The sequence below is a fragment of the Chlorocebus sabaeus genome, chromosome 12 (assembly GCF_047675955.1).
Source record: "Chlorocebus sabaeus isolate Y175 chromosome 12, mChlSab1.0.hap1, whole genome shotgun sequence".
NCBI classification, from domain to species: Eukaryota; Metazoa; Chordata; class Mammalia; order Primates; family Cercopithecidae; genus Chlorocebus; species Chlorocebus sabaeus.
This window is the reverse complement of record NC_132915.1, coordinates 41,591,450-41,663,538: the sequence shown is the minus strand read 5'-3', so window position 1 is coordinate 41,663,538 and position 72,089 is coordinate 41,591,450. Positions and strand designations below refer to the sequence as shown.

At 35.1% G+C, this 72,089-nt stretch overlaps 1 non-coding gene and 1 pseudogene across 1 annotated transcript; one reads left to right on the top strand and one right to left on the bottom strand.

The window, feature by feature from the left end:
- The first annotated feature begins 41,633 nt into the window (after positions 1-41,633).
- LOC119624507 (U2 spliceosomal RNA) lies at positions 41,634-41,819 on the top strand. The gene has a single exon (XR_005240682.1). It is a non-coding gene; the product is annotated as a U2 spliceosomal RNA (small nuclear RNA).
- Positions 41,820-55,586: 13,767 nt separating this feature from the next.
- Positions 55,587-56,511, bottom strand: LOC103219448 (JNK1/MAPK8-associated membrane protein-like; annotated as a pseudogene).
- Between the last annotated feature and the right edge of the window lie 15,578 nt (positions 56,512-72,089).

Here is a 72,089-nt window from a genome sequence, read left to right as displayed (position 1 = left end):
CTTTATAATGTGGTCTCATATTTAATAATCACGAACTCAGAGATGACACCTGACTTAAATTAGTTTTCTTTCTACTGCCAGTTGCCTCATGAAAGGGCCTGTATACACCACTGCATATGCATATCTTTGCAATTCTGTCTCTGCATCCTTTCTTGAGCTCCCACATATCTTCTTCCTTTCTCAAATGATTAATCACCTTTCAAGGACAAGATGAACTGTCATGTGTTATTTCCAAACATGTCATGAGAACACGTCAATATATTCACACACAAAAAGCGAAGTAAAAGAAACTAGGTGACAAGTATTATATCTGTGCTGCACAAAGCAGCCTAAGAGATCGTCAAAGGCATACTTCTTTCTAGGATCGTGTGACCTGAGAAAGCACCAGGGAAACATTGCACAGAACTGAGTCTTGAGTGACTGATGATAAAAAGACATACATTCTAAGTGAATGATGTGAAACTTGAAAAGCATTTCCAGGCTGGGCTAAAGTAAAAAGTTGCTGTTGGAAAGTGGAGGGAAAGGATGCTGATGGATCCTCCATTTCATGAAGGATCTTGTTCTTTAACAAAAACGATTTAAGTCTCAATTAATAGCTAATGAAAACATGCTGGAGATTTTCATTATAGTGACAAGATTAACAAATAGATAGTTTCAGAATGTGTCATTGATGGTAAGATGACAGAAAAAAATGTGGTAGAAGAACAGTGAAGAAGTTATTAAAATCAAGACATGAGTAAGTGGACATGGAGGACATGTATATCCTATCTATAATATCAAACTTAACTATTATCTTTTTTGAGACAGGATTATGCTTTCTTTCTTCATGTTACCTACCCCATTTTTCCCCTCAGTTCTACAAATTAGCTGCTTCATGAGATTTCTTCAGTAAGTTTATTTTCTGTACCACTTGCATCTTGCCGAGTACATCACTCTTTCCTTCTGATCTGACTCTAATCCTCCAGTCAATAGAGCATGAGACAGTGACATGTTTCTTTGACTCTTCAATCAATATGTAGGTGGCTTAGCAAAGATTAAAATGATACTTGCCATCCTTTGTAAGTCCAACATTGTCATTCAGATAGATGAAAGGATGGATAATTAGATCTCAGATACATTCAAAGTAGTAAAAACAGGAGTCTCATTAAAATAATTAAACAGAAAATTTTGATTGGGCTCAAATATTGTATTTACACACTATATAAAATACAACTTTTGAGTTATAAATCCAGTTCTCTTTTTGTTTTTCCTATTATCTACTTATCAGCAAAACAAAAATAACACAAATATAGTATTTTCCAAATACTATGTTAGTGTAGAAATAGTTAATGGTGATTTACATTACAGCATATGAAGATGTCGGGATTTAAGCCAGTGCATTTACAATGATTAAAATAATACAATCAATCTATATTTCTATAGTATTTGGATTGATATATGTTAAGCTTCTCTAATTACTAACCATTTAGGGAGAAATATACTAGAGAGATTACAAAGAAAACATTTACTCATCTGTGTCCTCCACTTTTAGAAGTAAGTGACGTAGAGAAAGGGGAGTTAGCTCATGTGGGAGAAAAAATCCTATTTTTGGCATCCCAATAGATCTTAGGTCCTGGGGATGGTTCTCAGGATATAAAGGGCTAAGGAAAGTATATATCTAGGTTGGGACAACTGCTAAGTTGCGGAGTTTTCCAGGGTTGGAACAAAGATCCTATTTGCAGCAGGAGGTGGTTTGAGAGGGCAATGCGGATGCTTAGAGAAGTATCATTTCTCGATTTTGTATTCAAAGAAACTAGTTCCGAGTCTACTTGGAAGTTTGTTATGAGGGTAGAATCCTGAACTCCAAGCTCAGAGCCATAAAATTACAATATCTGTTTGCAGAATTCTTAATCTGCAGTTCTACAATGATTGTTATGCGATCAAGTTAACAAACTTCTTCTACTCACCTTACTCTTAAATTTGAAAAACCTGTATTCCTGTACATTTTAAAATTTTCTTCACAAAACTTTAACATGTTTAAGTAAATTCAAATAATTTTATTTCTGGTGAATTGTTCATATTGACATATTAAATAAAACTATATCATTCTTATAAATATATCCTGGGCATCTAATTAACTTGTCATTTGATATTCACTATCATCATTTAAAAGCTTTATCTTATAGTCAGAAATTGTTCCTTTTAGATGGAGACCATCCTGGCTAACACGGTGAAACCCCGTCTCTACTAAAAATACAAAAAAATTAGCCAGGCACGGTGGCGGGCACCTGTAGTCCTAGCTACTCGGGAGGCTGAGGCAGGAGAATGTCATGAACCTGGGAGGCAGAGCTTGCAGTGAGCTGAGATCACACCACTGGACTCCAGCCTGGGTGACAGAGCGGGACTCCGTCTCAAAAAAAAAAAAAAAAAGAAATTATTCCTTTTACTTCGTGGACTTGCATTTATAATCCACTCGCCTGGCATAATTTTATCCTAATGTAATAGTATTTTTAAAATGTTATTATGCATGATCTCAAATATCAAAGAAAATATTGCAATTAATATCACAATATTCAACTACATTTCACAATATTCAGCTTTAATAGTGATCAGCACATGAACAAAAATGTCTCATCTATACCCTCACCTGGTCTTTCCAATTGTGTTAGTTCTGAAGGAATCCCAAAACATCGTATTATTTTTATCTGCAAATATTTCTATATTTAGCTTTAAAAGACAAAAACTGTTTCAAAATATACCACTGTCCATCATAAAACATTAAAAATAACAAGAATTATTTAATACAATGAAATATCAGGTGTGAACATTTTCTTGCTTGTCTCATAAATGTGAGTGTTTTAAGTTTGTTAAATTAACCTGCAAATAAAAACTATATATTATATTTTATTGAGACAGCTCTGAATTTTTTTTCAGTTTATATAAATTGCTGCCCAATAGCATTTTCTGTGATGATAGAAAAGTTCTGTATCTATATTCTCCATATGTGGCCATTGTTCCCTTGAATGTGCTATTGTGAATCACAGAACTAAATTTTTATTTTTATTTAATTTTTGTTAATTTAAATTTAAATAGCAATATATGGATAATGGCTATAGTATTGGAAGTGAATATCAAATAACTGACCCTCCAACTCTCTTTCATGTTTTACTTGCAGTTTATCTGTTGAAAGTATCAATTTTTTAAAAACAGTAGCCCATAGCCTGGACTCTATTGACTATATCCTTAAGATGACATTTGACATCTCCTTGTGTCCCACATATTTTCTGTAAACTGACAGTTGGATCCAGATGTTTGATCAATTCAAGAACGATTTTGACAAGAATATACTGTCGTTGCTATTGTATTTTTCCTATCAGGAGACCTCTAGGTCTAGTTGCTTCCTTTCAGTGATCATTACCTAAATCCATAATTTCATTAGTGGTTGTAAATTGCAATATTATAATTCTATACTTTCTTCTTCATTAAGACTGAGATACTCTTATAAAGAAAAATTCCCAGCCAGGGTCAGGGCCACATGCTTTTACTGCCACCAACTTGAGAGGCTGAGGTGGAAGGATCCCTTTGTCAGGAGTTTGAGGCCAGACTGGGCAACAGAGTGAGACCCTGTCTCTTAGATGAGAGAGATTGAGAGAGAGAGAGAAAGAGAGAGAGAGAGAGAGAGAGATTTCCTTTCTCAATTACTTACTTGCCCATATACACTTTTTATATATAGGAAAGGCAAAACATTTTTAACTCTTACCCTTCTTTCCAGCTTTCAAAATAATGACTGGTCCTTCATATCCTATAATGATGGTCAATGATTACTATCATTTTCTTTAATGCCACTATTATTTTATGGATTTAAAACATGTGACATATTTCAACCCATTGCAATTTTTCTTTTCAGTGATGATCAAATTTCCTATTATTAAGTAAGTAAGAAAGTACTTAAGTTGACACCTGAGATCATTGACATAATCCCATGGGTCAGAGAAGACTATTTTGCTTTCTTGTGTGATAAGGTGTTCTAGGCTTATGTAGTGTATTTCTTGTCTTAGATGTGGAACCAGCCATTTGTCTGAGAAACTATGGTTTCCTTTATTTGAAAAGAGTTTGAGAGACCACAATTTGGGCATTAGATTGGCCTTTTCTTTTTTTGTGTATGCCATTTTCAAGGGCCAAAGCAAATGAAATAGATATTTTAAAAATCATTATTAGTTCATATTAATTTTTCCAAACCAAATTTAGTTTTCCATGGCTATTTCTTAATTTCATTGAACTTACATCTCTTTATCCTTTGTCCAATGTGGAAAATCCCACATAAGAATTTTTAATGATATCAACATAAGTTATTTTTGTTTTTTATTCCACAATACATGTATAATATCTCTCTATAAAAATGAAATAACATATGAATCTTTAGTTTACTAAATATTGTAAATAACCTTAGGAAGCATCTACGGAACAATAGTGACTATGGAAGCATTATTTTTCTAGTATCATTTTTTACAATGAACTTCATTTTTTGTTAATCAAGATATATATCTGTATATTATTAGAACAATCTAAATTCCATCAGTTAAGTGTAGGATATAAATTTATTGTGATAAAATATGTGTCTTTAAAGTTAGAATTTATATTTATGAAAATAAAAACTGTAGAGCATAATTTATCTAACAAATACTAAATTCTTGAGATTCAGTTTAAGAAAGTCAGAAGAAAGATCATATATTTGCTTATATTTACTATAGATTGATGACTTTTGAACTGAGATACTTAAAATAAACCTTTCAGGGGAATTGTTTGAATATTTATAAAATAGGGTATGAGATTTAAAGTTGATTATTTAGAAATCAGATATGAACTCAGTAAGTCACAATTTCAAATGTTTAGATACATTTCTTTAACTGATTTAACATGAGAGGAGCATTACTACATAAAAAGCAATCCTCAGTCTCATTTCTAGTAGAGTTAGGATGGAAAAGAGAAGAAGTAAGGTGAGTGTGTTTTATCTCATTTATCTTTTGGTCTACAGCTCATTTTATTTCCAATGAAAGTTTAAAAATAATATTAGGTTTTGACATTATGTTTTTAGATTTCAGTCACTCTCAATCTTCCTAAGTGTGTGTCAGCATCGCTTATGGAGGTCTCACATGTGAACATTCCGATGACTCTAACTAAGTAGATTGGGAGTCTACACCTGTGCAGGTGATCCAATGCATGGCCTGAATAAAGAATTCTGCAAGAATTTTTATTGCTTTATAATGCAAGGAGTTTTGTTATTGCATTTTTAATGGAAAAATTAATTTGCCATGCAGTATCTAAGAAGGAAAATGAAACAAAATCTTACCTAATGAACTACTTGCTGTTTTTATGCCAAAAAATACAATAATAATAATAAGAAGAAGAAGAAGGAGAAGAAGAAGGAGAAGAAGGAGAAGAAGGAGAAGAAGGAGAAGAAGAGGAAGAGGAAGAAGGAAGAAGAAGGAGAAGAAGGAGAAGAAGGAGAAGAAGGAGAAGAAGGAGAAGAAAGAAGAAGAAGGAGAAGAAAGAAGAAGGAGGAGAAGAAAGAAGAAGGAGGAGAAGAAAGAAGAAGGAGGAGAAGAAGGAGAAGAAGGAGAAGAAGGAGGAGGAGAAGGAGGAGGAGAAGAAGGAGGAGAAGAAGGAGGAGAAGAAGGAGGAGAAGAAGGAGGAGAAGAAGGAGAAGAAGGAGGAGGAGAAGAAGGAGGAGGAGAAGGAGGAGGAGGAGAAGGAGGAGGAGGAGAAGAAGGAGGAGGAGAAGGAGGAGGAGAAGGAGGAGGAGAAGGAGGAGGAGAAGAAGGAGGAGAAGAAGGAGGAGGAGGAGAAGGAGGAGGAGAAGAAGGAGGAGGAGAAGAAGAAGGAGAAGAAGGAGAAGGAGAAGGAGAAGAAGGAGAAGGAGAAGGAGAAGGAGAAGGAGAAGAAGAAGAAGAAGAAAAGAAGAAGAAGAAGAAGAAGAAGAAGAAGAAGAAGAAGAAGAAGAAGAAGAAGAAGAAGAAGAAGAAGAAGAGAAGAAGAAGAAGAAGAAGAAGAAGAAGAAGAAGAAGAAGAAGAAGAAGAAGAAGAAGAAGAAGAAGAAAGAAAGAAGAAGAAGAAGAAGAAGAAGAAGAAGAAGAAGAAGAAGAAGAAGAAGAAGAAGAAGAAGAAGAAGAAGAAGAAGAAGAAGAAGAAGAAGAAGAAGAAGAAGAAGAAGAAGAAGAAGAAGAAGAAGAAGAAGAAAGAAGAAGAAAGAAGAAGAAGAAGAAGAAGAGTCTGCTGAGTCTGTCCCGTAGACTCCGGCCAAGCAATGGATGAAAGAAGTACACTGACACAGGTGTTTTGCCTGACAGCACTGCTAGGGCAATGCACCACTCAGCACCGCCAATGAGAAGTGCCGCTCTGCTGACTAGAGTGCAGCCCCCATAAGCCGGCCGTGCTTATTTATTTAGTACAGATTTAATGACAAAAGCCTGGAGCAAACACAATTTGTGGGTAATAAACATTGTCGATCCCCCAAGGAGAGAGCAGTCCTGCGCACAAATGATCAAAGGTTGGTTTCTGGAGACACGAGTAAACACATTTATGTAGATAAGTTCCTTTACATTCCCTTGTTATCTGCCCTTTGCTCTCAGCCTCTGGATAACAGGATTTGGCTGCCTTCAGCCACAATTATTTCCCAAAGCTTTTTCAAAACATCCCGGTCTTCCAAGAAGGTTTGCTTCTTTGCTATAATTTTTCCCACCACTATGACTGATCTCCTAAAAGTGTCCACTCCAAATCTTCTGAAGTAAAGACACTAAGTGTGCATGGATTGCAAAAACAAAAATAAAACAAACAAAAAAAAAAAACTAAAGCTCTTAGGAAATTTGACTTTGTATTACCTGTGGGATAAATGTACACAAATAGTTGTGAAAATGAGTAACAGATCACTTTTACCGGCATTATAAAATGATTCAGGAACAAATGGAGTTCAGGCACTAATATGGTTTGTTTCTGTGTCCCCACCCAAATTTCATGTCAAATTGTAATCTCCAGGTGTCAGGAGGGAAGAGACCTGGTGGGAGGAGATTGAATCATGCGGGCGGATTTCCTCCTTACTGTTCTCATGATAGTGAGTGAGCTCTCACGACATCTGGTTGTTTAAAAGCATGTAGAGCTTCCCCTCTCATTCTTGCTCTCCCCTGCCACCATGTGAAGAAGGTCCTTACTTCCCATTTGCCTTCTGCTTTGATTGCGAGTTTTCTGAGGTCTCCCAGTCATGTTTCCTATTAAGCATGTGGAACTGTGAATCAACTAAATGCCTTTTCTTCATAAATTAACCAGTCTCAGGTAGTTCTTTATAGCACTGTGAAAACAGTCTAATATAGATATTTGCTTTGCTTTTCATGACAAGACAGAGAAACAGAGAGATGACAAAGAAACAAAGAGGTCTGCTAGTTTTTTTTTAATGCATTTTGGAATTCTATTATTAGATGCATACACTTTTAGCCTTCTTTGGTGTTCATAATAAATTTACCTGTTTATTATTTATTTTATTTTGCTAGTTTTCCTTTATTTTCATATTATTGTTTTTACTGATTTGGTTTTTGTTAAAAATTGTAGGTATATATTTGATACACATGTTCCTAGGGTATATGAGATATTTTGATACGGAAACACAACACATAGTAATCACATCAGGGTAAATGGAGTAACCATCACCTCAAGCATTTATTATTTCTTTGTGTTACAAACAATCCAACTATACTTTTTAAGTTACTTTTAAATGTACGATAAGTTATTGTTAACTGCAATCAACCTGTTGTGCTATCAAATACTAGATATTATTCATTTCATCTAACTGTACGTTTGTGCCCATTAACCACTCCCTCATATCCCACTACCCACTACCATCCCAGCCTCTGGTAACCATTATTCTGCTCTCTGTCTCTATAAGTTCAATTGTTATAATTTTCAGCTCCCACAAATAAGTGAGAACATATGACGTTTGTTTTTCTGTGCCTTGCTTATTTCACTTAACATGATGACTTCCGGTTCCAGCCATGTTGTTTCAAATTACAAGATCTCATTCTTTTTTATGACAGAATAATACTCCATTGTGTTCAAGTACCACATTTTCTTTATCCATTTGTCTCTTGATGGATATTTAGGTTGCTTCCAATATTCTGCTATTGCAAATAGTGTTGAAATAAACATGGGAGTGTAAATACCTCTTTGATAAACTGATTCACTTTGTTTGGGGTATTTACGTAGCAGTGGAATTGCTGGATTATATGGTAAGTCTATTTTTAGTTTTTGAGAAAACTCCAAATTGTTCTCTGTAGCGGTTGTACTAATTTACATTCCTACCAACAGTGTATTAGGGTTCCCTTTTCTTCACATCCTCACTAGCATTTATTATTGCCTGCCTTTAATAAAAGCCATTTTAACTGAGTTGAGAGGATATCTCATTGTAGTCTTGATTGCATTTATCTGATTATCAATAATGTTGAGCACTTTTTCATATGACTACTTGCCATTAATATGTTATTCTTTTGAGAAATGTCTATTCAGATCTGTTGCCCGTTTTTAATTGGATTATTATACCTTTTCCAATATAGTTGTTTGATCTCCTTATATATTCTGGTTATTATTTATCAGATGAACAGTTTGCAAATTTTTTTCCATTTTGTGGATTGTCTCTTTACTCTGTTTCTTGTTTCCTTTGCTGTGCAGAAGCTTTTTAACTTGATGTGATCCCATTGTCCATATTTGCTTTTGTTGCCTGTGTTTGTGTGGTATTACTCAAGAAATCTTTGCCCAGTCCAGTGTCTTGCAGAGTCTCCCCCAAAGTTTTCTTTTAGTAGTTTCATAGTTTGAGGTCTTAGATTTAAGTCTTTAATCCATTTTGATTTTGCATATGGTGAGAGATAGGGGTCTAATTTCACTCATCTGCATATGAATATTCAGTTTTATCAGCACAATTTATTGAAGAGACTATACTTTTCCCAATGTATGTTCTTGGTACCTTTGTCAAAAATGAGTTCACAGTAGGTGTATCAGTTTGTTTCTGGGTTCTCTGTTCTGCTCCATTGGTCTATGTTTCTGTTTTATGTCTGTAACACGCTGTTTTAATTACATTACTTCTGTAGTATAATTTGAAGTCAGGTAATGTGATTCCTCATTTTTGGGTGATTTTGTTTTGTTTTGTTTAAGGTAGTGTTGATTAATCTGAGTCTTTTGTTGCATGTAAATCTTAGGTTCTTTTTTTAGTTCTGTGAAGAATATCATTGGTATTTTGATAGTGGTTGCACTGAATCTGTAGTTTGCTTTAGGTAGTATAGACACTTAACACTATCTATTCTTCTAATCTATGAACATGGAATATCTTCCCTCACTTTTTCTTGTGTGTCCTCTTCAATTTCTTTTAGCAGTGTTTTATAGTTTTCATTGTAGGGATGTTTCACTTCTTTGGTTAATTCCTAGGTATTTTATCTTATTTGTAGCTATTATAAATGTGATTACTTTTTTGATACCTTTTCAGACTGTTTCCTTTTGGCATGTAAAAATGCTACTGGTTTTTTTATGTTGATTTTGTATTTCACAACTTTACTAGATTTATCAGTTCTAATAGTTTTCTTGTGGAGTATTTAAGTGTTTCCATATATAAGATTGTATCAGCTGCCAACAAGGATAATTTGACTTCTTATTTTCCAATTTGGATGCTGTTTATATTTTTCTCTTGTCTGATTTATCTAGCTAGGACTTTCAGTATTATGTTGAATAACAGTGGTAAAAGTGGGCATCCTTATCATGTTCCAGATCTTAGAAGAAAGGCCTTCAGTTTTTCCCCATTCAGTATGAAACTAGCTGTGGTTCTGTCTTATATGGCTTTTATTATGTTGATGTATGTTCCTTCTATCTGCAGGTTTTTTTAGGGTTTTTGTCATGAAGGGATGTTGATTTTACCAAGTTTGTTTTGGGCATCAATTGAAATAATCATATGGTTTTTGTCCTTCATTTGTTGATATGATGTATCACATAGATTGATTTGTATTTGTTGAATAATCCTTGTATTCCTGGGATAAATATCACTTGGTCATGAATAGTCTTTCTGATGTGTTGTTGAATTTGGTTTGCTAATATTTTGCTGAGGTTTTGCATTAATATTTATCAGGGATATTGGCCTGTAGTTTTCTTTTTGTTTAATGTGTCTTTTTCTTGTTTGGGTGTCAGAGTAATACCAGCTCATAGAACAATTTGGAACTATTACCTCCTCATTTATTTTTCAGAATATTTTGAGTTGTATTGGTATTAATTCTTCTTTAAATGTTAGGCAAAACGCAGCAGTGAAGTGAATAGGTCCTGGGCTCTTTGCTGCGAGATTTTTTGTTATAGCTTCGATCTCATTACTTGTCATTTGTCTGTTCAGGTTTTGGATTTCTTCAGAGTTCAATTTTGGTAGGTTGTATGTATCTTGGAATTTATCAACTTCTTGGTTTCCAATTTATTGATATACAGTTGCCTATAATAAATTCTAATGATCCTTTGAATTTCTGCAGTATCGGTTTTAATGTCTTCTTTTTTATCTTTGTTTTTATTTATTTGAGTCTTTTTTTTTTCTTAGTCTGGCTAACGGTTTGTTGATTTTATTTATCTTTAAAAAACAACTTTTTATTTGATTAAACTTTTGTATTGTTTACTTCTTTCAATTTTATTTCTGCTCTAATCTTTATTATTTCTTCTACTAGTTTAGGGTTTGCATTGCTCTTGCTTTTCTTCTTTGAGATACATTGTTAGGTTGTTTATTTGAAGGTTTTCTACTTTTTTGATGTAGGCATTTATAGCTATAAGCCCTTCTCTTAGTATTGCTTTCTCTGTATACCATAGGTTTTGTTATGTTGTATTTCCATTGTCATTTGTTATAAGAATCTTTAAAAATTTCTGCTTTATTTACTCATTGACCCTCTGGTCATTCAGGAGCATATTGCTTAATTCCCATGTGGTTGTACAGTTTATAAAATTCCTAACTATTATTTTTTAGCATTATCCCATTGTGGCCAAAGAAGATACTTTATATCATTTCAGTTTTTTGAATGTTTTAAGACTTGTTTTGTGGCCTAACATATTGTCTGTCCTTGAGAATGATTGATGTGCTGAGGAAAACAATGTATATTCTGCAGATGTTGGATGAAATGTTCTGTAAGTATCTATTAGATCCACTTGGCCTACAGTGGAGATTAAGTCCAATATTTCTTTGTTGATTATCTATCTTGATGATCTATCTAATGCTGAAATTGGGGAGTGAAGTCTCCAGATATAGTTGTACTGGGATCTATCTCTTTAGCTTTAAAACTTTGTTTTATATATCTGGGTTCTCCAATGTTGGGTGCATATATGTTTATAATTTTTAGATCCTCTTGCTGGATTTACCCTTTATCATTATATAATGACCTTTTTTGTCTCTTTTGTATAGTTTTTGTATTGAAATCTACAAGAATCTTGTTCTGATATAAGTATAGTTACTCCGGCTCTTTTTTGGTTCCCACTTACATGGAATATCTTTTTCCACCTTTTTATTTTCATTCTACGTGTGTTTTTCTGACTAGCATTTAGCCTTCTAAAATAATGTAAACTTACCAGAATTATTGATATGGATGGGTTTAAGTCAGCCTCCTTGCTACTTATGTTATATTGTCTTACATGTTCTTTGTTCACTTTATTTTTATTCTCCTATGTTTTTTGGACTGCATATATTTTAGTATTCTATTTTCTTTTAAATATTCTGTCCTAATATTCTGTTATTCTATTTTATTATGTGTTTCTTGTAGGAAAAAGATCATTGGATCTTGTTTTCTTTATCCATTCAGCCACTCTATATATTTTGATTGGAGCGTGCAGTTCATTTATATTTAATACAATTATTGGTAAATAAGGACTTACTTCTGCCATTTTGTTATTTGTTTTCTGGTCTTCTTTCTTTCCTTCTTCCCTTCTTGTCTTCCAGTTAGTGAAGGTGATTTTCTCAAGTGGTATGTTTTAATTTCTTTCTTTCTTTTTTTTTTTTTTTTTGTATTTGTTGTATGTTTTGTTGATTTGAGTTTACGATGATGCTGGCAAATAACATCTCATAAGCCATTATTTTAAATTGATGACAACTTAACACTGATTGTATAAACAATCTAACAAAGAAACAAAGAGAAACTCGTAAACATTCTACACTTTAACTTTGTCCCTGTGCTTTTTAACTTTTTTATTTATATGTTATTGTACTGTCCATGTTTTGAAAAGTTGTTGTAGTTATTTGTTTTGATCAGTTTATTTTTTGCCTCTCTATTCAGTGTATGAATAGTTTATGTACTATAATTACAGTGATATAATCTGTGTTTTTCTGTATATTTACTATTACTAGTGCGTTTTGCATATTCAGATGATTTCTTATTGCTCATTATCATAATTTTCTTTCAGATTTAATAACTCCCTTTAGTATTTATTTTAGCAGAGATCTAGTGTTGATTTTTTGACTGGGAAAGTCTATTTCTCCTTTATGTTTGAAGAATATTTTCACTGGATATACTGTTCTAACAAAAAAAAAAACTTTTCCTTTAGCACTTTCAGTATGCCATTCTACTCTCTTCTGGTCTGTAAGATTTCCACTGAAAAGTCTGCTGTCAGGTATATCGGAGCTCCATTGTATATTATTTGTTTATTTTTCTCTTGCTGCTTTTAGTATTCTTTCCTTATCCTTGATTTTTGGGAGTTTCATTATTAAATGTTTTGAGGTAGTCTTCTTTGGATTAAATCTACTTGATGTTCTGTAAACTTCTGGTACTTTAATAATGATATCTTTCTCTAGGTTTGGGAAATTTTCTGTGATTATCCCTTTGAATAAACTTTCTACCCAGATCTCTCTCTCCACATTCCCTTTAAGGCCAATATTTCTTAAATTTTCCTCTTTGAAGCTAGTTTCTAGGTTTTGCATGTGTGTTTATACTCTTTTGTTATTTTTATGTTTGTCTCCTCTGACCATGTATTTTCAAATAGCCTGTCTTCAAGCTCATTGCTTTTTTCTTCTGCTTCATCAGTTCTACTGGTAAGAGACTCTGATGCATTCCTCAGTATGACAATTGGATTTTTAAACTCCAAGATTTTCGCTTGATACTTTTTAATTATTTCAATATATTTGTTAAATTTTTCTGATAGGAATTTATATTTCTATCATTTTGAAATGTTCTTCTTTGTTCATGGTAATAAGTACTCTGTCCAAAAGTCTATTGTTTTATATTTATCAAACTGTCATCCCAGCTTGCCCCTAATTGGTGTTTCCATGTCATATTTTTTTTTCACCTTTTTGCTTTTAACCTATATTTGATCTTATTTTTTATATATAGACACATAAGGTTGACTCATACTTTCATTCATTTTGATTATCTCTGTCTAGCATTTAGCCTTCTAAACTAATGTAAACTTACTGGAATTATCAATATAGATGGTTTAATTCAGCCTCCTTGCTACTTATGTTATATTGTCTTACATGTTCTTTGTTTACTTTATTTTTATTCTCCTATATTTTTTGGACTACATATATTTTAGTATTCTATTTTCTCTTAAATATTCTGTCGTAATATTCTGGTCTTCTATTTTATTATCACCTTCTTGAGTTTTGTTTTCCACTAATGTTTATATCATGAAAAGTGATATGGATTTTCCATAGAAAACTTGATTTTAAGAATGCAAAGATAAAGGAGGGTTCCAATTATTACAAATCAAATGATCAGTAAATAGAAACAAGTAAGTAAATTACAAGTAAGTAAATAACTTAAGCTTTGAATGGTATACTTTAATTTTTTTTACTCAAAATGATTAACATTTAAATTGACCTTCTTGCCATCTTGTTATAATATCATTTTTTACTTACTTTAAAGTAACAAAATCATTTTATAGTTAAGAAACTAACTTATTTTACACAGATTTTAAATAGACTAAAATTTGATTTTACTATATCCAAGTACCAATGCATTGTTAATTTACAATGACCTCATCACATTTTATCTGACAGAATTCTCATGTTCTATTGACAAAAGTTTATGTCCCTCAAACCAAGAGTAAGAAAAGTGGTACATTATAAAAAGATTCATAGATGTAGAAAATCCTTGACAATCAGAGAAATTCTGTACCTAGAGAAAGGGATCAAAGATGATCATAATTTATTTGGAATATATGTTCCAAAAAGTTTTATAATAATATATAAAATGTGTGAGCCTGACTAAGATATAATGATAAATTGCTACAAACTAAAGGTAAAACTAAAACAAAATAGCAAACTTACGAAACAAATATAAATTTCACTGCAACAGTTGAAAGGGAAGAAATACCACATCTTTAATGCTCAAAATATTGTCAAATCTAGTTCCAAATACAAATCAGTAAATAAGCCATAATTTTTAATGCCAGGCATTACTGTGACTTTTCTCTCATCCAAAAGATGTTAGAGGATTACCAGGCCTTTATGATCCTAGAAAAATGATAAAGGAAACTAGGGTTGCTGCCCTCAGACTTTTGCTTCTTTAACAACATAACTGTGTGGCTAACCTCATTTTGTTTCACTCTTTATTGGATGCAAGTTTACGGTATAGTTTGACCATGCTTATGCTCTCTGTTACCACCACATTGGGCAACGGAGATTTTCACTGAGGAGTTAAGGCTGCACATGATAGTGTGAATTCTACTGGGTTCCTACAAGCCTACTTTGATTCAATGTCTCTGGAGCATTCACTGCATCTAAAAGAAGTTCAGATCTCTCCCTCCAATTCAAACTCATAGCTGCATTCTCATTTCCAACCTCAGAGAAATGATCCAAAACATAAGATTTTCTTCTCCTTTTTTTTTTGTTTTTTTAATTTCTCAAAGCTCGCATCTTTCTTGCTTCTCCTTTCACAGAGTCCACTCAATTGCAATAAGGGACTAAGTTTTAGGAAATAAAGCCCTCATAACTCTTGTAAGGTTAATAAAGCATCTACCTTCAAAACATATAACCCTATCTCCCCTCTTCAGGAGGCACCTATCATTCTTCCATGACTAAACTACCACTAAGAACACAATTAATTTCATATTGGACAAATCTGCTACCTTTACTTTTTAAAATTGCTCTTCTTTATGTATTTATTTCTGTAGCAGAAGATGTTTTTTCTTGCTATGTGGGTAAAATTATAAGTGACAATGCAATATTTCATAACTATAGCCATCATAAAATCTCATAAATTACTGCATTGCTTCAATTGAAGCATTTTCAGGTTCAATAGTAGTAAAGTGTTAAACCTAGTGATCTTCAAAATTCACTAAGAAGTATTAAAACATGATAGTTGTGCAGTTAATTTTGATGGGAAATAAACGTGCAATCAGTTCCCCATCCTAATGCCTCTCAATCATTGCGGTTCAGCCATTTAACCAACCAGGAGACAAAATGAAATAGTAGCATAAAAAGATGAAGCAAAGAAAAGTTGAGATAAATTTATTAACTTTTAAAATCAAAATGGTTCTGATATTCATTGGTTAAAGCATAAACCTTTGCCAGATACATCAAGTAATATACCTAGTAATCTAAACATTTAATCAGCAAATAAACATTGGTTGCAGGGTGGGATGGGAGTTTAGTTTTCATATTTCCAAACATAACTTTAAATTTTTAGAAACAATGGAAAGCCAGTGAGTTGATTACAGAAATCCAGGAAAGAGAGAAGGTTGTCCGAGCTATGGATGAAATTCAGTCATGGAATAGATCTGGGAAGGTGTGGGTGAAGCTTAAGACAGTGTCAGGCTGAGGCCATATGATCTCAATATAGTTGTTTATTCTTTGTAGAAATACAGGATTTCATATCCTTACTTACCCCAGGTGGGGAAATCAAAGCCCATACAAACAATGCAGTAGGGTCAGTACCTCACCTCACCTCACTTATAATTCCCATGTGTAAGCTCCTAATAATGTGACATCTGTTGAGTGCCGTGTTGGGAAAGGCCAGGTGAAGTTGAGAAAGCTATTTTGTACTTTTGGTGCTAGGAAAGAAATGCCAGGGTGTATTATTCAAACTTAGGAAAGAGATGTCAGGTTATATTATTAAGTGGATATTTTTCAATATTCCAATATTATAAATTTATCTACATAAATTATATTATTAAATGCGAACCTGATGATTCAAAGTAATAATTTGAGGCCTAAGGAAGAAAATGTGAGATAAAATTAGTCTTAATGTCAAATGCTAGTTAACTCTCACATAAGTGTGGAGGAGTCTGAACCACAATATCAACAGTGTGAACTTACTAATAACCAATTAAGTTGAGTTATCTATACTGGTCTTTAGTTGAGTCCCTTTGTTTGTTATTAGTAAATCTACGATCTCGTTAGAACCTGAATTTTTGTCATCATCAGAAAGATCACTTAGTCTCTGTTTTAGTGCACATTTATATAAACCATATCCATGTAATTGATGAAAGTTCAGTAACTCAAGAAAGCCTAGCTAAATCTATTATGAAAATTAAAAATTAAATAGAAGCAAACAAAATATTAAATATCTCCTCATTCTATTCTACTTCATGTAAACTTCCAAGAATGTTGGAAATTTTCAAAAGTTGAGAAAAACTTTTCAGAATTCTACACCTTTTATGAGTAGTTGATCAAATATGTATATATATATACATATACATGTATATATACATATACACTACTTAGTTGTATTATGTTATTTTTTCCACATGATATTTTTAGTAAACTTTTAATATTAGAACATTTTTAGGTTTTCAAAAACATTATGTAGATCGTATAGAGTTCCCATATACCCTATGCACAATTTCTCTTATTGTTAACATTTTATTTTTTGTAGGCACTATTTGTTTTTAATCAACTTTGAATTTTAGAGTTTTTTAAAGATTTACAAGAACAATTCAAAAATAGTATAGAGTTCTTATTTACCCTACACTCAATTTCCCCTATTGTTAACATTTTACATTAGTTTAGTACATTTGTCACAGTTTATGAGCCAATATTGATACATTATTATTAACTAAAGTTTATCCTATATTCATATTTCCTCAAATTTTTACCTGTCCTATTTTTCTGTTGCAAGAGTCCACCCAGGATATCATATTACATTTTGTTTGCCTTAGGCTCCTCTTAGGAAGTTTCAAGAAATTCTTAAAATATCTACATATCTATATCTATTGATATATCTTATATACATATATAATTCTGATGTCTGTATATATACATATATGTATATATGATGTGTGCATTGTTATGTATATATAGCTCATTCATATGTGTATATGTATTGATTATGTGTGTATATATAGATTATTGCATATACATACATATCTAATGTATGTGTATATATAATGTATATATGTATACATGCATATATGTGTATGCATGTATATAATAAATACAAATACAATGTATATATACATCATAATAAATATAAAATATGTATATATGTAATATTATATAATGTATACATCACATATATACATAATACATATATAATATTTATATATGTATAATGCTTATATGTATAATACATATATACATTAAATAATGTATATAATACAGACAATATAGTGTATATATAATAAAATAAAATGTAATATAATAAATCTAATAATATATAACATACATATGTACACATACATACATGTGGAATGTGTGTGTGTGTATATATATTCATGTGTATGGCTCTGGCTTATGGCTTAAGTTTCACAACAACCATATAGAATTGAGGCCCATTTTACACTTGAGGAAACTGTAAAATAGTAAATATCAGAATACATCATAAATAAAAGTTATCTTCAACATCATCTTACCTTGGGTAAGTGTTTGTATTTCATTTGCCCACTAAGAGGAACAAAGCATTCTCATATCCAGTATTCCTACACTTTTGTTTTTCCTAGAATCTATAAATATATAATTGGAGAAGAAGCTGTCATGATTTACAAACTAAAGGCTCTCTAGTATCTACAGGAATCTTCTACAATTGCAGATGTGTGTACACAGTATTATCATGTAAAGTATTTTCAAATTATTTGTAGCTGTTAATCAGTCCTGGCACTTGGAGGAGATTTACATGTTTTGAAAAGTACTGCAAGTGCACCAACTTGTGGAAATAATATCTGTCAACATTTTCATTTGCTGTCCTGGCCAGATATTGGATCCTACAGAATTTGCCACTAAGAGTGCCTTTAATGAACATACTGTATATATTTGATGGCTGAGTAAAAAGAGAAGCTGGAGCAAATGGAGAATTACCATACAAAACTGGACTGTCTGTTCCAATTTAGATCCTTCTACTCCTGGTTACTCAGGGTTAAGCAGGTGCACCTCAGAGCTGCTGCTACAGGCGAGCAATTCCAGGAGTGGTAAGTAGCTTGGTCATGCCATTTCCAAGATATCTTTCTTTTGCTGCTGATGCGGCATGGCTCACTTCCCACAGCCAGGTTTATCTCTGTAGTAAGGCATCAATACAATTTAGTGTCATAGGCAATTTGTATTGGATCAGTTGCATTCTGGCTTAATAGAGCAGAATTTTGACATTATTATGAAACACTTACATCGTAAAAGTTATAAAAAAAATCCTGTCTGAAGACGTAAAATAATTTGACATTTCACTCTGTTTGCTAGAAGAGGCCAAATTATAGATTTTCTTTTTAATGTTGAAGAGTTGATTCACTTCTCATTAATTAAATGTCCAGCGTCTTTGTAATTAAGCTGTCAGGTTTTATAAATGGAGCAAAAGGCATTCTAATTTCTCATTCTGAGTATCTTGGAATTTAAATTACACCTCTGGGAGAAGAAGAGAGCATTGCAATTGTGGTTTGACTATTTGGACATCACTGCAGAAACGAGAGAAGAATGTATTCCTATTACTTTGAGATAAATAATAATGAATTGGGTATTGGCAGCATGGCATCTCTCAGAGCAGTGCAGTGTACTCGTATGCTGTACCTGGTCAGTGAAGTGAGTAGAGAGAATTTGCACATACCCTTTAGGTGATTTTATGTTATAAATTTATTAAGTGACCCAGAACACAATGTATCTTCATAGAAAATTACAGTTAAAACTGAGACCTTCTTAGTCTCCAAAACCTCATGGCAAACTACTGCAGATGTACTAGAATTGCATCCCCAATTTGAATCAAGTTAGCAGGCATTTAGCAAATATGCAATATATACATAATCATATACTGAGCACAAAGAAGGAAGAAATAGAAATGTGTTGATTACCAAGGGAACTTTAAAATATGCCAAGCACCCAGGAATGTGATGTACAGAGATGTCAATTAAAGGCAGCATGAAAACAAAAGAATTAGAAAGTATGTCAGAATCTGTGTTATGTAAAAGTAGAATTTTAAATAGGCCTTGAAGAAAACGTAGGAGCCAAATTATTAGAAAGAAGAGAAAAAGGGAACTTTCCCACAAGATTATCCAATATTAATGGAATTTCCAAAACTCCCTAATAGCAACAAGTGCTTGGAGGGAATGTAAGAAGTGAGACAGAGACAGATAGATAGGTAGGTAGGTAGGTAGGTAGGTAGATAGATAGATAGATAGATAGATATCCCATGCCATACCTGCTGAATCAAGAAAGTCACTGGATGGTGAGAGTGGGGTAGGGAATCTATTTTTTTTAACAAAAACATAAGTAAACAACCCCCAAACCATTGATCTACTTTTCCACTTTTAGTTTTCTTTTATAGATACTGTCCAAAAGACTCGTGTACATATTCTTCATGAACCTTATTCTGGCAGTTACTCCTATTTTTTCTTGAATGCACAAAATATCAGCTTTTATTTACCACTTTACTTATGTTCTTTTCAAGGCCAGGAAAGGTTTCCATGTTGCCAATTCTAATGCAATTGTAAGATTTCATCAATGAGTGACCAGATATCCTGGCTGACCTGGGACTGATAGTTTTTTTGGACACAGGGTGCCAGTAGTGAAACCAGGAAAGTTTCAGTAAAATGGGACAGTCAGTCAACTCCTCCATTTTAAACTGCTTTCTTAACTTGCTTTAAGGAACCCAAAAGTCATATTCTTTTTCCTGCATCATAGCCCACTGTTTTGGTGGATTCTACTTTTGTGATCTCATTTTCTTTTATCCCACACCTCAGTCACTCAGCTCATGCCATGCTGGTCTCCATGCTGCATCTGGACCACTACAACTAATACTGTTAGAGTATTTGCATTTTTTCTTTACTTTGGTCTCTAATGCTCTAAGGCTGTGCCTGCGGATATCTGCTTGACCCTCTGTGTCACTTCATTCACATCTCTGCAAGAGTGTCACCTTAACACAGCTATTGTCTATAACTACACTGTAATATTGCACAAACTTACACATATCACACTATCTCTATCGCTTTGTTTCTGTTTTTAATGAACTTTATCAATATCTCATTTCATTATATTTATATAATAAACATATTTAACATGTTAATATATTTAATATAAATAAATATAGTAACATTAAAGTAATGATTTTATGCTTTCTCCAACAGAATGAAAAATACTGCTTTCCCTCTTTATCACTGTGTCTATGTCACTTATGATAGTGTAAAGCATGTAGTTGAAGTTCAACAGTATTTGGTGAATGAATAAATAAAGATGGCAATGTTATTGACATTACAAAAGTCAATACCAAGTAAGGTGGTGAACGAGAACTCAATTGTAGATACTCCTGATTTCAGAGTCTTGGTATTGAAGCACTGCATCACTATGCCTTCTTTCAATCTATAGAATAACTGCAAGTGATGGAGGGAGTGGCTGGTTAATATTGGCCAAGTTGGTTATTTGAAGATTGATCATAAAAGGCAGAGATACTAGGTCACATGGCAACTCGTGTATAACTTTTTGAGAAACTTTCAAACTGTTTCACAAATGATGATACTATTTTACGTTTCCACTGGCAAAGTACAAGGTTCAAATTATTCTTCATCCTTGCCAACACATTATGTTCAGTGAAAGAATCCACACACTAACAGTCACGTACTGTATAATTCCATTTAAGTCAAATGTCCAGAATATACCAAATTTAGAGACAGAAAATAGATTAATGATTACCAAGTATTGAGAAATGAAGGCAATAAGGTATTACTGCTATGGAGATGAGGTCTCTTTATGGGAATCTCATTTTTCTCTAGAAAAATGTTCTGGAATTAGATAGTGGTGATGGCTGAACAACCTTGTGAATATACTAAAAGCCACTGAAGTGTACACTTGAGTTTTATGGTGAATTATGTGAGGATTATATATTTAAAAAGGCAAAATATGACTGGAGGTTATCAAGTAATTGAAATAATTCAATACATTATGTGCTGTCGTTGGGCATTTCTAATTGTGTTTACTGAATGTAATGTCCCCCAAAATACACTTTTGTCTTTTATTTCAACTGATGTATCCCAAATGGCTTGTAGGCATGCTCTTGATATTTTCATATTGATATTGTATCCAACAATTTTCTTGAAATTTTTTATTAGTTTGAATATTGTCTTTATACATTTTAATGTTTTTTAATATTGATATGCACATTGTCTACAAATATTTTTCTTTATAGTGTACTTGTATGTACTTTTTTGTCTTATTCTAATCAGTAGAATCTCATGTAAATATTGATTTTGAACTCTGGTATCATATAATCATATAACATTATGGATTTTAAAGAGGGTATTTTAATATTTCACTTTTAGGTATTGTGTGTGTTTTAGGTTTTTACTAGTTTTTTATTTGGTTTTGGTAATTTCTATAACTATCTTGCTGACTGTTTATGTTTTATGATGAGTTTATCTTTATATCAATTATGGTTTTTGTATTCAAATATAAATTTACAAAGATGTTCAACCGGAAGCAGCAGCAATCAGAGGCTCCCATCGAAAAGAACCATAACAGAGTGTGAATCCTGCACTGGCTACCAAGGTATCCAGGTTCTGTCATCGGCGCTGACTAGGCAACCAGCATGACCCATGGAGAGGAAGGAAGAGCAGTGTGGTGTGGCAGCCCACTGGAGAGCCACATGGGGCAGGGAAGTTCCCGCCCCACAGCCAAGGGAGGTGGTGAGTGAGCATGCCACCCAGCCTGGGAAACTGAATTAGGTTTTATTCGTGAGCCCACGCCACTGGGGTCTAGGGTCCCAACTATGGAGTTATGCAGATTCTCAGCACTCAGCTACAATCTGCTTAAGCCTGCTGAGTTCCTGTAGGGAGGGGCGGCCAGTACCACAGCTGTGGCTACCTGCTGTTTAAGTCATTAGAGCTCCTTGAGAGAGAGGCAGAAACCAACACTGGGACTGACAGCTGCCTAACACACTAAGCTGCCAGGGCGAGGGAAGGGCGGCAGCCATCTCCATAGCTCCAGGCTGAGCTTTTCCCCTGCTGGAGCGACGGAGGCTGGACAACTTGTTCCCAAGAGGTATCCCCCTCAGTCCAACACACTGGCTGTGACAGACTATAGCTAGAGTGCCTCTTCAGGCCTGACCCTGACTCATCCCTCCTCACTGGCCAGGTTCTCCCTGCAAGAACTCCAATAACTTCAGCCAAAGGCTCAAGGACAAGACTCTGATCTCCCAGGGCCTGAGTCCCTAGGGGAGGGTCGGCCACAGTCTCCACCGACCAGCAGACTTAGTCTTTCCTCCTGCTAGTTCTGAGGAATCTGGGGAGCCCAGACAAATGGGTTTCCCTAAAGTGAAGCACACCCCTCCACCAAGGGACAGTCAAACTGTTTTGTTAGATGAGTCCTGCTCCCTGTGCCACCCAATTGGGTGAGACCCTCCAATAGGGTTGTCAGACACCCTATATAGGAGCATTCCTACTGGCATCAGGTTGGTGTCCTTCAAGGTCATAGATCCCAAAGGAAAGAGCAGGCACCCATTTTTGCTATTCTGCAGTGACATCTGCAGAATTGAGTGACATCTCTGGGCATGGGAGTGAACCAGATTTAGGCAGCCTAAAGAAGAGGGACCTGACCATCGAAAGAAAAGCAAACAAACAGAAAGAACAACAACAGCATCGGTGAAAAAAAAATCCCTACAAAAACCCCATCCTAGCGTCAGCAGCTTCAAAGATTGAAACTAGACAAACTCATGAAGACGAGAAAAAAATCAACAAAAAAATGCTAAAACCCAAAAGGCCAGAGTGCATTTTCTCCTCTAAATGATTGCAACACATTTCTAGCAAGGGCACAGAACTGGAAGGAGGATTAAGTGGAGGAACTGACAGAAGTAGGCTTCAAAAAGTGGGCAATAACAAACTCCACTGAGCTAAAGGAACGTTCTAACCCAATGCAAAGAAGCTAAGAACCTTGATAAAAATTTGCAGGAGCTGCTAACTAGAATAACCGGTTTAGAGAGGAACATAAATGAACTGATGGAGCTGAAAATCACAGCACAGAAACTTTGTAATACATACACAAGTATCAATAGCTACATCGACCAAGCAGAAGAGAGGATATCAGAGTTTCAAGACCATCATGCTGAAATAAGGCATGCAGACAAGATTAAAGTGAAAAGAACAAAAAGAAATGAACAAAACCTCAGAGAAATATGGAACTATGAAAAAAGACCAAACCTATGATTGACTGGAGTACCTGAAAGTAATGGGGAGAATGAAACCAATTGGAAAACACACTTCAGGATATTATCCAAGAGAACTTCCCCAACCTAGCAAGACAGGCCAACATGCAAATTCAGGAAATACAAAGAACACCACTAATATACCCCACAAGTAGATCAAACCCAAGACACATAATCACCAGATTCTCCAAAGTCAAAATGAAAGAAAAAATGTTAAGGCAGCCAGAGAGAAAGGCCAGGTCACCTACAAAGGGAAGCCCATCAGACTAACAACAGATCTCTCAGCAGAAACCCTACAAGCCAGAAGAGAGTGGGAGATAATATTCAACATTCTTAAATAAAATCATTTTCAACCCAGAATTTCATATCCAGCCAAATTAAGCTTCATAAGCAAAGGAGAAATAAAATCCTTTCCAGACAAGCAAATGCTGAGGGATTTTGTCACCACCAGGCCTTCCTTGCAAGAGCTCCTGAAGGAAGCAGTAAATATGGAAAGGAAAAACCTATACCAGCCACTATAAAAACATACCAAAATATAAACACCAATGGTGCAACAAAAAATCTTCATCAAGTAGTGTGCAAAATAACCAGATAGCATTATAATGAGAGGATCCAATTCACACATAACAATATTAAGCTTAAATGTAAATGGGCTAAACAACCCAGTTAACAGACACAGCCTGGCAAATTGGATAAAGATTCAAGACCCATTGGTGTGCTGTAATCAGGAGACCCATGTCACGTGCAAAGACACACATAGGCTCAAAATCAAGAGATGGAGGAAAATCTACCAAGTAAATAGAAAGAAAAAAAAATCAGGGGTTGCAGTCCTACTCTCTGACAAAACAGACTTTAAACCAACAAAGATCAAAAAGACAAAGAAGGGCTTTACATAATGGTAAAGGAATCAATTCAACAAGAAGTGCTAACTATCCTAAATATATATGCACCTAGTACAGGAGCACCCAGGTTCATAAAACAAGTTCTTAGAGACCTACAAAGAGGCTTAGACTCCAACATGATAATAGTGGGAGACTTTAACACCCATTGTCAATATTAGACAGAGTAAGACAGAAAATTAACAAGGATATTCAGTACTTGAATTCAGCTCTGAATCAAGTGGACCTAATAGACATCTACAGAACTCTCCACCCCAAATCAACAGAATATACATTCTTCCCGGTGCCACATGGCACTTATTCTAAAATTGACCACATAAGGAAGTAAAACACTTCTCAGTAAATGAGAAATAACTGAAGTCATAACAAACAGTCTCTCAGACCACTGTGCAATCAAATTAGAACTCAGGATTAAGAAACTCAGCCAAAACCACACACTTACATGGAAATTGAACAGCCTGGTCCTGAATGATTACTGGGTAAATAATGAAATTAAGGCAGAGATAAATGTTTTTTGAAACCAATGAAAACAAAGAGACAATGTACCAAAATATCTGGGACACAGCTAAAGAAGTGTTAACAGGGAAATTCATAGCACTAAATGCCCAGGTCAGAAAATTAGAAAATTCTCAAATCAACATCCTAACATCACAGTTAAAAGAGCTAGAGAAACAAGAGCATATAAATCCAAAAGCTAGCAGAAGACAAGAAATACCTAAGACCAGAGCAGAACTGAAGGAGGTAGAGACATGAAAATCTCTTTAAAAAATGAATGAATCCAGGAGCTGGTTTTTTGAAAAAGTTAACAAAATAGATAGACCACTAGCTAAACTAATAAAGAAAAGAGAAGAATCAAATAGACACAATAAAAAGGGCATATTATGACTGACCCCACAGAAATACAAACTACCATCAGAGAATACTGTAAACACCTCTACAAAAATAAACTAGAAAATCTAAAAGAATTGGATAAATACCTGGACACATACACTCTCCCATGACTAAACCAGGAAGAAGTCAAATCTCTGAATAGATCAATAACAATTTCTGAAATTGAGGCAGTAATCAATAGCCTATCAACCAAAAAAGCCCAGGACAAGACAGATTCACAGCCAAATTTTATGAGAAGTACAAAGAGGATCTGGTACCATTTCTTCTGAAAATATTACAAACAATTGAAAAGGAGGGACTCCTCCCTAACTCATTTTGTGAGGTCAGCATCATCCTGGTAACAAAACCTGGCAGAAACACCACAAAAAATGAAAACTTCACACCAATATCCCTAATGACCATTGATGTGAAAGTTCTCATTAAAATATTGGCAAACCAAATTCAGCAGCATACTGAAAAGCTTATCCACCATGATTACATCAATTTCATTCCTGGGATGCAAGGCTGGTTCAACATATGCAAATCTGTAAATGTAACCCATCACATGACAAAAAGCACATGATTATCTCAATAGATGCAGAAAAGGCTTCCAATAAAATTCAACGTCGCTTCATGTTAAAAATTCTCAATAAACTAGGTATTGATCGAATACGTCTCATAATAATAAGAGCTATTTATGACAAACACACAGCCAATATCATACTGAATGGGCAAAAGCTGGAAGCAGTCCCTTTGAAAACTGGCACAAGACAAAGATGCTCTCTCTCACCATTCCTATTCGACATAGTATTGAAAGTTCTGGATAGGGCAATCAGGCAAGAGAAAGAAATAAGGAGTATTCAAATAGAAAGAGAGGAAGTCAAATTGTCTCTGTTGGCAAATGACATGATTCTATATTTAGAAAACCCCATCATCTCAGCCCAAACAATCCTTAAGCTGATAAGTAACTTCAGCAAAGTCTCAGGATACAAAATCAATGTGCAAAAATCACAAGCATTCCTATACGCCAGCAATAGACAAGCAGAGAGCCAGATCATGAGTGAACTCCCATTCACAATTGCTACAAAGAGAATAAAATACCTAGGAATACAGCTAAAAAGGGATATGAAGAACCTCTTCAAGGAGAACTACAAACCACTGCTCAAGGAAATAAGAGAGGACACAAACAAATGGGAGAACATTCCATTCTTATGGATAGGAAGAATTAATATTTTGAAAATGGCCATACTGCCAAAAGTAATTTGTGCTATTCTCATCAAACTACCATTGACTTTCTTCACAGAATTAGAAAAAAAAAACTACTTGAAATTTCATACAGAGCCAAAAAGAACCCATATAGCCAAGACAATCCTAAGCAAAAAGAACAAAGCTGGAGGCATCATGCTACCTGACTTCAAACTATACTACAAGGCTACAGTAATCAAAAGAGCATGGTATTGGTACCAAAACAAATATATAGATCAATAGAACAGAACAGAGACCTCAGAAATAACACCACATATCAACAACCATCTGGTCTTTGATAAACCTGATAAAAACAAGCAATGAGGATAAGATCTCCTATTTAGTAAATGGTGCTGGGAAAACTGGCTAGTCATAGTCATATGCAGAAAACTGAAACTGAACCCCTTCCTTAAACCTTACACAAAAATTAACTCAAGATAGATTAAAGACTTAAATGTAAAACCCAAAACCATAAGAACTCTAGAAAAAAAAAAAAACCTAGGCAATACCATTCAGGACACAGGCACAGGCAAAGACTTCCTGACAAAAACACCAAAAACAATTGTAACAAAAGCCAAAATTGACAAATGAGATCTAACTCAATTAAAGACCTTCTGCACAGCAAAAGAAACTATCATCAGAGGGAACAGGCAACCTACAGAATGGGAGAAAAATTTTGCAATCTACCCAGCTGACAAAGATCTAATATCCAGAACCTATAAGGAACTTAAACAAATTTACAAGAAAAAAAAAAAACCCCATCAAAAAGTGGGCAAAGGATATGAACAGACACTTCTTAAAAGAAGACATTTGTGTGGCCAACAAACATGAAAAAAGAAAACTCTTTACTAATCATTAGAGAAATGCAAATAAAAACCACAATGAGATCTCATGCCAAACAGAATGGTAATTACTAAAAAGTCAAGAAACAATAGATGCTGATGATGCTGCAGAGCAATAGGAATGCTTTTACACTGTTGGTGGGAATGTAAATTAGTTCAACCAATGTGGAAGACAGTGTGGTGATTCCTCAAGGATCTAGAACCAGAAATACCATTTGACCCAGCAATCCCATTACTGGGCATATACCCAAAGAAATATAAATGCTTGTGTAAAGACACATGCATATGTATGTTTATTGCAGCACTGTTTACAATAGCAAAGACATGGAACCAACCCAAATGCCCATCAATGATAGACTAGATAAAGAAAATATGGTACAGATACACCATGGAATACTATGTAGCCATATAAAGGAAAGAGATTATGTCCTTTCAGGGACATGGGTGAAGCTGGAAGCCATCATCCTCAGCAAACTAACACAAGAACAGAAAACCAAAAACTGCATGTTCTCACTCTGAAGTGGGAGTTGAACACTTGAACACAGGGAGGGGAAAATCACACACCGGGACCAGCCAGGGGATGAGGTGGGCGAGGAGAGGGAGAGCATTAGGACAAATAGCTAGTACATCTAACACCTAGATGATGGGTTGATAGGTGCAGCAAACCACCATGACACACATATACTGTGTAGCAAACCTACATGTTCTGCACTTGTATCCCAGAACTTAAAGTAAAATAAAACAAATAAATAGTCAATGAAAAAAATACATGCAGTAGCTTCTTTAACTGTTAATGTGATAAACTGCATTACAGAGCATTCTAATACTAAATGATCTTTGTACTTCCTGAGTAATCCCATATTTGATGTATTATTAATTTATGAATGATACTGTCTCCAATTTTTTATTTATTTTCTTCTATTTAAACATGACTTTGAATTCAGTTTTCTTCTCTTTTCCTATCCTTGGGAAACATTCATACATTTCCATCCATACATTCAATGTCCTGATTTTTAGCTAGTACAAATTATTTTCATAAAATGAATCTAAACTGTATCTGGAAGTTTATATGAGAAATAATTTTTCTTTCTTCATTTTTTTCTTTATTAATTTTTTTTGCTTCTTGAAGTTTGTGAACTTTATTAAGTGTAGCCTAATAATTGATATTTTTACTTTAATTTTAGACTATGCATTTAAACCCTTAAACAGTAATAATTTGAATCAGATTTCCTTTTAAATTCATTTAGCTAATTAATTAATATATAATAGTTTTACATATTTATGGGGTACTTTTTTGACACATGCCTACATTATATTAGGATAATTGGGATATTTGTCACCTCAAACATTTATTATTTCTTTGTCCTGGGAACATACCAAATCTTCTTTTCTTGCTGCTTTTAAATATGCTATACATTCTTGCAAGCTATAGTTACCCTACTTTAAAGAACATACTTTAACTGTATATTTTGTTAGAAAGTTATATATTTGCTTATAAATTGTTACATTATTCACCTGTTTTCAGTTGTGTCTTCTAATGTCTAATATTACAAATTTATACATTTTTTCTTTTAAAAATGCATCTTTTGTTCTTCTTGATGTTTTCTACTGTTTCTTTGTTTTCACATATCTCTGCTTTTAATCCTATTACTTCCTTCCTTCCACTTTATTTGGACTTATTTTGTTATGTCTTTTCTAATTTTTAGATTCAGAACCTTAACTCATTATTTTTCATCTTTTTCTTTTCTAATAGAAATATCTAAAACTATACATTTTCATATGACTATGAATATAGCTGTATCACACATATCTATATATATTCTTATTTTCTTATTTCTCAGTTTAAAAAGTTTATTTTATAATAATTGCATTTTTACATATAGATTATATAATAGTTTGCATTTTAAAACAATTTTAAAAGTATGTAATATTTTTGGCTCTATTCTTGTTATTCATTCCTAAGTTTATTTTTTTATGAACATAAATGATTACCCATATATTAGATCTTCGATGCTTGTTGACAACAATCTAATGAGACAGGTTCTATAATTATCCCTACTTCACAGATGGGGAAAACTGAGAAACATAGCAGGTAAGAAAAGTTCCTAATAACACACAAATGGTGGAATTGGGAATTAAACCTGGGCAGTTTGTCTCCCAAGTCATCTCTTAGTGTGTTTTATTTTATTATGGTTTCAGTTCCTCCTCTCATTATTGTGGGCATACTTGCTAACAATTTTTTTTAGATTATATAAAATATTTTATTATCGCCAGTCCTTGAGGAATTGCTTTTCTTTTTGGGAGAGTCTGACAGTTTTCTTCCATTATTGATTCCCTCATTTGACTTATAATTTTACTATAGTGACAATTCTATGTTCATTTGCAGTCAGGTTTTCTTCTACCAAGGAAATGTCAATTGTTTTTCATACCTGGCACCTTAGGAAGAAGACACAATTTTGTGCACGGGGATAGGAGTGGTGCACAGAGATTTTCTAATCTCCTCTAATGAAGAGGCAGCCCTTTCCATGCCTAAGAATTCCACAAGGATTTCTTCTGTAGTTCCCTATGGGAGTCTGCTCACTGCCACACTTATCGTCTCTACGGAGGTGCTAGAACTCTTGTTGTCCACTACAGTGTGGGGAGGTACCTTTCTTTCTAAAATTAAGCTATTTATTTGTTTGATATAGTTAAATAAGGATACATTATTATTATTATTTATCTATTTCTTTGTGGACATTTTGTTTCTATCTTGAAATTAAACTGGGTATTTAAGATCCTGCCTTTACTACATGAAGGACAAAAGGAGTAAACTGAAAGATGGGTAGTAGGATCATATTCAACAAAACATCTGTCTTAAACTTTTGGTCGTTGCAGATGATCAAGTTAACGTGATATCATTAAGGTGTGTCCTGATCCATTATGACTCTGTTCTTACAAAAAGGGGAAACTTGATCACTGAGACAAACAATTGCAGGGGCAATGTCAAGGGATTATGAAGGAAGAGATTAAAGAGAGGCATCTACAAACCAAAGAACATCAAAATTGCCAGCAAAACACCAGGAGCTAGAAAGGGGAAATGAAATAGATTCTCCCTCACAGCCTTCAGAAGCAAACAACCCTGTTGGACCATGATGTTGAACTTTTAGCACCCAAAACTGTGAGATAATAAGTTTATATTATTTTAAGTGAATCAGTTACAGTCCTTAGAGTAGCCCTAGGAAACCAGCACTAAAGTTATTTGGCCAAAGGACATCAAAAACATTTGAGTATCTCCAAATGTTACTTTTTCTTTCGGAGTCTGACAGGAATATATAAGATAGAACTATACATTCTAAAAGTACATTTTGTATTAATAAATGTTGGCCCCAAAGCTTGGGGTAAGATTCAACGAGACTAAATGGATCATGAGGACAAGTCCTTTCACCAAAGCTACAAAGAAACCAAGGAAGATGTGTGTTTATCTTTTTCACTGAGCTCTTAACTATTTTTTTTAAAATTTTACAATGGATTGTAAATAAGACTGGGTCAAGAAAATTCCAAGTCACCTCTTATGCTTTGTAGAAATGAAACATTTTGTTGGAGAAGGATATGGAAGATTTCTAATTTCAGTTAAATATATAGCTTCATGGAAGCAAAATTATGTCATCTGGAATTTAGATTATTTGGAACAATAGGAGAGATTAAAACCATCTCTTCTTTGTGAAATACCCTTTACTTGATGAGCCATAACAGGGGACTCTTCTTGGGACCGAAGAAAAATAAATTTTTACTGACTTATTTCTAGAAGAGTAGGAAAAAATGTATCAGTGCAGATAGAGATAGTACTTTCTTTTATCTAAAGGCCAACAGCATGTAAAATAAAATATTTATAGCTCTTTTAAGAGAGAGTATGGGTTCAGTTATTCTCAGGAAATCTCTCTGTTATCTTTACAAAGTTCTGACTAAAGAAAGAATCCATGTGGTATTAAATTGAGCTATTTGAACTCAATGACTCAAATCTATATATTGAATCAAGGGTCTCTTTCTCAGAGAAGTTAAACTTGGATATTGATGAAGAGGATAATAGATATAACCATAACATTTATTAAGAAATATCTCTGTGCATGGCAGCATGCTTAAGAGATTTAAAAACTTGTTCCATGTGACATGACTAATTCCTGAAGAGGTGGGAATTTTTTTTTTTTTTTCAAAATTGGTATTTCTAAACTATACTACATTTCCACAGCATCCCTTTCTTTAAGAGTCCTCCTTAAGCAAGGTTTACATTTATTAGGAGATGCTACAAAAAATACCCTGTATTATTTATTTTCAAACCCATAGTTAGGGTTCAGAAGATGAAGAGAAATCCATCAGGCAAACAGCAAAAAGTAAACGATATAACGGAAAATGTGTCCAGAAACTTTATTTGATGTGAAGTTTTATTCCAACTTCTAAAATCCTCTCTGTGTCAATGGGTTGAAAGACTAGAAATTACTTTTCCCTCCTTGTCTTCCAGCAGAGTTTTAGTTAGGGTTAGCTAATGAGAAGAACTTGGATGAGATGGAAAGCAAAATGAGCAAAATTACTATTCTTTGGCAAAAGCTTAGAATAGACATGTGGCATTTGTATATGACAGATGTGGGGTTTTGCCAGGACTGTTCACCCATCTCTCTGAGAACCACATACTCTGTTTTTCAGAAGCTGCTGTCACCTGTGATGCCTCCCTTGAAATTCTTACACGTTCCATTTTTCTGAAAAACAGAAACACGCTCCCTGTTCTTCGGTCTCCCAGTTCTTATAATTATAGTGTAAGATTCAAATTCTTCCCTGAAACACATAGAGTGGCTCATGTATAAATGAAAAATCCTGGGGGACGGAGCAAGATGGCCGAATAGGAACAGCTCCAGTCGCCAACTCCCAGCGCGAGCGACACAGAAGACCGGTGATTTCTGCATTTTCAACTGAGGTACTGGGTTAATCTCACTAGGGAGTGCCGGACAATCGGTGCTGATCAGCTACTGCAGCCCGACCAGCTAGAGCTGAAGCAGGGCGAGGCATCGCCTCACCTGGGAAGCGCAAGGGGAAAGGGAATCCCTTTTCCTAGCCAGGGGAACTGAGACACACAACACCTGGAAAATCGGGTAACTCCCACCCCAATACTGCGCTTTAAGCAAACAGGCACACCAGGAGAATATATCCCACACCTGGCCGGGAGGGTCCCACGCCCACGGAGCCTCCCTCATTGCTAGCACAGCAGTTTGCGATCTCGGGGCAAGGCAGCAGCGAGGCTGGGGGAGGGGCGCCCGCCATTGCTGAGGCTTAAGTAGGTAAACAAAGCTGCTGGGAAGCTCGAACTGGGTGGAGCTCACAGCAGCTCAAGGAAACCTGCCTGTCTCTGTAGACTCCACCTCTGGGGACAGGGCACAGTAAACAAAAGCAGCAGAAACCTCTGCAGACGCAAACCACTCTGTCTGACAGCTTTGAAGAGAGCAGTGGATCTCCCAACTCGGAGGTTGAGATCTGAGAAGGGACAGACTGCCTGCTCAAGTGGGTCACTGACCCCTGAGTAGCCTAACTGGGAGACATCCCTCACTAGGGGCAGTCTGACACTCCACAGCTCACAGGGTGGAGTACACCCCTGAGAGGAAGCCTCCAAAGCAAGAATCAGACAGGTACACTCACAGTTCAGCAATATTCTATCTTCTGCAGCCTCTGCTGCTGACACCCAGGCAAACAGGGTCTGGAGTGGACCTCAAACAATCTCCAACAGACCTACAGCCGAGGGTCCTGACTGTTAGAAGGAAAACTATCAAACAGGAAGGACACCTACACCAAAACCCCATCAGTACGTCACCATCATTATCAAAGACCAGAAGCAGATAAAACCACAAAGATGGGGAAAAAGCAGGGCAAAAAAGCTGGAAATTCAAAAAATAAGAGCGCATCTCCCCCGGCAAAGGAGCGCAGCTCATCGCCAGCAATGGATCAAAGCTTGACAGAGAATGACTTTGACGAGATGAGAGAAGAAGGCTTCAGTCCATCAAACTTCTCAGAGCTAAAGGAGGAATTACGTACCCAGCGCAAAGAAACTAAAAATCTTGAAAAAAAAGTGGAAGAATTGATGGCTAGAGTAATTAATGCAGAGAAGGTCATAAACGAAATGAAAGAGACGAAAACCATGACACGAGAAATACGTGACAAATGCACAAGCTTCAGTAACCGACTCGATCAACTGGGAGAAAGAGTATCAGCGATTGAGGATCAAATGAACGAAATGAAGCGAGAAGAGAACCAAAAGAAAAAAGAAGAAAAAGAAATGAACAAAGCCTGCAAGAAGTATGGGATTATGTAAAAAGACCAAATCTACGTCTGATTGGGGTGCCTGAAGTGAGGGGGAAAATGGAACCAAGTTGGAAAACACTCTTCAGGATATCATCCAGGAGAACTTCCCCAATCTAGTAGGGCAGGCCAACATTCAAATCCAGGAAATACAGAGAACGCCACAAAGATACTCCTCGAGAAGAGCAACTCCAAGACACATAATTGCCAGATTCACCAAAGTTGAAATGAAGGAAAAAATCTTAAGGGCAGCCAGAGAGAAAGGTCGGGTTACCCACAAAGGGAAGCCCATCAGACTAACAGCAGATCTCTTGGCAGAAACTCTACAAGGCAGAAGAGAGTGGGGGCCAATATTCAACATTCTTAAAGAAAAGAATTTTAAACCCAGAATTTCATATCCAGCCAAACTAAGTTTCATAAGTGAAGGAGAAATAAAATCCTTTACAGATAAGCAAATGCTTAGAGATTTTGTCACCACTAGGCCCGCCTTACAAGAGACCCTGAAGGAAGCACTAAACATGGAAAGGAACAACCGGTACCAGCCATTGCAAAAACATGCCAAAAGGTAAAGACCATCTAGGCTAGGAAGAAACTGCATCAACTAACGAGCAAAATAACCAGTTAATATCATAATGGCAGGATCAAGTTCACACATAACAATCTTAACCTTAAATGTAAATGGACTAAATGCTCCAATTAAAAGACACAGACTGGCACACTGGATAAAGAGTCAAGACCCATCACTCTGCTGTATTCAGGAGACCCATCTCACACGCAGAGACATACATAGGCTCAAAATAAAGGGATGGAGGAAGATTTACCAAGCAAATGGAGAACAAAAAAAAGCAGGGGTTGCAATACTAGTCTCTGATAAAACAGACTTTAAACCATCAAAGATCAAAAGAGACAAAGAAGGCCATTACATAATGGTAAAAGGATCAATTCAACAGGAAGAGCTAACTATCCTAAATATATATGCACCCAATACAGGAGCACCCAGATTCATGAAGCAAGTCCTTAGAGACTTACAAAGAGACTTAGACTCCCATACAATAATCATGGGAGACTTCAACACTCCACTGTCAACATTAGACAGATCAACGAGACAGAAAGTTAACAAGGATATCCAGGAATTGAACTCATCTCTGCAGCAAGCAGACCTAATAGACATCTACAGAACTCTCCACCCCAAATCAACAGAATATACATTCTTCTCAGCACCACATCGCACTTATTCCAAAATTGACCACATAATTGGAAGTAAAGCACTCCTCAGCAAATGTACAAGAACAGAAATTGTAACAAACTGTCTCTCAGACCACAGTGCAATCAAACTAGAACTCAGGACTAAGAAACGCAATCAAAACTGCTCAACTACATGGAAACTGAACAACCTGCTCCTGAATGACTACTGGGTCCATAACGAAATGAAGGCAGAAATAAAGATGTTCTTTGAAACCAATAAGAACAAAGATACAACATACCAGAATCTCTGGAACACATTTAAAGCAGTGTGTAGAGGGAAATTTATAGCACTAAATGCCCACAAGAGAAAGCAGGAAAGATCTAAAATTGACATGCTACCATCACAATTAAAAGAACTAGAGAAGCAAGAGCAAACGCATTCAAAAGCTAGCAGAAGGCAAGAAATAACTAAGATCAGAGCAGAACTGAAGGAGATAGAGACACAAAAAACCCTCCAAAAAATCAATGAATCCAGGAGTTGGTTTTTTGAAAAGATCAACAAAATTGACAGACTGCTAGCAAGACTAATAAAGAAGAAAAGAGAGAAGAATCAAATAGACGCAATAAAAAATGATAAAGGGGATATCACCACCGACCCCACAGAAATACAAACTACCATCAGAGAATACTATAAACACCTCTACGCAAATAAACTAGAAAATCTAGAAGAAATGGATAATTTCCTGGACACTTACACTCTTCCAAGACTAAACCAGGAAGAAGTTGAATCCCTGAATAGACCAATAGCAGGCTCTGAAATTGAGGCAATAATTAATAGCCTACCAACCAAAAAAAGTCCAGGACCAGATGGATTCACAGCTGAATTCTACCAGAGGTACAAGGAGGAGCTGGTACCATTCCTTCTGAAACTATTCCAATCAATAGAAAAAGAGGGAATCCTCCCTAACTCATTTTATGAGGTCAACATCATCCTGATACCAAAGCCTGGCAGAGACACAACAAAAAAAGAGAATTTTAGACCAATATCCGTGATGAACATCGATGCAAAAATCCTCAATAAAATACTGGCAAACCGGATTCAGCAGCACATCAAAAAGCTTATCCACCATGATCAAGTTTGCTTCATCCCTGGGATGCAAGGCTGGTTCAACATTCGCAAATCAATAAACATAATCCAGCATATAAACAGAACCAAAGACAAGAACCACATGATTATCTCAATAGATGCAGAAAAGGCTTTTGACAAAATTCAACAGCCCTTCATGCTAAAAACGCTCAATAAATTCGGTATTGATGGAACGTACCTCAAAATAATAAGAGCTATTTATGACAAACCCACAGCCAATATCATACTGAATGGGCAAAAACTGGAAAAATTCCCTTTGAAAACTGGCACAAGACAGGGATGCCCTCTCTCACCACTCCTATTCAACATAGTGTTGGAAGTTCTGGCTAGGGCAATCAGGCAAGAAAAAGAAATCAAGGGGATTCAGTTAGAAAAAGAAGAAGTCAAATTGTCCCTGTTTGCAGATGACATGATTGTATATTTAGAAAATCCCATTGTCTCAGCCCAAAATCTCCTTAAGCTGATAAACAACTTCAGCAGAGTCTCAGGATACAAAATTAATGTGCAAAAATCACAAGCATTCGTATACACCAGTAACAGACAAACAGAGAGCCAAATCATGAATGAACTTCCATTCACAATTGCTTCAAAGAGAATAAAATACCTAGGAATCCAACTTACAAGGGATGTAAAGGACCTCTTCAAGGAGAACTACAAACCACTGCTCAGTGAAATAAAAGAGGACACAAACAAATGGAAGGACATACCATGCTCATGGATAGGAAGAATCAATATCGTGAAAATGGCCATACTGCCCAAGGTTATTTATAGATTCAATGCCATCCCCATCAAGCTACCAACGAGTTTCTTCACAGAATTGGAAAAAAACTGCTTTAAAGTTCATATGGAACCAAAAAAGAGCCCGCATCTCCAAGACAATCCTAAGTCAAAAGAACAAAGCTGGAGGCATCACGCTACCTGACTTCAAACTATACTACAAGGCTACAGTAACCAAAACAGCATGGTACTGGTACCAAAACAGAGATACAGACCAATGGAATAGAACAGAGTCCTCAGAAATGATACCACACATCTACAGCCATCTGATCTTTGACAAACCTGAGAGAAACAAGAAATGGGGAAAGGATTCCCTATTTAATAAATGGTGCTGGGAAAATTGGCTAGCCATAAGTAGAAAGCTGAAACCGGATCCTTTCCTTACTCCTTATATGAAAATTAATTCAAGATGGATTAGAGACTTAAATGTTAGACCTAATACCATAAAAACCCTAGAGGAAAACCTAGGTAGTACCATTCAGGACATAGGCATGGGCAAAGACTTCATGTCTAAAACACCAAAAGCAACGGCAGCAAAAGCCAAAATTGACAAATGGGATCTCATTAAACTGAAGAGCTTCTGCACAGCAAAAGAAACTACCATCAGAGTGAACAGGCAACCTACAGAATGGGAGAAAATTTTTGCAATCTACTCATCTGACAAAGGGCTAATATCCAGAACCTACAAAGAACTCAAACAAATTTACAAGAAAAAAACAAACAACCCCATCAAAAAGTGGGCAAAGGATATGAACAGACATTTCTCAAAAGAAGACATTCATACAGCCAACAGACACATGAAAAAATGCTCATCATCACTGGCCATCAGAGAAATGCAAATCAAAACCACAATGAGATACCATCTCACACCAGTTAGAATGGCGATCATTAAAAAGTCAGGAAACAACAGGTGCTGGAGAGGATGTGGAGAAATAGGAACACTTTTACACTGTTGGTGGGATTGTAAACTAGTTCAACCATTATGGAAAACAGTATGGCGATTCCTCAAGGATCTAGAACTAGATGTACCATATGACCCAGACATCCCATTACTGGGTATATACCCAAAGGATTCTGAATCATGCTGCTATAAAGACACATGCACACGTATGTTTATTGCGGCACTATTCACAATAGCAAAGACTTGGAATCAACCCAAATGTCCATCAGTGACAGACTGGAGTAAGAAAATGTGGCACATATACACCATGGAATACTATGCAGCCATAAAAAAGGATGAGTTTGTGTCCTTTGTAGGGACATGGATGCAGCTGGAAACCATCATTCTTAGCCAACTATCACAAGAACAGAAAACCAAACACCGCATGTTCTCACTCATAGGTGGGAACTGAACATTGAGATCACTTGGACTCGGGAAGGGGAACATCACACACCGGGGCCTATCATGGGGAGGGGGGAGAGGGGAGGGATTGCATTGAGAGTTATACCTGATGTAAATGACGAGTTGATGGGGGCAGCACAGCAAGATGGCACAAGTATACATATGTAACAAACCTGCACGTTATGCACATGTACCCTAGAACTTAAAGTATAATAAAAAAACAAAAAAACAAAAAAAAAAAGAAAAATCCTAAGACAGAAAGGACTAAAATAATGTGATATCAAAAACTCAACATTGAATTAAAAATTTATTGGCACATTAAAAAACATACCGATTGAAAGAATACTTTTAAAATACCATAGATAATAATTTGTGGGAGCATCAGATAACAAAATTCCCCATTATAAATTTTTAAATAATACTTAAAATAGTAATATGTAAAAAGAGATAAATGACAAGATGGAGAATGTTGATCTGAGAATTCGCACTTCTAAAAAGTTCCTGGGTGTTGCTGCTACAATTTATGTGAGAAATCGCTGTCATTGTGTGCATTACCTTTCTGCTGTGGAGGCTGCTGTCAGCACTTGCACACCAGGGTATTCATTCCTCTTTCCATTCTCTAGCTTCCCTGTACTTCAATCCTTATCATTCACATCACAGTTTCCTCAGATGACTCTACTTAGGCATGGAAAGAACGAAGATTTCCTAGGAAATTTTGCTCCTTTAGAGGAGTCTATATTCAATGACAGATTGGTTAAATAAATAGAACATTGTAGGGTCTTCTTTGAAGCAGGACAGATTCCTTGGTGCAATTTATGTGTCAAAGTTTCCTGTGGCATCAGGGTGACATGGGAATTTTACTTGAAATAACACCCTTGCTTGGCTCCTTTCTCTTTCTTAACCTGCTTCTTCACTGCTCTTCTCTATTTCTCTCTGGATAACTTCTGTAATAAATCAAGTTACTTGTATCTGAAAACTCCATAATCTGTATGGCTAGTGACTACACTTTTTGACAGTATAGCTTCTACCATAAAACATAGTTTTATTGGAAAGTGCTGTTCTAACGGGTTTCATTGATTTTATCTTTCTACAATGAAAGGTTATATATAGTCTGATTACATTATTTGAAGTAGAGATAGTAATAATTAGGAGCTGCATTTAATTTTATTAAGGTTTATTATTTGTGGTTTGCTCTTACTCTTAAAATGTGCCCCATATAAGGTCTCAAATAATGACCTCATGGTCTTTTAACTCTAATCTTTGTGTTCCTAGTACAAAGGGATTGTTGAATGTTCTTAGTTTCATAGCTTCTTAGCCTCATGCGCAGTCTAAGAAAAAAAAATCCATTAGTGAGTTGACACAGACCAGATTTTGACATCATTTCTCTGAAGTTCTTTTTTCTACAGGATCTTGTTCCCTCAAGTTGTGACTGTCTTAGTATAGCTAAACTTTGACTTTACTTTCTGATTCACATGAATCTTCCAAAGACTCTGGTTAAAGAATTCTATTTAGTTGTTCAGTCCACTGAAAATTAGGTATAAATTGAAGAAAAAATCTTCAGTGAAGATTGAGCTCACTTAGTCTATTCTTATTGTCTCTAATATCCTTATGTTTTCAATTCCTGGCTACCTTGTATACTCTTCTATGCCTTTATTTGGTAGCTGAATTGTGATAAATCTACGTTAGTTTGTTTTCGCCTGATTCTTACTTGGATTCTAAGGCTTTAGCTGGCTATCTTTCATCTGTTTGAATAATCCTCAGGCATTGTTTCTTCAACTATTCAACCTTATTTTCTCTCTCTTATTTTTCAGTCTCCAGTTACCCAGATTAGACCATATAACTGTAACTACGTATTATCCTCTATCCCTTAATTGTAATTCATGTTTTACTTCTTATATTCATTCTGTATATTTTCTTCAAACCTATCTTCCAGCTCATTATTCTCTCTTCAGCTTAGTGTATTCTTTTGTTAAACACATTTATTTTATTGATTTATATACTTTTCAGTTCTCTGCCATATTTGTCTATCTTATCTTCTATCTTTTAGAACATGTTAAGCATTATCTACATAATTACATTTTCTGGACCTCTTCCAGGTCTATTTTTATTTTTTATTGTGTTTTGCTTTGTAATAATAATGAGTTTTGTTGCCTTCCAAGTAAGGTGTAAAGTATAGTGAATACCATATATAAGAATTGTAGAGATATTTCAAGGAGTAGAATTAATTTACATCCCTGTAAAGAGGGTGTTTGTTTACTTTTATTGTATGTCAAGGGCAATAGCAACCTGTGATAACCTTAATCTGTTCAGAAAAGTTTAGATAGTTTAGAGCAAGGCTGCAGCTTTTGAATATGCTAGTATATTTCTGATTCATTCTTACCAGTATAAATTATCATTTTATGGTCTTAAGATAAAGTGTAGGGGGTTTAAAAGCTTCTTCTACTTGCCATTTTTCTGGACTCCATATTTTTTTTGTTCCCTATTTCCTCTAGGCTGTCAAAGTATCTGTTTAACTTTTTTTTATATATCAGCTTCCTCTTCTGGAATTACTAGATGCCTCTAGGGGAAAAGTAGCTAAATACCAGTACTACTCCTTTTTTTATTTCTATGCTCGTTCACTGCCTTATTAGTTTCCTGTTTCTACCTAATGAGTTTAAAAAACAAAACAAAACAAAACAAAAATATTTCCTGAATTTCTAGCTTTTCTTAGCAGGGAGGTTGGTCCAAATTACTTAGGTCTCCATTTCTCTATATGAGTATCTGCAAGCATGACTTTACTACAAACTATTTTTTTCCTAAACCAAGGAATAAGTAAAAGCTATGTTTAACTTACAAACATTAAAAAATAATTAAGTTAGGGCCTTAATATAATAATATAATAATATAATAATATAATATAATAATAACACAAACATGCATGAAATGGTTTATGATAAAGGGCTTAGAAAAATGTTTTTCTCTGAATTGTGCTTATATCATCAGCATCTGGATTATCATTTATCGTCTTCTATGTATTATAGTTGCTGAAGGCTGATGATATAGTCATGTCAGAATCATCACAATGTTTTATTAGCTATATCTGGCCAGACATGCTAATTATAATATAGGTGACATCTCTGTCACGTTTGTTCAAAGATCACACTTAATATAATCTTGATTAGATATATGTATAGCTATGATTGTTCAATTCTGTGTAGCTAAGCATATTATGGTTGTATTGTTTAGGAGTCTTGACTTAATTATCTAAAAATCTCCAAAATTTTAGTGGCTTAATCAAATATAATTGTATAATTTTCTCATGTAATTGTCCTAACTTACGGTTCAGACTGGCTGACAATCTCTCCCTTTCCTGTAAGTAGTAACTCAAAGACCTTGGCTATTTATCTCTGAGGGTCCACCACCTCTTAGAACCTTGTCATCAGAGATTGCATCAAGCAAAAGAAAGAAATCACTTCTCAGTCTTTCGATTAAGATCAAGTATAGTATCTGTTTTTATCAGTTAAATATCTTACATGTTCTTTTTCTCAGGACAATATTCAATGGATTGTTTGAAATAGTAAATGGAACATAAGTTTGTTTTGTCTACTCCATACATTAACCTGGCACTGCAGTACTGCCAGGAAGAGACAGAAGAAAAAAGAGAGAGAGAAAGAGAGAAAGAATGAAAGAAAGAAAAAAAAGAAGGAAAAAAGACAGAAAGAAACAAGAAAGAAAGAAAGAAAGAAAGAAAGGAAGGAAGGAAGGAAGGAAGGAAGGAAGGAAGGAAGGAAGGAAGGAAGGAAGGAAGGAAAGAGAGAAAGAAGGAGGGAAGGAAGGAAAGAGAAATAAAAAGGAGAAAGAAAAAGTTTAGGCAAAGAAGCAAAAAGAAAAAAATAATCACTACCACGCAGATGATATCACTACAATTGTAACTCAGATTCTTTATCTACAGGTAATGTAGGAAATGCTACATGCCCAGAGAAAAGAGGAAACAGGCATCAGTGAATATCTGATAGTTTCTGACCCAATGGTAAAAACACCTTCATTTGTAAATAGGCATACTATTGTCTTCTGGGAAAAAAAATGCTGCCTTTTTTTTTCTTCCAACCAGAAAGAGAGTAAATAAAGAAGAAAATAATAGAGGTCAGATGCTATAGATATCTTTGTTTCTGTTAAATATAGAATTCTAGGTTGACCCTTTGCAATAACACATACATGCACATCTATACAATAACAAAACAATACTATTGTCCTATATAGTTTTTGTCTTCCATGCACTGTGTATTACACATTTTCACTGCTAATAATACAAACTGAAGTTCAATAACTGAATGTTTTGCTCTTCTGTTACTTAATTTCTAAGCAGCATGCATTGTTAAGGCAGTAAATGTAAATTAAAGAACAATATAGACAAATCTTGTAAAATCTTGAGAAGCCAACATTGTTATAAGTTTTAAGATAATTAATTAAACAAACAATGTCAATTTTTAGACCACAATGGGATAAAATTAGAAATCAATACAGGAGAGATAAGAGAAAAAATTGAAAAATGCATGTATATTAAACAACACACTTCTACATAACACATGAGTCAAAGAAAAACTGTTAAGAGAAATTTGAAAATATTTTGAACTAAATGAAAATGAAAGTAAAACATATCAGAATTCGTGGACTATAATAAAATGATGCTTAGAAATTTCTAGATTTGAATATAAAATAGAAATAATAAAGTTCTAAAATCAATAATAGAAGGACTTCCCTTAGGAAACTAGAAAAATGATAGTAAATTAAATCTACAATGAGCAGAAGAAAAGAAATACTAAAGTAGAACTCAATAAAAGACAGATGTTCAATAGAAAAAAAATCAATAAAACCCCAAACTGCTTCTTTGAAAAAAATCAATAAAATTAATAACCCTTTTGCCACTTTAATAAGAAAAAAAGAGAGAAAGGAAACAAATTACATCTGAAATGAAAGAGGGCTTATTAGTACAGAATTCATGAACACTGAAAAATAATAAAGGTATACTATGAACAACTCTATGATCACAAATTTGAAAACCTAAATGAAATGGGCCAATTTTTTGAAAGACACAATCTGCCAAAATTCAGACAAGAAGAAATTAACCATCTAAATAGACCTATAATTATTTTTATAATAAATAATTAATAATGTGTAAAAACAGAACGTATGAGGCCTAAATGGGTTTATTGGTGAATTCTAATATGGAATTTAGAAAAAAAAATTATACTAAATTCTTGCAATGCCTTTCAGATTATAGAATCAAAGTGAATGCTTCCTAATAAATTCTATGAGGCCAGCATTAATCTAATGCCCAAACCAGGCAAAAACAGTACAAAGAAATACGACTACCGACCAATATTTTTCATAAACATAGATACAAGAATTCTCTACACAACACGAAAAATTTAAGCCAAATAATATATAGAATGAATTATACATCACAACCAACTGAGATATATCCAGGAAGGCAAGGCTGCTTAAACATTCAAAAATCAATTTATAATCCATCACATCAACAGACTAAAGAAGAAAAAAAATCATATCAATAGATACAGAAAAAGTACTTGAAAAATTCAGTATCTATTCTTGATAAAACAAAAAACCTCTAAGTAACCTAGTAATGAAGAAGAAATTCTTCAATGTGTATTCACAACAAAAACTACAGTTAACATTATACTTAATGGTGAGGAATTTAAACTTTTCTCATTAAGAAAAGACCAAGGTAAGGATGACCTTTGCCACCACTAATTTTCAACATTATACTGCAAGTCCTAGCCAGTGCAGTAATACAGAAAAAGAAAGTAAAATATATACAGATTGAGAAGGCAGAAATGAGAATATCTGCTCAAAGATGACATGATTATCTATATAAAAAATAAAAACAGTTGCGACAGAGAGACTGTCTCAAAAATAAATAAATAAAAATAAAAAATAAAAATAATTTTAAAAAACCTGGAACTTATAAATGAATATAGCAAGGTTGTATGATACAAAGCTAATATACAAAAGCTAATTGCTTTTTTTTATATACTAACAATGAACAAGTAAAGTTTGAAATTAGAAACACAATACCATTGACATTAGCTCCTTCTAACATGAAAAACTTAGGTATAAATATAACCAAGTATGTGTAAGATCTATATGAGAAAAACTACAAAACTGATAAAAGAAATGAAAGATAAATTAAGTAAATGGAAAGGTATCCCATGTTCATGGATAAGAAGAAAAAATACTGTCAAAACGTCAGTTTTTTCCAACTTTATCTATAGATATAGTAGAATGTCAGTAAAAATCCCAGAAAATTATTTTGTGGATATTGATAAAGTGACTCTAAATTTTATATGAAGAGGCAAAAAATTCAGTAGAGCCAACAAAATATGAAGAAGAATTTGGAATACTGATATACTTGACTTCAAGATTTAATTTAAACCTACAGTAATCAAGACAATGTGATAGGCAAAAAGGTAGACAAATCGGTCATAAATAGAAAAGAGAACTCAGAAATAGTGCTACATAAATATAGTCAAATTATTAAAAAAGAGGTAATACAATGAGGGAAAGATAGTCATTTCAACATATGGTGCTGAAAGAACTGGATATAACATGCAGCAAAAATTAAATTAGACACAACTCTTACATCCTTCACAAAAATTAAAATGGATTATAGACCCAAATGTAAAATGTAAAACTATAGAACTCCTAAGAGATGACAGAGAAGAAAACTTAGATGACCTTGGACACAGTGATGACTTCTTAGATACAACACCAAAGGCAAAATACATTTAAAAATAATTAATAAGCTGGACTTCACTCAAATTAAAAACTTCTGCTCTGTAAAAGATAATGTCAAGAAGATGAGAAGATAAGTCATAGGTTGGGAGATAATAGTTGAAAAAGACACAACTGTTAAAGGACTATTATCCAAAATATGCAAAGAACTTTTAAAACTTAAGAAAATAAACATCTCAATTATGAAGTGGGTCAAAAATTTATCCAGGCATGGTGGCAGGTGCCTGTGGTCCCAGCTACTCAGAAGGCTGAGGTGGGACGATCACTTGAGCCTGGGAGGTTGAGGCTAAAGTGAGCCATGATTGTGCCATGGCATTCCAGCCTGGGCAACAGAGAAAGACCCTTTCTTAAAAATATAAAAAATAAAAATAAAAATAAAATAAGGTAAGAAAAACTTAAAAAGATTAAAAATAGACCAAAGACCTTAACAAGACACCTCACCAAAAGCATATGCAGATGGAAAGTAAGCATTTAAAGAGATGCTCCACATCAGGGAACTGCAATCTGAAGGAATATTACTACATGACTATTTAAATCACCAAAATCCAAAATACCGACAAAACCAAAAGCTAGTAAAGATGCAGAGCAATAGGAACTCTCGTTCATTGACAATGAGAATGCAAAATGGCATAGACACTTTAGAAGACAGTTTGGCAGTATTTTACAAAACTAAACATCCTGTTACCATATGATCTAATACTTGTGCTTTTTGACATTTATCTAAAGAAGTTGAAAACATATGTCTACACAAAAACCCATACACAGAGGTAAGTCCTTATTTATTATTGCCAAAATTTGGAAACAATCAAGATGTTCTTTAGTAGGTAAGTGGATAAACTCTGGTACATCCAGGCAATAAAATATTATTTAGTGCTACTGAAGAAATGAGCTATCAAGCCATAGAAAGACACAGATAAATCTTAAATGCTTATTACTAAGTGAAATAACTTAATTTGAAAAGCCTATGTATTAGTCAGGGTTCTCTAGAGGGACAGAACTAATAGGATCTATGTATCTATATCTATATATGGAATTTATTAAGGTGTATTAACTCACATGATCACAAAGTCCCACACAGGCTGTCTGCAAGCTGAGGAGCAAAGAAGCCAGTCTGCGTCCCAAAGATGTAGAACATGGAGTCCAATGTTGGAGGGCAGGAAGCATCCAGCACAGGAAAAAGATGAAGCCTGGGAGGCTAAGCTAGTGTAGACTTTTCAGGGTTTCCTGCCTGCTTTATATCCTGGCCACACTGGCAATTGATTAGATGGTGCCCACCCAGATTAAGGGTGTGTCTGCCTTTCCTAGCCCGCTAACTCAAATGTTAATCTCCTTTGGCAACACCTTCACAGACACACCCAGGATCAATACTTTGCATCCTTCAATCCAATGGAGTTGATAGTCAGTATCAACCATCACAGGCTACATACTGTATGATTCCAAATATGACATTTTGGAAAAGGCCAAACCATGGTGACAGTAAAAGAATTGGTGTTTGCCAAGGGTTGGAGGGGGTTAAGAATAGAATAATGGATGAATAGTGGAAACACAGGGTTTTAGGGTGGTAATAATACCATTTATGGTACTATAATATATACACACTATTATACATTTGTCAAAAACCATAGAATGTACACCACCAAGAGTAAACCCTAAAGTAAACTATTGACTCTGGGTGATAATGACATGCTAATGAATGTTCACCAGTTATAACTAAATATCATTCTGTTTAGGGATGTTGATAATAGGGGATTGGGGATGTTGTAAGTACATGTGTAAAAGTGGGAGATAAATAGCAATCTCTAAATTTTGCTGTGAACCTAAAAATGCCCTAGAAACAATAAAGTCTAAAATAAAGTAAAATAAAATAAAATGTTGACAGCGAAATGTATAGTAGCAGAAATAGGTAACAAAGCTTTTTAAATTTCCATTTTTAATTGCCCCTAATAATTTTGACATTAGTACAAGTTTTAGGTATGCAACCAAAATTCAGTAAAATGGGATTGTTTTTGTCTTAGCAATACATTTCCAACATATTCTTAAAATTGATCAGTTTCTCTTATTGTACCTATTTCTTCTATTGTCAGAGAAATTAGTTATAAAACAATCTGTTAAAATTAATTATAAAAGTCTATAAAAGATTTTCATTCCAAGGTTCTTTTTTGGGATCTTCAGCTCCATAGTAAAGACATATATACATTTGTGTTCCTAAGCAAGATCAGTTATACATGCATTCAGTCTTTCTCACTCATATTAGTAGAAAATTAATTTCAATGAACACTATTAAACTGCATAAACTACAATATGTGTCTCAAAATATTTCTTAGCATTTGCAGTTATGAAGAGTTAATTAGAAATAATATTACAAGTACATATTTCTGACATTTAATGTATTTCAGAAGAAAGCATTCTAAATATAGTCACAAACATTCGATAGTTATACAGTGGGTAATTACCAAAATATTAAGTTGTATAGTTCACTGCTTTTATTTACTTTTCTGAGCCAGGTTACTAATTAACAGAGAAAGGTTTCAGTGTGTAGAGGGATACGATATATATATATATATATATGTTTAGAGTACAATAGAATTTGATAATAAGATAACTTTATTGAAAATACATTTTAAGTTTAAAAGTGTATATGGCTAAATGTGCACTTGTTTTGTGGAAATTCTCCAAGTTCCTGTATGTTTCATATATATTCTAAAGGAGTTTTTATGTAAGTACTTATTGATGGAATTATTTTTATTTTTCTGTTGTTCACTGTGAATCCTGGTATTTAGAGAAATAGTGATACTTTTGGGTCTCAGAGATACTTCTGAATCAATTATAATGACTAAATTCTGGATGCTGTTTCTTATGCTTATATACACAAGAATCTTTTAACAGTTATTTCTTGGCATGCTTGTTCTAGCACAATACTGTTGCATTGTTTTAAAATACCTTTTGTTTCACATCTTACTCATTTTCTCGGTTGCACTATAAATATTTCAGCTCCCTTCCACCTCCACCTAAATTTTATTCTTCAGCAATGGAATTGTTCAATAATTGCTTCGAGTGACAAGAAAAATTATTTTTTAGTATAAAGCTATTTTTCATTTGTAATAAACTAGCAGTTTAGAAACAAACATATCTCCCAATAAAATATCACTCGATTAGATAACTCAAGAAGTTTAAATACTATGACATTAATTTTTCAATCATTAGATTGAAATATTGCTCCTTTTTATTTTAGTTTTCAGGATTTTGGTGATTAAAAGTCTGGCATCAACCTGACTCTTGTAAATTAATGTTTTTCTTTTTTCTCTACTTTCTTTCTCTTACTCTATAGAGGTTTATAACTTTTTATCCTGGGGCTTCTGAAATTTTACCAGGAGGTATCTCTACATTGATTTGTTTTTATTAATTCACTGTGGCATTCAAAAATTATAGATGTTCTTTAGATAATAGATATCACCTCCTCTGAGGAATGAGTCCTTGGGTAGTGGTGGAAATAAGGATTTTGATTTCTGCTTCTGTAATGGGGTTATCAATATAATTTTAAATACTATAATTTTATATGTAGCTTTTTATTTGTTGGTTATAAACAAAGTCTATTTACCACTATGACTTGAAGAATTTATGTCACTGACACTTCCCTCTCTTCCATTCCTGTTCTTTTTATGGCCTTACATGATATTCTTATCACTGTTTTTCACAAACTGCTAGTTTTACACTGTGTTCCAGGTTTCTATCTTTGAATATGAAGAGAGCAACATATCCACTCCAAACATTATTTCAACATTCCTTATTCCCCATATCTACCCACTGTACTATTTTTTCTATATTGCAAGATTCATAGAATTTATACTCGTAAATATAATCAAATCTTCCAAGATATGTTTATAGGTTGATTTATATTTTCAAAGCCAACATTATGGTTATTAATTATTATTTGCTCCAAAAATGAAATAGTGAGTTTGGACTTGTATAGGTGCATAGGTAATCCTATGTCATTATATTCTGCTTCCCAAACGAGAAAGCCATCTAATAAAAATTTAAACAGAAAGCATGAGGTAGAAGTCTTAAATAGCATTATTTAAAGTTAAGTTTATTAAACTGTCACCTTCTAACTAAGACAAACTTAAAACTTTTGAAAGGCAGACAACAACAGAATTATGACAGTAGCATCCCCAATACTCACCATAGGATACAATTACCAGACATGAGCAGAAGCTGGGAATTTGACCATACCCATCCTATGTGTTACTTTGGTTATACATTTATATTCTAGAAATACTATCAGTTCTTCAACATTTTCTCATTGTATCATGAAAAAGTTATTCATGTTTCTTAAAAATAAGAAGCAAATAATAATAAAATGTATTTTATAATTACTTGCATATTTTACTTTATTGATAGTCTTCATTTTTTTGAAAATAAAACTAAAGATTAGGTTATTTCTTATAATTTAGTTTACTATGAAGAAAAACTTAAGATACATAAATAAAATAAAGTAAGGTTTTTTTGTTCATATTTTTGTCACTCCTAGACACAGTAGATAAGAAGATGATCCATAGTCACTGGGAGAACAAGGGTTTCCCAGCCTATTTCTGTGGGCATTTGGAGGAGCAATTGCTGAGTTAATGATGTGCCATCCCAAGAAACCTGTGGCTATTCAAAATCACAGTGTTCATCCCATCTGTAAACATTTTCTAGCAATATAATGAGATCCTAGATCAAAGTCAGTATCCTCTCGTTTCAGGCTGCTTCAGAGGATTTCTTTCATGAAAAGACTGGCCACAATTGTAGCAATTTTTAAAGTGACTCAAACACAAATAATACTCATATTTTCAAATTAAATTACTATAATTTAATTATATTCATAATTTAAGCATGATAACATTTGTGCTTAGTTTTTAACTACTGCATGATATTGGTTTCATTATGTTTTTTAAGACATTGTACCCAAAGAACGAACTTTTATATTCATCAATCTAGTGTCCATAATTAGAAAATAATAAGTTAATATGAGCTTTGAGTATGATATTCTAATGAAAATGTAAAAAAAATTTTGAAAGATATTCATCTAATGTTTTGATTGTCCAACTTTTACTATAAGTTGTAGTTTTTCTATTTTTCAACATTTGATATTTCTTTGTCATCTCATAGTTCTGCCCTTTTTGTTTCAATTTGTTAGTAAAGTTTTTGACACTATATGATTAGATTAGAATCAGTCCCTCAATCTGCAACTCTTCATCTTTAATCACAGAGTTTAACCCCATCAAAAACAAAAAACAAGTAGGAACAACAATTTTATCCAGCCTATTGAAATACAGAAAGCACCTCATATCTGAAGACCAGAGTGTTTCAGTAGGGTGGTTGCACCTTACACATTTATAGGGAGCCATAGACAAGTTGTAGGTAGAATTCTTTAATCTTATTTTTGTAATTAAGGGAATCTCAGTCAGCCAGCCAGCCAACAATCCCAACTTTTCGTCTAGCTATTTCTGGGGGAACAAACGCTGTATGTAATTATGTTTGAGATAAAAAATGAGAATTTGGAGAATCTGTGCCTTGCCTTGTCATAGATACACAAAGAGGATCATGTGGGAGTCTGATCTAAGTCATATGGGTGTTCTTTTCAGTATATGTTTCCTGGAAAAGAAAAGAGTGGAGGGATTTCTTAACTATTGCTGCTTTCTTGGCGGAGAGGGCTCAGGTAAAATTAAACATTGTCGGTGTCCTCTGTTGTTCAAGATGAATGACTATCAGTTCAGAGGCAATCATTAATATTTTGAGTGAGGTGAGTCATGGTTTAAGAAGCAGTCTGGCTGGATGCGGTGACTCACACCTATAATCCTAGCACTTTGGGAGGCTAAGGTGGGCAGATTGCTTGAGCTTGGGAGTTCAGGACCAGCCTGGGCAACACGAGAAAATCCCATTTCTAAAATAAATTTTAAAAATTAGCCAGGCATTGTGGTGTGTGCCTTTAGTTTCAGGTACTTGAGGGGCTGAGGAGAAAGGATTGCTTGAGCCCAGAAAGTTGAAGCTGCGGTGAGCTGAGGTTAGGCCACTGCACTCTAGCCTGGGTCTCAAAGTGAGACTTTGTCCAAAGAAAAAAAAAAAAAAGAGAGAGAGAGAGAAGAAGTCATCTTCTGAAGACTCTCTTATTGGTGTTGTGCCTGCAAAATAATCAGTTGAACTATCTATTGAAAGCTAGCCATAAAATTCAGTTGTTTTAGGATCTTTCAGACCAAGCATTTTAAAAGAGGGATGCATACAATTTAAAAAAGCAATATTAAGATAAACAGCTGTATTAAAGTAAAAAGCTAAGAGTTCAACCCTGAAGATATCCAGCTCAGCAGATTCCAAGAGGTCAGCGATAAACATATTCTTATTTCGTAGTACTGTTCATTGAGTTTCTTAAAGATAAGATGTTGCTGCTTTTCATGATATTATCCACAGTCTTGATTGACACTCATATAAGGACATTTATGATCTGAGGATTTTGCCACAATCTCTTAGTGTCCCAGCCAGTGACTCATTCAGGGAGAAATCTTGCCATTGTGTTGTCTGCTAGGGTGATGAGTCCTTCACAGTATATATTGCTGGGGAAATAAATGGAAGAAAACCAAAATATTTTTCCCAGACATGTTGAGGGTTGTTAAGGTAAAGACACTGGAAAGTCAGCCTCAGCCTCTTTTTGCCTAATGCCAGGAAACAAATCCTTTCTTACTGGAGACAGAACTTGCGTATCAGCCCAGAGAAGGACCAGCCAGCATCAGAGCAATCTGGGAACAACTTTTAGTATCTTCTCACATTTTCCCACCTTTTAAAAGACTAGAACTGCTCTCTCCTTTGTCGTCACTATGTAGGATTTATGACTCCTTGTTAAAGTACTATTTCAGCAAAGGCCCTAAGCCACTGCCTTGAGAGAGAAATACTTTTGAACTGAGGCCTGTCCTATGTGATGAGTACAGTATGTTTTATAAACTAAAACTACTTGTTTTCCTTTGCTAATATTTCTTTTGTTTTCAGGACTGTGCCTCAAAAGAACCTAAGAAGGGAAAGAAGAAATTTTGCTTTCTCCTTTGTGAAATACAATAAAATCTCCTTTTAACCAAATTTCTTAAACAAATGGAGAAAACAAATCAGTGTTAATATTGAAAAAGCATTAAAACATACTGTGATACACATCACAGAAAATTCATTAAAGATATTATAAAAAACATAAAGAAATATCACCTTTTTATAAGCAACAAAGGTGCAGTATATTACATATATGCTAATTCTCTTTATCCAAAAGATATACGAAGTTTTTTCTATCTTTACAAATAGCAGGAAATTATAACTTGGAGCCAGGCACTTAGCATAAAGACTTATGGATCTTTTAAAATATAGAAACACATCTCAAAACAATAGTGAACCTATTTAAAAATTTAAATTTTCTAAAGAAAATGCTATAGTTGGGGAGTTTCGTTTTCCTTTTGGCATGAGGGAAAAATGATATTTAACGTTATAATATCAAGTCATTTGGCTTTAGTTTACAGTCTTCTTCAGATCCTGGGGGAAAAGGGCTGCTATAAGCCAAAGTAAAGTCCTCATAAGGATCTAGGTATCAGATTTTAGATTTCAAGGTAGACAAGTTAAGAAAAGAGAAAACTAGGAAGTATTAGTTTGGAAAGCGATACAAGATATTAAAGAAAACTGAAAAACTTGAAAATTTGGTATGGGTTGAAAGACTGAATATACAAACAAACAATGGCCATGCCGTATATAACAATAGAACTATTGTTATGGGATCTTTGGGATGTTGCTTTTCTGTCCATAAACCTCTGTGGCTGGTGGCACCTTTGCCCAAGTTGTCCTGCATCCAGGAAGAATGACGAAGAATGAGGTACACAGACGAGTGGAGCGTGAGCACAATGAAGAGCTTTATTGAGTGTTACAATAGCTTAGGGGAGACCCACAGTGGGTAGCTTCTCTCTGTAGGCAGGTTGTCCCATCGAGTGTTCACCTCTCAGCAGACAGCGAGGCCATGGAGAGTTAGAGGGTAGCTCCTCTCTGCAGTTGGTCATCTCTCCATTCTGTCCTCTACTCTGGCTGAGCCTGGGGCCTGAAGGTGGGACCTCTCTGGCCTGAAGGTGGGGCATCACTGGGGACCCATCCCTTCCACCCAGGAATCTGGATGCCTCCTACTGCCATTCATGGTTCTAGGCTTGGCTCGACTTTGCTTCAAAATTGGAGCAGGCGCCAACAGCCAGAAAAGGCCAGACAGTGGAAGCAGGCACTTCTGAGCCTGCAAGGGCAGGGGTAAGGGCCTTCCCAGGCCCCAGATAGTGCAGTGATGCCTGAGCCTACAGTCATGGTTTGGGCAGCTGCAGCTGCATCCAGTGGGGCAGGGCTCCAGCCTGATCTGTGGATTGGGAGGACCAGGACTGCAGCCGTGGTTTGGGCAGCTGCAGTGCATCTGGGGAGCTCCTGCCCCAACTCAGAAGGGATGGGGCTCCCACTTGTTCCCAGCTCCCACTGGCTATATGGAGCATGCATCCCTATCTGCTCCCCTCTGCTACTACTGGTGTAATGGCAGTGGCAGGCTGTCTGGAGTGGCTGCAGCCATTGACATGACCCACAAGCTGTGGCAAACAGGCTCTCTGCAGTAACCAGCCCAGAAAACCAGCCTACTATTGACAAATCAGATTTATGGAAATCAGACTAGAATCTCTACAATCATTCCAGAAATCCAAACACTAACTTTCATAAAACCTGGTCCAAAGAAAGAGAAGGACTTGATTAATAATTTTAAGTTTGTCAAATTTTTTGTTCTTGCTTTTAATTTAGGACCAACCAGAGAAAGCAGATACATACTCCTCATTAATGATACAGGATGTCCCTCTAGTTAGCCCCCACTACATTTTCCCCATGTTAGCAGCCTACAATCAGTAGATACCAAAAGCTTTTCTTTCTTTCCTTATAAAGCTTCCCTATTCATTTGCCTGCCTTTGAGTCTCTGGCAAATGCAAATGACAGCCTTTATCCTTTATTATAGTAAACTCCGATATAACAAGATCAAAATAAATAGGCTTTGTTCTCATTGTGGTGATCTTTGTTTATTTCCACAATGTTTACATTTTTGCAATACGACAGAATCTAGTTCAATTTGTAGGTAGGTAACAAAACTTGACCTTCAGAGTGGGAGAGGAAGTTAATTAAATCTACCAAAATTAGTGGAAGAAAATAAACGATAAAAATTAGACCAGAAATAAACAAAATTGAGACTAAGAAATCAATGCAGACATCAACAAAATTTGTTTTTTTTAAAATATAAACAAAATTGACAATCTTTTAGGTAGATTAACTAAGAAAAAAAATAGACTCGAGTAAATAACACCAAAAATAAAAGAAGAGACATTACAACTGATATTACAGAAATACAAAAGATCATTAGAGACTATTATTAACAACTATAAAACCTAGTGAAATTAAATAAATTCCTGAACATATACAACCTATTGAAATTGAATTAAGAAGAAACAGAAAGCAGACAAATTATGAGTAATAACATTAAATCTGTAATGGAGTTATTTTTTTAATTAAAGGGAAACCAACTTTCTTTGTAGTTAAGCTTTTTATTATTTATTTTCTTTGTAGGAACAATAAAATTAAACTACCTATAAACAGAAAACCTATATGTAAAATATGCTTAATTTGTATAATATGTGAAAATACTGGAATGGTTAAAATAAACAGATAACAAAAAATACACTTTATTTATATTTTGCAATCAGACCCCATAGTAAGTATATCTGTCTTTGTAATTTATTATTGGTGAAAAACAAATAGAAACAGAAAAGATATGCACAATTATGCCACTGCTAATGATATCAGATTATATTTGTTAAAGTTTTTCTTAATAAAATGGGAACAACACTTTGCTAGGTACATAGAAATGATTTTGCTTTAAAGAATAACTGAACAGTTAAGAGAAGCAAGTAATTCCTAATGGGCTACTAATGTAATAGATAATATTATGCTATGTAACAGAATATTATGGTATTTTGTATTTTTCTAGTCTATAAGTCCATCCATAAAGTCTATTAAGTAAAACAAAAACAAAACAAAAAAACTCCAAGCATTAAGATATATTGACAATCTTGTTCTCATGTATGGCAGAATTTCATTAATTCCTTTTTTATGTTTATTTACTTTTTAAATTAGGAACACTTCTTAGGTTTTTTTTGGCATTTTGCATTTTTACATTCAGTGTCTGTATTAGCCCATTCTCACCCTTCTATAACGAACTGCCTGAGACTGAGTAATTTACAAAGAAAAGAGGTTTAATTGACTCACAATTCCACAGGCTGTACAGGAGGTATGGCTGGGGAGGCCTCAGGAATCATGGTGGAAGGGTGAATGGGAAGCAAGCACATCTTCTCATGGTGGCAGGAGAGAAAGAGTGAAGGGGGAAATGCTACACACTTTTAAACAACCAGATCTCATGAGAACTCACTATCGTGAGAATAGCAAGGGGACAACTGCCCCTATGATCCAATCAACTCTCACCAGGTCCCTCTCCCAACATTGACGATTCAACATGAGATTTGGGTGGGGACACAGAACCAAACCATATCAGTGTCTATTGGCTCCTTCTGAGAGTATCTGTGAAAGTTCAGTACCTTTTGCAGTGAACAAGCAATAAATGGATGGTGTATGTGCCAAAGTCCAAAGGGGCAAATATTGCTCAAGTTTATTCACTCTGGAAATGAAGATTTTTCTTTTTCTATAAGCATGAAGTAACTAGTGGCTGAAGAGAATAAGTATTTTCTTTCTGACCAGAAGATCATAATAGTTCTCTATTTCCCCGAAGCTGATACATACACATCTAGAGTAACCAAAGTTGACACTAATATAGGGTATGGGAAGGCATAATGTAAAGGCCTCCACCAACCACCTAAAGCATGATTAATATTAGGAAAAAGCAAAGTGCAACATAAATACTTTTAAATCAGTCAGACGTCCCTAACTCACATGCAATCTTCTTCACCAGAAAGTTGGGAGCAGCATCATTAATACCAAGCAGAATGCATAGTAGATAAATACAATGATATGTAGTGGGTAGACAGCTTCCTGAGTACTGCGCACTGTGGTAACATAATCTGGACTTGGGTGGTAAAGCATCGTGTACCAATCTGAAAGTGTCAATACTCAACATGAATGAGCAGATATAAAGAACACCAACTGGATCACTCACAAGCAAGGTGATAATGGCTGCCATACTGGATTCAAATAATCCAGTGATGTGATGAAAAAATGCACTAGAACTTTTTTTCCCCCAAGTACCATTCAATAAAGAACCAACTTAAAACAAGAGGAAGAATAGCAATAAATTCAACGTAGAGATAACTGTGAAGTTCTGGAGATACCATGGAAGGCTGACAGTATTTCTGTGCATTTGTTCTCTGTACCCTCTTTGGCACAAGTCACATTCTCCAGACATTTCAGTTGGCCCATTTTTACATAAGATCTTCCCATGAAAAAGTTCAGGGCATGCCATTGGCCACCTGTAGGTTTCCCCCAAGAAGCTCTGGGATCAGCAAAACTGACCACATCACCCGGACATCCAGGCCATCTGAATATCAACTTCTAATTAAGCCTACTTTTAAAATTAGATCTTAATTAGATCTACTTCTAATTAAGCAGATCAAAGAACTGTTTTTTAAAAATCCTTTTAAATACAAAGTAGCAAGCTTTCCATCTTGGGAGCAGTCAGCCTTTCACTGAAGCCCAGAGAACAGCTGCTGCAGAGCTGTGCCTCCCCTTGTCACCTGTGAGGGGCCCTCCTTCTCCTCTCACAGGATCAATGTCCAGTGATGGAGCTAGGCTGTCTCTCTGGCCCAGTGGAAGAGACAAGGCAAACTGAAAAAAAAAGTACTATCACACTGTAGATATAAACCAGAATTTTAAATCAAAGGTACACCTAAACAGATGACTGAAAACAAAAACAATCACACAAGAAAATAAAACCAAGAAGCCCTTTATAGCTTTAACCAATGCCTCCAAAGAGGGAGCAAAAGCTGCAAACCTCTCAAGATCCAGACTCCCCCAAGGACAGCTCATAAATTAGCATGTTTCACTGGTTGCAAATGAAATACAATCCATATTTCTTTCTTTCTTTTTTATATTTTTATTTTAAGTTCAGGGGTACAACTGCAGGTTTGTTACATAGGTTAACTGTGTTATGGGGATTTGTTGTACAGATTATTTCATCATCAGCTATTAAGCCTAGTACCCATTATTTATTTTTACTGATACTCTCCCTTCTCCCACTCTCCACCCTCCAAAAGGCCCCAGTGTGTGTTGTTCCCCACTGTGTTCATGTGTTCTCATCTGCCCAGAGCTGCTTCTCAACTGACCACCTACGCACAAAGGCCTACTACAACTTGAGTGTCCCTCAGTGGAAGATTTAAAAAATACTTAGTAAAACATGAAATAAAATCTACAAGGATAGAAAGGATTACAAAACAAATGGGTACCATGATTTTTTAATGAATATTTTCTTAAAAAATCTTGAGTTAGAAGATTTACATTTTCAAGGGACTGGTTCTCAGACTGGGAATCACACCCCGGCCACATCAGTGAAAGTGTGGAATCTTGGCCATCTTAGCCACTAGACTCCAAGCTGGAATGTCTTCTTTGTAAATACCAAAGAGGATCCAAAGCAGGCAGGATTTTAATTAATTCTGTTTAAAATCTGAGTTCTGGGTATTTTTCTTCATTTAGTTTTGGTTTTGGTTTGCCAACGAAATTTCTAAGGCTATATCTTTCTTTTGTCTCTTTTCATAGGTCCAATAAGATAGTTGTTTAAGCTGAGAGTGCTCCAAGTATTTTTTTTTTTTTAAATATAACCAATTTGTTTATTCCATAGGAAACTCAAAAATAAACTTTTTTTTTCTTTTTTCATAGAAAGCCGCAGAGGTGGTATTCATTCCAGGCTTAGAATACCATGGATTTAAGTGTCATTTATAAAATGGGTGCAGAATATGTAGTCCCTTCTGATCCCCCCAAAAATTTACTCTGAGAAAAAGACTGAGATAGCAAAAGACTGTTGTTGCCACAGATGGTTAAGGATGGTGTTTGCAGGTACAGTGCCTCCAGTATCCCACAAGTTTGTGAGGGACCACCAGTCAGCCCTGTCAATCTGTGACACCAGGTAGTCCCTCCTGGAATTAAACTTTCCCAGAACTAACCAGACAACAAAGATTGAGACAAGCAAAGCCTCTTATGTATACAAGTTATTAAGAGAAACTCCCCCTGAGAGTTTGATTCATTCAAAGTAAGAGTGGGCTGCTTAATATCTTATGTTTCCCAGTGTTCTTAGCCCTTTCAGACTGACCACCTAGTAAATAATTATTAGGGAGAATAAATTGACTCAGGAGACAGAAGTGTACTTGCAAAGGATTATCTTTGGAACTTTAATGAGCCCAAGAGGCAGGTAATATCTTGTGTAAACGTCCATCCAGGTGTGTTTGCATTCCTCAGAGGATGCAGATAACATTTTAGAGTCCCTTCGTGCTCTTGGGGTGGGATAATAAGACTAGGTTAGGGGGACCTTGATGCTGAGGCAGCTGCTAAGGCTTCTCAGCATGTCAAAGTGCCAGTCTTTTGGATATCATCTTTTGAATCTCAACATAAGTTTTTGTAAAGACAATGCTCTAAGAATAGGGAAACCAGAAGTCTAGAGTCAGGAAAACATCAGTCTAAAGTTGAGTCAAGCGGAAAGAAATGTTAAGGCCAACTTGGTCACTCCATGTAAGTGTCTGGGCAATCTGATAAAATGAGTATCATTCTCAAAAAAAAATTGAAGTAAACATCTGGGTTGCATAATCAATTTTTCTAATTATGTATTGTTAATAAGAAGAGTAGATTCTTATTGATCCTATAAAAATAATTACATTGCCATGAAAATGAGAATACCTGATAAGTTTCTGAATTCCAGAGGGGTCAGGAAGGAAGGAAAAAATGAACGTTTCATTTCTCTATAAAAGCACAGTTTAATAACTTGGTATGAATTATAGGTCAATTAAGAGAAAATATAAAGGGATTATTAATATCCAGAAAATAGAATATTAACATATTAGCAATATCCCATGCAGAGCCCATAATTATCCTTCCTTCCTTCCTTCCTTCCTTCCTTCCTTCCTTCCTTCCTTCTTTCCTTCATGTGTAATTAATTTTTAATTTGCTTGATCTTAGATTAGCAGTTTTCTGAACACATCTGCTTCTTCACTGGAGCTGAAAATCCTGATTCAATTCATTGGTATGATTTCAATGGTGTTTTAAGCAATGCCATAAGAAACATATAGCTGACATAGAGTCCTGGATCTCCAAGACAGATTTGCAAGGGCTTCCAAGGAGGAATCAGAGTAAAATAAAATAACTTGTAGATTAAAGCATCTGTAGTCAAGTTATTACTAATAATTTTTAAAAGTGAAAGATCTGATGTGACTTAATTACACAAAAAACTCAACTAATAAGGATAAATGGTTTTTTCTATGGCATGGAAAACAAAATAGTCAATCCAAAAAAGTTTTAGATAAAATATCTGCAAACATAATTTGTATTCATTCTTTGAATGAATACAAATCTAATATATGAAAATGGATGGCCATATCTTTATAGAGAAAACAATATTCAGATATAACATCAAATTTCCCTAAATATAATGTACCATGAATATACTCAACATGGTATATCAAGATTATAAAGATTATATCAATATTATAAATTAGAATATATGAAGATTATATCAATTTTAGAATATATCAAGTTAGAATATATCAAGATTATAAAGTAAAAAGATTTTGTTAGCCTGGAGTAAGTCCTAAACATATGAATTACACTTCATAGGTTAAATGATATGAATCCTCAATTGAACCACTGCCCTAGAACTTATTGAATTTTGAATTCTTTAATTTGTTAAAGGATACAATTACAATCAGGTTAATATTTTTAAAACATTTACTGAAATTATGACTGAAAAACACCATATTGTTTTTATCTAAAATCAGGCAAAGCATTACTGGGACTCTCATAAATAGAAAAAAATACATGGACAGTAAGGATATTGATGATTCCCTGGGAATTTCCCACACAGCATGTAGTTTCTGGAATTTTTATAGTAATAATATTTTACCCACATTGATTTAACCCAGGGAAGGCTAAGCATCCCTTCTGATTTTACAATTCTTCCTATGTAATTCAAAATGTGAAATAAACATTATTATTTTTAGCATTTCTCCTTGTATAAAGTGAAAAAAATAAATTCTTTGTGATTTTCCATGTACCCCGTGAAATCCTAAAGACAGTTTTAGATGCAAAACATATCATTTAGAATTTGATTTGGGGACAGCAAAGTGTTAGAAATTATCATGAAATTTGATCAAAAGTAGAAAGACTTTGTTCTTTTAATTAATGAAGGACATGATACAGTCAACACACAACACAGTTAACTATTCTGGTAAGACACAGTATCTTTGTATTTTTGTCAGATTACTCAGAAGGTAAAGAAAAACCTTTTCTAAACTCTTAAGAGAAGACCAATAATCCATGTAAATTTTGTCATTTTTACAGAAAGAAAATCAAATCTAATCTAATTTTGTATTAGTATAATTTTAATACAAAAGCTCTTCTTAAACAACCTTAAATAAATCCATCAAGCCTTAGCCTGACATATGAAATTCTTTTTCCATGAAACTTCTACAACTTTCTATATCCATTTAGATTTTTTCACACACTCTCCTCTTTCTTATTCTAGATAAACCAGTCATTTTACTTCAGAACAAAGTTGTCCTATTTTTCCATACATTGCATATAAAATTGTTCCTCTTGGCCACAATTGCTCCTTGTAAAATCTCTCTTACCTACATTGGTTATAATTTTTAACCACAGTAGCTTCTACTTCCAAGAAAATCTATGAGGTGGATAAGTATGAACTATCTTTTATATACCAGCATTTTGTAACAGACTAGCAGAGCTAGTCTTACAACTTACATGTTAAAACTTTTTATAGCCATACACTTCCTTCAGATATGTATACAGTCTCTCTGTACCATCAAAATAAGAGAAAAAGTATAAAGCTCATAATTATGCTTCAGTATCCTTTTTTACTAGAAATAATCGAGATATTTAATGACTTCCCATTATATTAAGTAAGTTAAGACTTACTTAACATAAGTCTAAGGTTTGAAGTTACTAAACATCTTGGAAAATATCTTCAAACCAATTGTCATGCTACAAAACAGAATAACTGTTGAATTAAAGTTTGTCAGAATAATTATTACATTTGATTAAACATTTCATAATCATCTTAGATACCTATTATATGTAACGCAAGCTTATTTGATGAGTAAACCTGTACAAGTTTAGGGTGAACATGCCCAAGTAGAATAAAAACATGTGTTAACACAAATAACTCAGAACGCATCCCTGTTTTTCATAAAAGAACAATATTAAATGAGTCTTTCTGCCAAAGACTTACCTAATTTATGTGTACTTGAATTCTTGAAAACATCTGAGTTATAAACATTTGAGTTTATAGAAACTATTAAACATTGAGTTTAGCAGTTTATATAAGAACACTTTTTTCCACACTGAAAGTATTAGAAATTCAATTTCCTTAATTACTAAGAATCTTAAGAATATTCAGTTTATATAAGTGCTTATTGATCTGTAAACTAGTCGGAATAGATCTCCTTTTAGAGATTTATAATATAATTTGATAATATTATTTGAAGGTAGGATAATATTACACATATAACCTACATACATTCATGTACACTATAGAGATAAAAGTTACTCCATTCTGATGCTAATTCACCATGTAGACTTCCGATTAACCCCAGTTGCATGAGTGCCTCCTTATTCCTACTTTATTTACTGTCCTTAGTATAAAAATGTGTACTCACTATACATCTTGCCTTTAAATCAATACCACCTTGCTGTTATTGCACAAATCATAGCGTATGATGCACATAGCATTCTTACCTGTTTTGGAGTTACCTTTAGTAGACTCTATCGAGCATGTTCCCCTTTTCCCCATGGCATATAAGCCCTGAGTTCGGAATGTAATGCTGTGGAGATCTACCTGTCTTGCCACCCAAGACCATGCTTCCCTTTGTTAGTTCCTAAATAATTCACGCTTTACTGATAAACTGGATTTGTCTGCTTTGTTCTTTGATGTCTCTGTTCCTTCTGCATTTGGGGGCTGCTTTGCATATATGTCCCATTCATGGAACACATACACACACGTGTGAACATACAGAGATAGAAATAGAGAGCTTCCAGCTTTCATTCTAAAAATTTGGTTCACTCACTCATAAAAATGAGCTCTTGTTCTTGCCCTACCTTTATATTTTTGGCAGGATTATGTTTCTGTTAAATGGGGGAAGTTGAGATTACCTGCTTAGAATGACTGCTGAAGCACCTGCACCAATATCTGTGAAGGACACTTTTTTTCTGTGCCGTGATATATAATACTGTGGAGACTGAACTGCACTGCAGATGAAGGACTGAGGAGAAATCAGGCAGCTGTCTAGGTGTCTCCAAAGACCATCTGAATTAAAAAAAAAAAATTCAGCCTGTTCCAATTAGTTTTTTCAGCCTCAAGTGCTAGCAACTGTTCTCTCTTAAATTTAAGTAGAGTTCTGACTCTAAAGGAGATCAAAAAGGGGAAGAATACTTGGAAAGCAGCTATGTTAACACATTTGTCAGTCAAGGAGTTTCATTAGCTTTGAGGGGTAATTACTAATTCCTTGAGTAAAGACCCTAATGGGGTAGGGATTTGGGTTTCTTTTTTATGGATATTCCTGCAGTTGTCCTGAACTCCTTTGTTTCCACTAAAGTAGGGGTCCCCAAACCCCAGGCTGTGGACCATTACCAGTCTGTGGGCTGTTAGGAACCAGGCCACACAGCAGGAGGTGAACAGCGGGCTAGTGAGCATTACCGCCTGAGCTCCACCTCCTGCCAGATCAGCACTGACATTAGACTCCCAAAGGAGCGTAACCCCTATTGTGAACTGTGCATGTGAGGATCTAGGTTGTACACTCCTTTTGAGAAACTAATGCCTGATGAGTTAAGGTGTAACAGTTTCATCCCAAAATCATGTCCCTCATGGAAAAATTGTCTTCTATGAAACCTGTCCCTGGTGTCAAAAAGGTTGAGGACTGTTTCACTAAAGGGATGGGTGGAACATGTTGACAAGAGCAACCATTGCCTCATGGCTAATAAGAACTCTTCAGGTGCAAAGGAGCATAGATATAGAGCCAGGGAAGTTGAAGAAAACAAAGAATACTGATATTCCAATTGGAAATAATATATTTTTCCAGGTTTACTGGATTAGTGAAATTAAGCATAAAGCTATACAGGTTAATGAGAAGTCCTACTGAGACAAAAGATTGTTTAGATAAACTCAAGTCATAAGGTAGATCAAGTCCCACCACAGGTATGGTTTGCCTGCTCCAAGTGAGGGTGGGTGGAGAATAGGAGGAAAGTTTGCTTTTGTGTTTACTGGGAAGATGAAGGGGAATCCATTCATGGGATGATTTTTGCATCTCCTTTTGCACAAGGGTAATGGTTGTGTGAAGGAATACCACTGGAAAAATGAATTTTTGAATCTTGCTCCCTTTTGCATCTTAAGGCCAGGTTATATGTTTCTTTATACTATCTGCAAATGTCCCTACATAAAATGATTTTTTAGGAAGCAGATTGCTCTAGCACCTTTTATTCTAATTGTTTGAATTATAAAGCCTTGAGGTTGCATTGTGTTGACTAGGCTTTGTCTGCAATGGAGTCCTTAGGGTTTTGAGCTAGTGACTGTATTTCAGAGATAGTTAGTCTTCCACCACTTCGTTTTTAAATAACATCTGTAATCTTTGTTGTAAGACCTTAAGAAACCTAAATCAATGGCAGAGGTGATCCAGCCCTCAAGAACACCAGAGTTGTTCTTTCAAACACTTTTTTTTTTTTTTGAGATGAAGTCTGCCGCCCAGGCTGGAGCGCAGTGGTGTGATCTCCACTCACTGCAAGCTCCGCCTCCCAGGTTCACACCATTCTCCTGCCTCAGCCTCCCACGTAGCTGGGACTACAGGCGCCCACCACCACGCCCTGCCAATTTTTTGTATTTTTAGTAGAAACGGAGTCTCACTGTGTTAGCCAGGATGGTCTTGATCTCCTGACCTCGTGATCTGCCTGCCTTGGCCTCCCAAAATGCTGGGATTACAGGCATGAGCCACCGCGCCTGACTCTTTCAAACATATTCTAATCTACATCTGTAATTAACACTGGATTCATCTCTCCATCTTATGATATGTTGCATCTCTGTCTAATAAGCTGTTCCTCCGATGGCTTTAGCCGGCATGTAAGCCCAGGACTGTTCTGACTTTTTTGATAGTCCATTTCCCAGGCCCACAAGCAGCTGCAGAAGTGGATATAAATCAGTGGAGCCTGGGAGAACGTGTGCTGATGACCAGACTGAATTGTTACTAAATTCTTCCCTGTTGTTACAGGTGTCTTTAAAGTCATTGACAGTACTATGTAAATCTAAGTGAGACAAAGGCTTATAGTGTACTTGTTCAAATGGGTATTCAGGTTATTGATTTTTCATTACAGGTAGGGAAAGGCCAATAATATGGGTTGGAATGGAAAACTGGGAAGCAGGAGAATTTAATGGAACCAGGGTAGGGTAAAGAGGAGGAGTAAGGTACAAAAGTGAACAAAGAAAAGCACAGAATAAGGAGGAATCGTTGGTAAGAAAAATGGCAGTGATGGTATTCAAGGATGGTTTCGAGTGAGGAAATTGTGTGAGTTTGCTGGAGATAAAGAAGGAGCAGGAGGAGTTAACTGATGGTGAGAGACACAATCCTCAGTAAAACTATGCCAAATGGAGATAATGAACTGAATTGTTGCTATAATGGCAAAACACTTAATTCATAGGGATTTTGAAGGGGGTCAAGGTGTGCATTGGAGTTTCCTCTAGTAACAAGGTTAAACAAAACCAAAAGAGCAGTAAAACAAATAATTAATGTCGAATCTTTATCATATTGTCATGAACAATGTCCGGAGCACAGGACTCAGGCACTGCTTTCACTGTGGGATGCCCAAATTGTGGGGCACAACTGGCTGGAGAGACCTCAGTCACTGAGGGGAGAAGATGGGGGTCCAGAGGTGGGCTTCCGGTCCTATCCAGGTTACTGCACAACACAAAGACAGGAAACAAACAACTAAGGGACTTGGTCTTAGTCAGGCTGCTGAAACAGGAACAGAACCCCGGATCCAAAGATCAGGGGGTCTCGCAGCTTGGTTTTGCCTTAGACTTTATAGAGAGGAACAGAGAAGTTATAGGTGATGTGCTTTTACAGGTGACAGGTGGTTTTTAACCAACCAGTACATGTTTATATCTATGTCTAGATAGTTTTGAGGATAAATAGTTCAGCTAATCATTTATAAGGTAAACAATGGGAATTTAAAGGGTCTATATCTGGCCTTGCCATGGACAACAAGGCGGTCATACTGTTATCTAAATTGTATGGGGAAAGATAACTTAGACTGTTAGCTAAGTTATGTGGGGAACAGCGGTTCTTTGCTGTAAACCATTTTCATAAAACACTGTCAGGGATTTCTTAACTGGTGCTATTTTCCAGGAGCACAGGACTGGGGAAAATTCCAACATTGTCAACTCTTTTATATTTATTGTTTAATATTTACAAGTGGTTTGTCAATCATTTTTCTCATCTTATACTATTTTTCCCATTTCCTTCTCTTTTGACTTTCTTCAGAGAAACTATGTTCTGTTTTCTGGTGTTTCACGTAGGTTATGTGGAAGTTACAAATGTTTTGTAAACTAGCCATAGTTGTCTTTCAGTATATTAAATACAAATGTATATCTATATATTGCTAATGATTAAAGACAGTGTAAAGTTTTCCTTTTCAAAATTATGTACTTAGCCTAATTTCTTCTGCTAATACCTTCCTTATTTGTAAGTCTAAGTTTACACAGGTCTAGTCAATTATAGACCTAGATTATGAGAATTTTATTAATTTGAATTCTAAAATTTTACATACCATATGAAATCTTCAAAATTATTTTTCCATTCAGTTTATAATCAATAACTAAATATTATTTTGCACATAACTATACAGTAATTTTAATATATACTTTTAGTACTCATTGTCAGTCATTTTATACCATTTACTTCTTTTACCTCCCCACCCAATGCTAGACCATTCACTGCTACATTAATAGTTGTGATGTGTTCTGCATTCTAGTCAATGACAGAAAAATAGTGATTAGTATGGCTAGAAAACTTTAGGAAAATTCATTGTTCTTGTGGTGTCTGGCAGTGACATGGGACAATTCCAGTTCTCACACTCCATAGCAAGAAGCAAAACTGTACAATGTACATGTACATATTTTCACCTTATACTGCATATAGATTGCTCAGTCTTCCCCACTGTCAGCCTCTTCTCTCCAACTACCAGCCTTCACCAAACAACATACATCTCATTCCAGACATGATTAACATCATCAGGAAGGACTAATGGAGAGCACCTACAGTTTCAAAAACTTTCAAATCCAAGTCAAAAATAATTGTTTTCATGGAGGGCAGTTTTTAGAGGTCTGGTCCATTGATGTCCTGGCCCTTGATACCTATCAACCAAATAGTGTCTCAAAGCTCCTATATGAATTCAAGGATCCTGATGATTTGAAACCATAGTTAATATATGATACATACAAAGAAGAATTTCTTATAAGCATTCAAAGTAAAAATGGAAATTCACATGGTTGAGAGCCTAGTTTAGTACTCAGATAAGGAAATTCAATGCCTTATTAATTTTATCTATCTATCTATCTATCTATCTATCTATCATCATTTATTTTGAGCTTGTTGATGAGCTACCATCATAGGAAAGAAGAAACCATACCAGCAAGAGGAAACCATGAAAATACTAATCAGGGAGAACCAGGAAAAGGTCTAAGAGCCAAAGCAGGTTAACTGCATGTCACTGTCCTTTAAACATGGAGAGATAGTTCACATTAATTCATGTTCTCAATCCATTGCTTTAAGCCTACTCTGTCACAACGGTTTTCCCACTCGAATACTTCATTTTTGACATTTATCAGTTACATTACCCAGTTAGATTAGGCAATAATCTTCTTACAAAGGAGAGAGTATCTCAAGAGTCCTTGTGTAACTGAGCATTTTTCTCTGAGTTTCTTACATATGAATGACAACTTATTCAGGCAGGGACCTCTTAGATCCTAAACTTTACCCCTCAAAATTCCTGTGTCTTCTTTATGTTTCATGTCAAGAAATAGACTTCTGAAACCGGTCTTTTTTTTTTCTTTGTAGCTAACCTATATTTTTTTCTTTATAAATGCCTTCAGGATTTTTTTTTTTTTCTACTTGTTAAAATTCAAACATTTTTCAGCCTTAGGATGTATCTACAGAGAACTGCTTTTTATTTTATTTTTCCACTGGAATGCACAAAACCCTTTCAAATGTTAGGCTCAGATTTTTCTTCATTTCCATGATGAAGTCAAGTGAAGTAGATATAAAGTTCTAGAAGTGCACCTCTAGAAGTGGACAGACCAGATTTGCAGGGTCTGCCACCTACTGACTCTGATAAGTTATTTAAAATTCTGTGCTAACTTCTTCTCATCAGTTATTAAATAGAGGTAAGAATATATTTAATCAGATTTTCCTGGAGATTAAATGAGATAATGGTAGATACTTAGGGCTTTGGTTTGAATGCTTGTGTTTCCTCCAAAAGTCATGTTGAAACTTAATGTCCAACGTAACAGTATTAAGAAGTGGGGTCTTCAAGAGGTAATTAGGAGACCAGAGCTCTGTTATCATGGATGGGATTAGTGATTTGATTTATACAAGAGTTTGAGGGGGTGAGTTTAGCCCCATTTTATCTCTTCTGCCATATGAGGATACGGTGTTCATCACTTTTGCCCTTCCAGCTCTTCCACCATGTGGGGAAGTAGCCACAAGGACACCATTGATAGAACAGCCCCACCAAACACCAAACCTGCCAGTGCCTTGATCTTAAACTTCCTAAGCTTGAGAAATATGCGAAATAAATTTTAGTTTTTTATAAATTACGCAGTCTCAGGTATATTTTTTAGAGCAGCAGGAATGGACTGTGACACTTAGTAAATGGTAAATAATTCATATATGTTAGTTATTTGTAATTATTGCTTTATTTCTACATTCATGGTTTCTTCCACTGAAAACTGATAAGTCTTTGATAGAATTTCTATAATCTTCCTGTTAGATTGAATGCCTGTTACCTTTTAAAAATTATTTATCTATTATTTTCCTCTTTAAAAATATTTTCCTGTGCGTTATGAGTAAAAATATTAAATGTATTATCTAAGTGGTCATTTTATCTATCTCAAACTTTCATAGCCTCCAAAGATTTTAATGTTTATTTTGTATTTTAGGTTTCCTCTCTTCTGTTTCTTCCTCCCTTCCTCCTTTCCCACCCTCCTGTCAATTCCCATTGTATCTCTGGTTTTGATTCAAGGTGCTCTTTCTTTGTAGCTCCCTAATGGTATTAACAGAGACTTTTTCTAAAGATATGTACATCTTCAAAATCATCGAGGCATCATCCCCTTTTCTATAGCTTCTATTAATAGGCCTGTTGTTGCTTCTGCTTTTATGTTTGAGTTCAGAAGATCTGTCCAGTTCAAAACTAGTTCATATACATAATTACCACCATCCACGTGGGTGCTAGTAAGTCTCCTTCCAGATTTCAATAAGAAGGTCAGGTTAATATAAAAAATCCTCACTCTTCGGTCAATTTGCAAATTATGTTCAAAGTTCTTTGATGATGTTTTATGGGCCTGAAATTAGGTCTCATCTTCTATCCCTTTGGATTTTCTGATTGAACTATAGAGTCAGGTGCAGTTTGAAGTTCTTTTAACACTATAGTCCATGAACACCCTCACTCTCAGCATGGGAAGCCTTGTCTTAGCACTTTTCTCAGTGCTTTCCTAAGATGTGTAAGCACTCCAGGGAGTGAGGAAGCACTGCACATGCCTATACCCTGCAGTGACACAGGCTGGCAGAGTCTCCCAATACAAGTGAGAAAGAGCTGTTGACAAAGGCTGGGGACAGAATTTTCACTCTGCCTGGATAAAATTGTAACTTCTCTGCACTTGAGGGAAAGCTGCTTCCCCCCCACCCCCCATCATTTTTGCATCTAGTTCTCAGTCTGGCAAAGTCAGATGGGTTGTCATAGTCTTTTCTTCTTTTTCCTCTTTTTGGCAACTGTTCTGCTTTGTTAAGACTGTAGTTGAATGTAGTATGTTAAGGGTACATAATCCTTTCCTGTTTTGTTTTTGGTTACTTATTCTCCTTCATATGACTGCAGTTGCATATGACATGTGGTTCATAGATAGACTTTTAATACTTTTAAATCCGTCTCTACTAACAATGGCATTTATTTAAAATCTGATTGAAAATTTACCTATGTTCTTTTTTTTTCTTTAATTAGTTACAACAGCACAAACCTTTTTTCTCCCCTCCCTCATTGTGTGCATGTCCGTGTGTGTATATGTGTGTGTGTGTGTGTGTAAGAGGAAACTTTGTAAGAAGCATATCAAACCCCTATAGTTTGTCAGATCATTAATCCAAAAGTTTGCCTCCTTCAACATTCCAGACTAAGGCAACTTGATATTCTACAAGTAGATATTCCTAGGACTGCAATTAAATTTGCCAGGGGGAAATTTCTAGCATAGTCTCCCAGACCATAGTCACAGTAGAGATGGTCAAATATGCGACAATACCAATTCTCATCTTTTTATTTTCAGTAATCCAACATTCCTTTCTTATTTCCTGATCAGGATTTGGCTGAGAATGTGGCTGTCCACCTAAGATTTTATTTCCCAGACTCCATTGCACCTTGCTGAGGAGATGTGAATAAGTTAGGGCAAGAAGGGGTGTGAGTGAAAATGATGGAGGTAACTTCCTAGTTTTATGGACATAAATGCTTGCTCTGGTATACCTTTTCCTACCCTATGTTATTGGAACCCAATCATGGGGGCTTCCAGCTTCAACCGCACAGGTGTGTCTGACACCCTGGGCAATGGCAGAGGAGGAAGACAGAAGGGTATGGGCCCCTGCCACTGTAGCCTTCTCACCCATGAACTCTTAATAAAAGAGAAATATTTTCCAATCTCATTTAAACCTCAGCATTTTGAAGTATTTTTATTGTAGCAGATTTTCCTGTACAGTAACTAATACAAAATGCATTTAAAAAGGGTAGATGCATTTTCCTCCCAAATATGAAGAAAAAAATGGCCATGAACAATTCGTAAACTTCTACATACTGCTTTGATAAGATCAGGCTCATGAGCACTGAAATGTTTTCACAGTAAAGACAGTGATTTCTTGGAGTACTGTTGCTTTCAAGGCTTTTACATGTGGGGTGGTTAAAATGGATGTGTCTGTGGTCTTTGGTGGGGGTGGGAAATGGAACCCTATCTGCTCTTATTTATTGGGATAAAATGATTGATGAGAAATCACAAATGGAAACCCACATTCTGCCAGAAGATCTCACAACAGCATGATATTACCTTTCAGGAAAACTATAAAGGGTTTATAAAAGCAAAACAGAGATAGTAGCCTTTTTTCAATGGCATCTTCCATTCCCTCACAGAGCTACCATCCCTAGAGGGATATTTTAAAAGCTGAATCCTTAGCCTTTTGTAATAACATAAGCACAACTTTTTAAGACTGACCTGACATCCTGCAACTCCTTTTTTTTCCCTCCAGTGGAGATGTGAATCAGTGGCAGCTTCATAGCTTTTTATTGGATGTCTTTTGAGCATGGACTACATCAGTTTCCTATGGAGCTTGACAAAGGAGAAATTTTGGCAATGAGAAGAGCCTCTGGCGTGTTAGAAACAGAAAGCAACATATATGCTTCAGAAATAGCAAATGGCTTGCCTGCCAAACCAACCCTGTGGTGCACAGGGTTCTGTATTACAAGCCTGCCTGCCTCTAAACTCAAAGCAGAGGGGAAAGCAGTGGAGTTCTTCTGGCTTAGAGCTGTTTCTCTTAAATCTGTGCTAAAAGAAAAACCCATGACCTTCATTTCTTAGCAAAAACCTCATGCCTTGCTGATTCTTATTTTAATGCAGATTTCTATGTCCTTGTATATAAAAGCAATTCTTTGAAGGCTTTAAGAAACAAGGAATTGCAGTGGAATGCACATATGAATTATTATTTACTTGGAATCATAAGCATGAATAGTATGCAGAAACAGAATTGACTTTTAAGAATAACAACTGAGAACTGTGTGGCATGTACTGTGCTAAGCATTTGACATGTCATTAATCTTAATACTCCCAGAGGATATACGATGTTATCTCCATTTTACAAATGAGAAAACTAAAAATAACACTCCCAAGGGAATACAGCTAGTAAGTGGTAGATATGGGTTGCTAATTCAGGTTAACCTAGTTACCAAATCTGTTATTGTCACTATATTTTGTTGTACAGACCTTAATTACTACACAAAGCAACATAAACTATTTAGTGTCTATGTACTAACTACAGATAAGTGTTACTAAAGAGAAGAGTTAACTTTATTTTTTATGAAAGAAATATGACCATGAACCGTATAATTACAGACATTTTCTTGAATTTTGAAGCCTTACCTAAATTTTGAACTGAAGTCCTCAGAAATCATGCTAACCTTAAAAGCTTGTGGCAGGCAATGAAACATTTATAAAATGTGACAATAACTACTATTCTTGGTAATAATGTCTAAGTCATTTGATATTTTGCATTTGCTTTTTTCTTAAAATCTCCAGAATTCCAAAAGTCAAAAAGAGACCATTATGACAAACACACACACACACACAGACACACACACACACACACGCACTAAAATAACACCTTTCAAGGACTTTGTTTTTGGCTTCTCAAGAGAAAAAAGAGTTCTGTAGCTTAAGAACACAATGCTGACTGAACAAAAGACAAAACAAATCAAAACCAAGAAACAATAACAACAGAAAGATGAGGACCATTTGTTTTTGTCAGGAAAATGCAAGGGACAGAA